This window comes from Gastrolobium bilobum, unplaced genomic scaffold (assembly GCF_033153095.1).
Source record: "Gastrolobium bilobum isolate Gb01-03AN ecotype WA unplaced genomic scaffold, APGP_CSIRO_Gbil_v1 utg2365, whole genome shotgun sequence".
NCBI classification, from domain to species: Eukaryota; Viridiplantae; Streptophyta; class Magnoliopsida; order Fabales; family Fabaceae; genus Gastrolobium; species Gastrolobium bilobum.
This window is the reverse complement of record NW_026899145.1, coordinates 377,732-449,820: the sequence shown is the minus strand read 5'-3', so window position 1 is coordinate 449,820 and position 72,089 is coordinate 377,732. Positions and strand designations below refer to the sequence as shown.

The window sequence follows — 72,089 nt, the reverse complement described above, 5'->3', positions numbered from 1 at the left end:
GTCAACCAGCTCCTTAAAAATGGTTGACCTTAATTTCGACGAACATTATTGTCGTCGACGAAAATTCGGTCGTGTTTCCGTCCCGTGAAATGTGGAACTTCGACTTCAACATATTGAAGGTGAATAAGGGAAATTTCGTCGAATATTACCTCATCAAAAAATATTATTTTTCTTATCTTATAGACGTCCTGAAAATGAGAATATTACATATTATCATTTATCAATATACACAACATGATAATAATGCTAACGGTTCCAAAACCTGATTAAGAGTTGTATTTACAATATTAAGTTATTTTAAATAAGTGGGTACAATTTTATGAAGCTAATAATTAATGTAACACAATTATAAATTGAATAACTGTTGAGAAGGAGTTAATAAAAAGTTAAAATCCGATACACATGTTGTAAATATAGAATTCCAACAAGTGCAATGTAACAAAATTATAATACTCCCAAATAGCTTGAAATGTAAGGTAATTAAGATTATCTGGAAAAAAAAAATAACAAAGTTCTAATTGTCTGGTTCAATAATCATGGATTGATATATTGTTTACTTTGATTATATTTTTTTATCACGTGCAGTACAGAAAATTGGTATTAATTTTGTATAGAGAAATTTAACAAAAAAATTCTAAAATTTTTCGAAAGAATTTGTTTTCTGTCGAAAATCTTTATATCAGTTTTCGACGGAAATTCATTGATTTTTTGTGAAAACTTTCGACGGAATCCATTTTTCGTTCAAAACCTATAACAATTTTTAACGAAATTTCATTGATTTTCCACTGAAAATTTTCGACATATTTTATTTTTTGTCAAAAATCTTTACATCTGTTTTCGATGGAATTTCATTGATTTTTCGTCGAAAACTATCAACATAATTTGTTTTCCGTCGAAAACCATCACAATAATTTTGTATGGAATTACATTGATTTTTTGTTTTCGATGGAATTTCATTTATTTTCTTTTTCAGAAACAGTGCCAGAGAATAGAATGGTTGTCATGCACACCCTAAGCCCTAAGTTCTTCGTGTGTTTGTCGGAGTTCAATTTTAGTCTCCCTAAATTATATTCAAATTTGCTCGTTTTTGGTGGATAGTGTGGTTACTAATTCCCTTATACGCTTCACATCCAAGGTGGATACTCCTTCAGATGATATGGCAAACAATAGTGATGCCTTATATGTACCTGTATCTGAACCTAATTTGCATATTCAATCTTTACATATAGTTGGCACCACTTTTAACTTGCATAAATAACTCATTGTCTGCTTATTGAGTGGATGGAGCCTCACCTATTATGCCCTCATTGTCTTTATATGCCCACAACGTTATGAACTTCTCCCTACAACAATGGAATGGACTGTATTAGGCAACTAAATGTTATATCAGAGTCAATCTTAACATAGTAGAAGCTGGTACAGTGGGGTCGTTTACTCATCTCATAGTTATGACCCTTGCTTTGTCATTGATCTATATAACATCCAAGGGCTGGCAAGAGCAGGAAGGTGATCGCCGGTGCGAAAGGGCACAGACAATGAGTGGCTCATGTCAAATCTTGCAGCTTAGAGGTACATGAATGAATCGAATCAATACCCGAAAAAAAATGATCCCAAAGATTGTGCTGTTATGGGACGGTACAGTTGGGGATAACTTATAAGAATTAATTGGTACTATATATACTAACAAGATGCATCTACTTTTCGGTAGCCTATAACGGAAGAACTCCATAGTTAAGCGTGCTTGACTTGGAGCCATTCTAGGATGGGTGACCTCATGAGAAATTTTTCCAGGAAGTGTGTGAGTGAGAATAAAGCACGATGAAAAGTCTCGTGATAGTGTGTGGAGATAGTAATTGATACTTAAAGTGGCTGGGCGTTACAAGTGGTATCAGAGCAATGCCTCTCTTCCAGTATGGTGTGGTTCGAGGACGAACCAGGTGGAAGCTGGTGGGCATGTAACATCCCAAGGGCGGGCAGAGGAATTCTAAAGGCTGTGCTGGTATGGAACGATACAATTGGGAATAACTTATAAAAATTAATTAGTACTATCTATAACAAGATGCATCTATAGTTCTGTGTTAGTGTGTGGGGATAGTAATTGATTTTTAAAGCGCTCGGGCGTTACAATTTAATTGTGCTCATCTCCTTTAAACGTGTCTCTCTCTTTGTAAACCTCTCAAGCCATTGAAATTGGGTCGTTGTCCCCTTCATCTCGCTGCATAAACAAATAAGACACATTAAGGCTATCATTATCTAAGCATAAAGAAAACACATAGATTGACATAATTAGCTACATCCGATATTTTCACTTACCAATCGCTTTTTATGCTCAATTACAGGAATTAAGTCCCCAATATCCAATGGTCCATCGTAAGTGAACTTTGTTCTTTTTGTTATATTTCACCGCCTTCTTTCGGTCGTCATTGTCCCTCCAAAACAGAAGGAAAAAACATGTGGATGACCAGCAAGTCAAACCCTAAATTGAAAATTCCAAACCTTATGTTCTAAATTTGAACCAAAACTAAAGCAATGGAGGTCCAAAATTAGGATGTAAATGTCCTCACGAAATCAAAGAACTCCAATGTCAATCCCAAACTTCACGAGATAAATTTTCTAAACCTCCACAAACTCCAGTGGCTTTAATATCCAACACCACAATGAATAAGAGACACGATGGAATCAATGTAGGGAATTAGGGTATGTTGGGTGAAACCAATCGAGGGTGTTATCGGTGTTGACCAGCATTATAGGATGACAGAAGTTAGTCGAAACTCACTTTATTAAAATTGTGTGTGTTGACTAAATGGTTTTCCCATTAACTTTATGGTATTAACAGGACGAGGCGGGACAGATTTTGATCTAGTTAAATATATCAGTCTGACCTAGATGTTATTGGCAAGTGGCTTAGCTTATTTATAAAAAAATAAAAGTTTAATTTAGTTTGTTAAAAAAATAAGAACAAAAATTTATCTAAACAAAATATACGATCAATAGCACTAATAATTCCATAAAGATTCATATATTCAATATATATCCAAACAACATAGTATAAAACAAAATCATTCAAAAAGTATATTTAACTAATAAAATGAAGTGAAATGGGTTGAGCAGAGAAAGAACTATTATGAACAATATAAAAAATATAAAATAAAAATAAAACTTATTATATTAGATCAGCTTTAAGGCCAAGTTTTTTTTTGAATTTGAGTCATTGGCCTTTTTATTAAACTAGCTTTTATACAAATTCAAATCTGATTCCAACAATCAATATTAGACATATAAACACATGTCTTCACGAGCCGGATTAAAGACTCCTGGTTCGTTTAGCACCCCTAATTAACTTACACACGCAAAATTATTTGATGGAATATTTCGTTAGTAAACCCATCCTTATTTCAATCTTGATAAATGCGTAGATATTTCTCACGGAATTATAGCAGTATAAAAGTTCATAACTGACAATGACTTTTCTTGTAGTGCTGCACGTGCTCACGTGGGTAATTAATATTTATGTGATCATTATTATGGGACTGTAAGCATATGGCTGGGTTCGGTTTTTCACACTATCATTTTTAATTCCCCTTTAAAAATGTTGAAAAACATCTTTTTTTTTAAAAGTTTTAAAAAAATCATTTGTTCATATAGATGTAAAATTTGAAAATCACTTTTTTGGTGTTCAAATTGCTTTTATGCATTGTAAACAAAAAAAAATTATTTTAGAAGTTAACTTAAAAAAAGCATCACACGTATTAAAATATAATAATCTTTATTTAAGAAAAACACATCCAAATGAACACTATATTGAAAACTTTGAAATGGGTTAATAATTTAACTTTTGGATAAAATATTTGTCATTTTAAAGGATACAATTTTATGTCATTTTAAATAAAACGACCGTATTTATATTTGTTTACCTTTTACTTTCTCTTTCCTTTGCTAAATTAGAAGGAGAGAGAAAAAAATACTATGGAAGAAAAAAAATAAAAAATCAATAAATATATATCAAAATATTGTCGTCTCACTTAAAATAATACAATATTATCTTCATATTTTTTTCTTTTAACTTTTAACCAACATTGATAAAAAAAAAAGTTATGAAATAAATAATAAAATACGTGTAAATTATTATGAATCAATATATCATAAAACAAATAGGCCGGGTAGGGATTCAAAACATATGATAACATCAATAATTATAGCATATTCACATAGAATCAAAACATGGGATCAACATTCTCTACAGTTTTTTAAAACTCTTCCACGAATCTTAACCATTAAAACTATTTTATTTTTTTAATAATTAGAAATGTGATAGGATATCATGCATATCTTTTTAATGTCTATTTTATATATTCATATCTAATACTGTTAGATTAGAATCCACCATTTCTCTCTCCTTTTAAATTTTGATCTAATAATATTATAAAGGAATAAGTAGAATAGGCATGAAAAATAAATAAATATAATGTCATATTCCATTATAAATTATAACATTATATTTATAAGAATTTGTTTTGATATTATAATAAGGTTCATTTTTTCTACAGTCTATGTAGATATTTATCTACATTGAGCCCAAAATAAGAGGCAGAAATCAAGATATTTTTATAATTATAATTTATTTCAGAGTTATAATAATTTTTTTTCATTATAGTTTTTTAATTTTTTTAATCCAAAATGATATCATTTTGGAGACGAATGTAAATAACTTATCTACATTCACTACTGTAAAAATATTAAAGCCGTTATAATAATACGATATTATCTTTATGAATTTATAACATTTAATCCAAATTCTGTTTTTTTCTTTCTATTCCAAAAACGATTTCGATCACGGGAGATGTCATGTATGTCACTTAACAAATGGCATCAATCCTATTGCTGTCATATCGTACAAGTAGTGCTACCTTCCCATTCCCACTAATTATTTTCGATATGGGTTCTCTCGCTTGTGGACTCACATGTTGCACTCCAATCGAAAGCTTCACAGCTGAAATCTTTTCGGCTATTATTTTGCGCAACTTGCATGCCATTATCTATTACAAACTTATTTTCTTCGCACGCAGCTTTCCGCAAACCGCGTTTTGGTTCCGCTTTTTTATAATTCGTAACCTTGTCATCCACGCATTAACTTATATTGGGTTATATTACTCTTATGTAATAGGAGATATATCATCTCATCTCATGTTATAAATACAATTATGTACTGAGTCTCGTTATTTATTAAAAAAAAAGCGCAGAAATTAATGAGTGTGTAGAAAATTATATTATCTCATTCAACATGAGAGTAATATAACTCATTTATATTTTGTATTCTTATTTTCTAATGCTAAACTGGTTTCGGCTAAGAACTAAAAAAAAAAGACAAAAGCCGTGGACTCAACTCAACAAAATTCCAACTAATTTCTCTGGCATCCATACAACTAGTACAGGAGGACTTCTGGACGATTAGATTTTAATTTTTTAGTTCTCATATTTTAAACTGGTTTAAAATGTGAAAAATAAATAAATGAATGATTTATTTCTCTTTTTTATTATTATTTTTTTCATTATTTGAATTCATCATCCTTTTGCATCAATTAATATGATATTAATGTTACGAGTTCGAGGAAACGACCCCCTTAAATTCATTAAACTTATATCTTAGATTACGTTCAGACTTATAAAAAAGTAGAGTAATATAAATTTGTCCCTTTTATAATTATTATTTCTCGTGTATAAAAAAAATTAAGAATTCCCTTAACTACATATTGACCCATTGTTGTGTTCTCTATGAATTTTGAATTTCCTGTTCCCTCTTATGAAATTTTCTCGCTCTGCCGTTGTCTAATCTCGGAAACAAATAAGGAAAATATTACAGTAATGTTAAGTTGATGTTACATTTTAGGGTTACATTTTAGGGTCCTATGTTACTGCAAAAAAAATTTCTTTTATGTCACCAATTACTGCAAAAAAGGGGGCGAACAATGGTAAAACTGTTCCTTCATGAATGAAAGTTAATCCACGAAACAGTCTCTAAGCAATTATGCAAGGGTAAGACTGCATACAAGGATTTCCTCCCCCACACTCGCTAGTCGGGTTTAACGGGAAGTGATTTTTTATGTCACCAATTACAACTATGTTTTACAGTAAAACATAGTTGTAATATTAAAGTTATTTTTTCTCTACCGTCTACGTGAGCGTTACGAGGAGAAAAAAAACAATTTTTAAAATTATAACTATGTCTTCTACATTTTTCATATTGCAATATGAGAAGTGATTTTGCCTGCATTGTAAATTGGTTTCTGCTAGGTACTTAAATGGAAAATGTAGTTTGAGTTTTTGTTTTTCAATTCTATGGATTAGCCATGTCTACCTAAAGCTTTTGCCTTTGTGGATACACCCATTTTTTGGCGTGTCTTAATATGTAAAGTCTCAATCAGTAGAAGATGCAACCCTTTTGATTAACCGAAGGATGACTTCGAATCAAATTTAAGATATTCAATCATTGTTCAAAGAATCACTGTTTTCGTCCTAAGTCACATGATTATTATCTGCTAAGGATTTGACTTTCCATCATGTCATGTGAACACACTCTGTCACAGACGGGGTTGTGCTTTTTGAGATTTCACCAATGAACGAATGAACATTATCTATAAAGGCTTCATTTACATCAGCTATTATATCACCAAACTGCAACTTAATATTCTACACTATATTCCACAATGATGTTATCTCCAAAGTTTAGTTTGACTATAGTCATAGTCCTTTCAGTTGTAGCCACAGTTTCAAACGCAGAAACAAGCTTTGAAGTTGAAATTGAAGCTTTGAAAGCTTTCAAGAACTCCATCACCCATGACCCAAATGGAACACTTGCAAATTGGGTTGACACCCACCATCACTGCAACTGGTCTGGCATTGCATGTGGCCCATCTTCAAATCATGTTATTTCAATTTCTCTTGTTGGTTTTCAGCTCCAAGGTGAGATTACACCATTCCTTGGAAACATTTCAGGCCTTCAGGTTCTTGATTTGACTTCAAACTCATTTTCTGGGTACATTCCTTCTCAGCTTGGTCTTTGCATTCAACTTTCTCAGCTAATTCTTGTTGAAAATTCTCTCTCAGGACCAATCCCTCCTGAATTAGGAAACCTCAAAAGCCTTCAGTATTTGGATTTAGGTAATAACTACTTGAATGGAAGCCTCCCTGATAGGATATTCAACTGCACTTCTTTGTTGGGTATTGCTTTCAATTCTAACAACCTCACTGGCACAATCCCATCAAACATAGGGAATCTAGTTAACCTTATACAGATTGTAGGGTTTGAGAATAACCTTGTTGGGTCTATACCTCTTTCCATAGGTCAGTTGGGAGCTTTGCAGTCTCTTGATTTTAGCCAAAACCAGTTATCAGGTGTAATACCTAGAGAGATTGGAAATCTGACCAATTTAGAATTACTATTGTTGTTCCAAAATTCCTTGACTGGGAAAATCCCTTCTGAGCTTGGCCAGTGTAAGAAACTTTTAAATCTAGAGTTATATGATAATCAGTTCAGTGGAAGTATTCCTCCTGAGCTAGGAAATTTAGTTCAATTGGAGACATTTAGGTTATATGGGAATAACTTAAATTCCACCATTCCATCTTCCATATTCAACTTGAAATCATTAACACATTTAGAACTCTCACAGAATTACTTAGAGGGAACAATATCTTCTGAGCTTGGATCTTTGAGGTCCTTACAAGTTGTAACTCTTCATTTAAATAAGTTTACTGGGAAGATCCCTTCATCAGTAACAAACTTGACAAACTTGACATATCTGTCAATGAGCCAGAATCTCCTTTCAGGTGAACTTCCTTCAAACTTGGGTGTGCTTCATAATTTGAAGTTTCTTGTATTGAACTCCAACCTCTTTCATGGACCAATTCCACCTAGTATTACAAATTGTACTAGTCTGGTAAATGTAAGTTTATCTTTTAATGCTTTAACTGGGAAAGTTCCTGAGGGTTTTTCAAGGTTGCCTAATCTTACTTTCCTGTCTCTTGCATCCAACAAAATGTCTGGGGAAATCCCTGATGACCTCTTCAACTGCTCAAATCTTAGTACTCTAAGTTTGGCAGAGAACAACTTTAGTGGATTGATAAAATCTGGTATCAAGAACCTGTTCAATCTCTTGCGTCTGCAGCTGAATGTTAATTCTTTCATAGGACCAATTCCACCAGAGATTGGAAACTTGGATCAACTCATCACTTTGTCCCTTTCTGATAATAGTTTTTCGGGTCAAATTCCGCCAGAACTGTCCAAACTTTCTCTCCTTCAGGGGCTATACCTTCATGATAATGTATTAGAAGGAACAATACCTGATAAACTCTCTGAATTAAAACGATTAACTACGCTTGCACTGCATCAAAACAAGTTAGTTGGTCAAATACCAGATTCTATCTCAAAGCTTGAGATGCTTTCGTACTTAGACCTCCATGGCAACATACTTAATGGGTCTATTCCAAGAAGCATGGGGCAGCTAAAGCAGCTTTTAGTTTTGGATCTCTCTTACAACCACCTCACTGGATCAATTCCAGGAGATGTCATTGCACACTTCAAAGACATGCAGTTGTATCTTAACCTTTCTTACAACCACTTGGTTGGAAGTGTTCCAACTGAGCTGGGCATGTTGGAAATGATACAAGCCATTGATATTTCAAACAATAATCTTTCAGGTTTCATTCCCAAGACACTTTCTGGGTGCAGAAACCTGCTCAGTATTGATTTCTCAGGAAACAATATTTCAGGTCCTATTCCTACAGAAGCTTTTAGTCACATGGACTTGCTTCAAAGCTTAAACCTTTCAAGAAATCATTTAGAAGGTGAAATCCCTGAAATCTTGGCAGAGCTTGAGCATCTTAGTTCTCTAGATCTTTCTCAGAATAACTTGAAGGGAACTATTCCTGAGAGCTTTGCCAATCTTTCAAGCCTAATGCATCTCAACCTTTCTTTCAATCAACTTGAAGGTCGTGTACCTTTGACTGGAATATTTGCACGCATCAATGCATCTAGCATGATGGGTAACCAGGCTCTTTGTGGAACAAAATTCCTACAACCATGTAGAGAGACTAATCATCATTCACTATCCAAGAAGAGTATATCTATCATTGCTGCGCTTGGATCTCTTGCTATAATTCTACTTCTGGTGCTTGTGATTTTAATTCTCAGTGGAGGTCGCAAACTCTGCAATTCTAAACAAAGTGATAATAGTGAGAATTATGAACCTGAGTACAGTTCAGCATTGGCTCTTAAAAGATTCAATCCAAAGGAGTTAGAAAATGCCACTGGATTTTTCAGTGCAGACAAGATCATTGGTGCAAGTAGTTTGAGCACAGTTTTCAAGGGTCAATTGGAAGATGGCAACATTGTAGCCATAAAAAGATTGAATTTACACCAATTGTCTGCAAATGTTGACAAGATCTTCAAGACAGAAGCCAGCACCTTGAGCCAGCTGAGACATAGGAATTTGGTTAAGGTACTTGGATATGCTTGGGAGACTGGGAAAATGAAGGCTTTGGTTCTAGAGTACATGGAGAATGGGAATTTGGATAGCATTATACATGACAAAGGGGGGGATCAATCAAGGTGGACATTATCTGAAAGACTCCGAGTTTTCATTTCTATTGCTAATGGATTGGATTACTTGCACTCTGGTTATGATTTTCCCATTGTACACTGTGATTTAAAGCCTTCCAACATCCTTTTAGATAGAGACTGGGAAGCTCATGTCAGTGATTTTGGGACAGCACGAATACTTGGTCTTCATCTGCAGGATGGTAGTACCCTTTCCTCAGCTTTGCAAGGAACAGTTGGCTATTTGGCGCCAGGTATTAGTCTTTTACTACATTACTACTCTCTTATATTTAATGGATAATATATTTTCATCAAAATTAGATTCATGGTGGAATTATAATCTAAATGAATAATTTAGTTCTCGGACTTGTATAGTGAGTGAGTCCTGCACATTATGTTCAAATCAGCGAAAGTAGCATAAGAGTTCAAGAACTGAATTACTGTGTTAGTTTTCTATTAGCTGGTTTTATACAATGCATGCGAGTCTCTATTCAGTGAAAATAGCATCACCACGTGTGCATAACTTTTTATTTGTTGATTGAATACGATGACAAGTTAAATAATCCACGCCACAGCTATTAGTGCTATATAAGTTGCAATTAGGGGTGTTAACAAGCCGAGCCGAGCCGAGTTTTGGTCTTAAAAGATTAAGCCTGTGTTTAAATGTGTCAGCCTGACCAAGCCTGTTATCTGTTATGAATATAATTTCAGCCTGTGACCTGTCTTATTTACAAAAAAATAAAAGTCTGGTTTAAGTTGTTAGCCTGTTTAAAACAAATTAAGGCAACAAAAATTTATCCAAACAAAATATATAGTTAACAACATTAGTAATTCCATAAATATTCATAAATTTAATGTATATCCAAACAGCATAATATAAAATAAAATCATTTAAAAAGTCTGTTTAATTAATAAAATAGGATGAAATGGATTGAGGAGAGAGAGAGGGCTATCACAAGTAGTATAAAAAATATAAAATAAAAATAAAAATTAATATATTAGGCCAGCTTGAGAGGTTCTAAGGCCGAACTTTTGAATTGGAGCCTAAGGCCTTTTTATTAAACGAGTTTTTATAGAAGTCCTAGCCTAATTCCAACAATCAATTTTAAACATAAAAGCCCAAACCTTCACGAGCCGAGCTAAAAACCCCGGCTCGTTTGGCACACACGTATCCCTTTCAAAGTATTAAGAGAAAAGAAGCAATGATCATGATTCGCACTGTATCAGTATAAATTGACTGTACCATACCACACATGGGGACCAGATTTGTTGTGACTGCATTAGCATATTCGGCATATCCTATGCATTGATTATCATTTCCTTTAGTTTCACCTAATGTGGGTTACTGTGCAGAGCTTGCATCAGGTTTTGCTACTGGTGACTTCAACTAATTGACATGTAATTAAGGAATAGGGTGAAACATTTGATAGTAGATTCACAGAAGCATGGAGAAGACCATCCCCTTAGATAGCAACAATATATATATAGGCAAAATAATTTCTGGAGCCGCTGCACCTATATCTAGTCAAGATCTGCGTGCGGATCCTAGGATATGGCACTGGATTCTTTTTTTTTTTTTTTTTTAAAATGCCGTGGGGCCCATTTTTTTGTGTCAGCTGTAGAAAGTGTTATCTATAGCGGCTGCAGAAATGATAAACCCTATCTATATATATATGGGTCAGGATCATTTTACACCAGTATAAGTTACACTCTCAATCTTGTCCGTTGATTCCACTTATATCTAAGGGCTCTAATTTTTTAGTAATGTGAGCCATTAGATATAAGTGGATCAATGATCAAGATTGAGTGTATATATATATAAATCATCCGGTATCCTACTGTCATCGAACAGTGACTAATTCGGATTCAAGTTGGATAGGGGCGACAAAGGATAGCAAATATATTTTTCATTCTCTAATATTGAACTGAGTTTAAGCCCAAAGAGATAGTCAACTGTTTTCCTATTATTACAAAGTTTTTACTAAAAAAACTCATATAATTTTGTTTCTTGTTTCCAATTATCTTAGCCTATTAACTTTGTATATCCACAGGTTTTTATAATTTCCACTCTCTAAACAATATTTTCCTGTGTAATTCTCAGAATTTGCCTACATGAGGAAAGTAACGACTAAAGCAGATGTATTCAGCTTTGGTATCATAGTAATGGAGTTTCTAACTAAAAGAAGACCAACAGGGCTCTCGGAAGAGGATGGCTTGCCAATCAGTTTGCATGAAGTAGTGGCAAAAGCCCTTGCAAATGGAATGGAACAGCTTGTTAATATAGTGGACCCTATGTTGACCTGGAATGTCAGAGAAAACTATGTGGAAGTATTGGCAGAGCTCTTTAAGCTATCCTTGGGCTGCACCCTTCCTGATCCTGAAGATCGACCTAATATGAATGTGGTGTTATCTGCTCTTATGAAGCTTGAAACAGCAACATAGCACTACTATCTTTTTTAAATGTTAAACACCATCAATCAATCTTTGGAGATGCTTTTGCAAAAGAAGAAAAAATAAATGCTTCTCAATTGCTTCATTACTAGTGTCTTTAACAAAGGCAAAGCCTTCTGATATCCATGTAATATAGCATTGGCTGTCTCTTGCTGCATTCTCCTCCTTTTTCACTCCCCCTCCCCATTCTTGGGTTGAATGCAAATATAATTATATATTCATTTACAAAATTGCATGGTGGAAACCAGGGAAATTACAACGTACAGTATATAATCATAATCTTATAAGAAATAAGGCAAACTAACAAAACTATGAGCTGAAAATTACACAATCCATTTAAAAACTAGCCCTCTTAGCATAAATTATGCATTTAATTGCATCCTACCCTTGCTCTATCCCCTACCCTTTTCTCATTTTCAGTATACAATCGAATTTGCTCTCTCATATAATTGAAGATTGATGTTAATATGGAATGATAAACAACAGGTTACTTCCAAGTTTAATTGCTCAATATTCCCAGGAGCATGAAAGAACCTCCAAGTTTTCTATTTTAGAGGTCATCTGTTATGTTCATACAGCCATCAATGTCATAAGTTTGCGAAATTTTAAGTTGTGAATAATAAAATGCATATCCCCCAATAGAAGGTATAACATACCCAAAACTTTTTTAATGTCCATAACTCCTAGGGACCAATTAAAAAAGTTAAAAAGATAACTGACAATGGATCAAAGTTATGGTGCTCTGAATTTTCTTTATCATTTTAGGATGAACAACTTGACTCAAAGATCATAGCAATAATAGTTCTAGCTCCAGATTTAAGATTGTTTTACTTAATAGAACTTGTCATTGTGCAGCTGTTCATATAAAAATGGACAACATAGAAAGACAACATGACGCAATTTCAACAAATTAACTGCATCTGCATATAACAGTTAAAAGAAGAATATCATAAAATAAAACAACAAAACTAAAGAGTAAAAAAAAAGCAACTAGGTTGCCTCAATTGCTGGGAGGATCAGTATGAAGAAATTCTTGAATGGTTGAAGGGAACTCTAAGCCTCCAAAGCCACTATCAGCACCCTCAGAAATAAAAGCAGCTTTTCCTAAAAGCAGGTGTGCCAATCTTAAGGGCTCTTGCTTCTCCTCCTTCCCACCACCATTTAGAAAGTGCTTGATCCACCCATCTAACCTCAGCACCTCCTTCTTACACTTTGGCCCCTCCACTCCAACAATTTTTGAATAAAACCCTCCTTCACAGTGACAAGAATTACCATCATCACCATCCTCAAAAGTACCATCATCCCTTTGTTCCACTTGTTCCTCTGATATGCCCAAGAGCTGCATTAACCGTTCAATGTCATCACCATCATCATCATCTTGAGCTTTATTTGCAGTTCTAAGATAATCTGAAGGACTAGTTTGAGAAGGGTCTTGATGGGTTGGTGAAAATTCTTGGGAAATGGATAGGAATGCTTGAGGAGCTTCACTGCTATCTTGGGTGTTAGAACTCTGAATGCCACTGGGTTGGTCCATGTTGAGGAACATGGGTGAGCCCAAAGTGGAAGAAGACCCTCTCCATAAAAAGTTGCTTTCTTTTGTTTGAGATTGAGATTCTGTTGGTGATGTATGATCTAACTTTAGCCTCTTTTCAACCTGGACATCAAAAATTCATATTTCAGACCCAATTAAAACAATGGCAAAGAACTATGAGGGAAATTGGAATTGTTATTACCTGTTTTAGTGAGGAGAAGAAATTGGAATGTGAGGACATTGACGATGGTAGCATTTTTTGGTTCATTCTTTTTCTTTCTTTTCAATGGATACAAATATGTGAAATCCCTATGCGCATTTTGGCGCATCGCTGCATAACTCGAGCATAGATGGGCAAGCACATTTCACTCCCGTTAAATTAGTAAATATTTTATATAAAAAAATAAGGAAAATTGTTTTCTTATGTTATATAAGATAAAAACACTTTCCTACATTCACATATAAAAAAATGAGACCGATAATGCATTCTTGGGGAGGAGGCTGAACCTTTAGCCTTCCCTCGCACCTCCGGATTAGTCCCATAGCCGGCTCAAAGAGTCGAAGCTCGTGGGGATACCGGAGGGAGTCAACTCGTCTCAAAGAGATAATTAGGGTAGGGTAACTCTAAAAAAAAAAATGAGACCGATTTATTTATTTTCTTTCTTATATTCTCTCTCATCTCTCCTCTAGATGTGTACATAGAAAACTTTTGTTATCTTATGTAAAAGAGAAAAATGTTTCTGAAGTTAATGCAGATAACTTATCTGCATTTATTCCCAAAGCGACGTCGTTTTAGTATAGAAATCTTAAAAAATTATAAATATAAAGACTATTATAACCCTGAAATAAATTAAAATTATAAAAATACCATGATTTCTGCCCCAAAACGACGTCGTATTGAGCTTATTGCAGATAACTTATCTGCAATAACCGCAGAAAAAACGAACCCTGTGTAAAATAAAAAAACAATTTCCCAAAAAATAAACGATGAAATGCCTGGAGAACAAAATGATTTCGCAAGAGGTGACAACATGGGTGAAATTTGACGGGTCACCCCGTTAAAATGAAGTGGATTTAGTTATACATTTCAACCCACTACAATACAACCCACCCTACTTTGTTATAAGTCAAAATGGATTGGCGGTGGATTGTGACGAGTTGGCCCGTGGATCAACTTTTTTTAATTTATTATTAAGTAGTATTTTATTTGTTATTAAACTTTTGTAATATAAGTTTTTTTTTATCTTAGTACTCAAAACAATAAAGATGAAAAATTTTATTTATGACAAAAATCATCCATATATAAAGACAAAAATAATTTTATTTAAGCTTGGAATTGAAAAAAACATGAAATAAAAATAAGTAATATTATAAGATTAATAAAATATATTTTATTTTTAATTATTTTTTAAACGGATTAACCCACCAAACCACCACAGATCGAGATAGATTTGAATTTTCAACCCATATCAAGATGTTGGGCAAGGCAGGGTGGGACGACCTATTTTGCCACCTTTTGACCCACCAAACCACCACAGATCGAGATATATTTGAATTTTCAACCCATATCAAGATATTGGGCAAGGCAGGGTGGGACGACCTATTTTGCCACATTTAGATTTCGCATTACCTAAAATTTAATTAGGAAATCTCAAAAAAAAAAAAAAATGTAAAGCAAAGTGGTAGAACAAAATGATTAATTGAGGTAAAGTAAGTAACATTCAGTTATGACCAAATGGATACATATAATAATTCACATTCTCTGAAGAAGTACATCGAAATAAAGTACACACTTCAACCAAACACAAATCTCAAACTCTCTCTAAGTCATTTCTCGTGTTTTTCTTTTTTTTCATGCTCACTTTCCGGGGACAAAGTTGGTGGCGAAGGCCCAGGCATTGTTGTTGACTGGGTCAGCGAGGTGGTCAGCAAGGTTCTCCAATGGGCCTTTTCCAGTAACAATGGCCTGAACGAAGAAACCAAACATAGAGAACATGGCCAACCTCCCATTCTTGATCTCCTTCACCTTCAACTCAGCAAAAGCCTCTGGGTCATCAGCAAGGCCCAATGGGTCAAAGCTGCCACCAGGGTAGATTGGGTCAGTGACCTCACCAAGGGGCCCACCAGCAATACGGTAACCCTCAACAGCACCCATCAAGATAACCTGTGTAGCCCATATGGCAAGGATGCTCTGAGCATGGATCAGGCTTGGGTTGCCCAAATAGTCAAGCCCACCCTCACTGAAGATCTGAGATCCAGCCTTGAACCAAACGGCCTCACCGAATTTAACACCGTTGCGGGCCAAGAGCTCTGGGAAGACGCAGCCCAGGGCTCCAAGCATGGCCCACCTGCAGTGGATGACCTCAAGCTCACGGTTCCTGGCGAAGGTTTCTGGGTCAGCAGAAAGCCCAGCAGTGTCCCAACCGTAGTCACCTGGGAACTCACCAGTTAAGTAGGATGGGGGCTCACCGGAGAAAGGGCCCAAGTACTTGACACGGTCTGGGCCGTACCATGGGCTTCCGGAGGAGACTTGCTTGGTCACGGCCTTCCTCATGGTGACCCTGCCACCACCCAATTCTGGGGCTGATGGGGAAAGCTTCACGGCCTTTCCGGCGAAGGATGGGGAGGAGAGAGCCATGGAAGAGGCAGCCATTGTTAGAATAAAGGTTGAAGCTTTGTGTGTTTTTTATGTTACTATGAGGAGTGAAGCTTAGAAGTTGGTGAAGGATATGGTGAACTTGGGTGGGTATTTATTTGGGTTTGAAGAGGTTGTGTTCTTATCTTATGTTATCTAATGCTAAAATCTCATTGGGGGTTCAAGATTTTGTTGTTGCCAAATGTCACCCCCTAATCCACTAATGGGTTAGATTCTTTATATTATTTGTAACCAATGTGGGTGTTACACGTATGACTACAGGATTCCAGTAGATATTTGAGTGAATTCAGCTATTTCTTATATTTTTTGTGGTTATCATTTCACTGTCAGATATATTTGGGTCCTCATGTCATGAATGTGATGTCTTGTTGTGCCCAGGTGTATGAGAACCACAAATTTAAAAGATAGTGACTGCAATGGACAGATGCTCAAATGTTAGCAAGAGAGATGATAAAGACTGACAAATTGTGAATATAGTCATGGATGATGGTTACGTGGGTCGATTTTAATGAGGGAGCAATTCCATGAATTGAAATATTGTTAGTTGTTACAATACTGGACTTGAAGGTTGTAGTCTTACACGTCGTAGCTTCCTTTCATGGTTTGTATTATTTAGTCTAGTATTTTCAAAAGGGAATATCATTTCTGCATGTTATAGAAAAAAAAAATTACCATATAGAGTAAATCAAAATGAGAAAAATTGATTAAATGATGAACCCGCTCCATTTTTACTTTATGTGATAGACTTTTTTTTTCACCACAGATGCAAAAATGATATTCCCTTTTCAAAATTCAAAAAACTTTATACCCTCAGATTATGCATGTTTACAAATTTTATTTTGTAGGTTATTTTCTCCTTATAAATAAATATTTAGACAAATATATTTCTACAAAAGCTCTTAGTATAAAAAGAATTTATTATAAGGTCGGTTATGATTAGCACCATTTTAAATTTATCATTTTTATTACCTATTCGGTTATTATTGGATTTCTTTTTCGACTGTTAATTTTAAATTGATTCAACAATAACTAACAAGTAGTAAGAGTGATAAGCCTATAATGGTAAGTATAATCTTATTATTTATTATAATGAATAAGAAAAGCAAAAGGCTAAATTACTAGGATTAATCTAGTGATGAGGGATTTGAGTAGTTTGTATCCAAATCATACTATGGTAAATCCAAATAAAGGAAGGTCCAATAAGCTAAAAGGTCATTACTTAGGAAATAAGAGAACACATTTATCACGTGTAACGTAAGCATCTCGCAACCTCCTAACACATACAACCAACAGCTCAAACAAGAGGTCCTAGCGAGATCAGCTGCTCAGGACAACTTGACCACCACAAGAGTCACTACCAAAGGGACAGCACTTGCATGTCGCGACATCTACAAGGGCTTAGTATGACAATAGACATCTCGCCCACAACGTTGTCCGAGAAGCCTGCCAATCTCCACCAATAAGAATGAACACCGACATACAAATGCGTCATAAGCAAAACACCCCTCCACTAGAGGCATTAAGCCCAGGTATGAGCATCTTTCCATCAATATTTGAATATTTTGAACTTGAATAGACTTTAGTATCGAAGTGTCTTGCAGGTACATCTCCATTCTTCTCAAACTGCCTGAACACCTTTGAACCAATCCAAAAAGTATCTCACCAACAACCTAAGCATCTCGCAAAATATTGCTCAACTAAGATCATCTCCAACAGTACTAGGTTCAACCATATATGATCCAGCCCAATTATTATTAGACTGATCGATCGGCATAAGATTATAGATTCGAACCTCAAAACAACCATTGTATATATTAACAAACAGAAAAAGCTAAAAACTCTCGAGAGAAATTTTTTTAAAGATATATACTAACTTTTTAAAGTTTGTATATTTATTTTTCACTTTTATCCTTATTCTAAATTTATATTTATTAATGTTACTCTTTATTCTAATAAATTATAGAATAATAAATTATTTCATTTTCCAAGTTCTCAAAACATGCTCTAAGATAGAAATCAAGAGGTTTTGAAGGATAATTGATTTGAAAAGCTGCAGAAGATATTTCATTTCGGGTGAGTAGCTAGGGAAAATAGAAAGCAAAAATAAAATATTAGGAGTTTTTAAAAAAAATAAAATTAAAAAACACCCTCTGGTTAATTGTTTATATATAAAGGTCAAATAATCATTTAAAGCAATTAATTAATCAAATTTATAAAATATGTATTTGTATAAACTTTTTAAATTAGTTGATACTCAAAGATCTCTCAATATTTTATATACATATAAATGAAGGTACACTTGTACCCAAAAAAAATGAAGGCATACACAAGCATTTTTTACAGTAAAAACTAGTAAGCAGAGCAACTTCAAAATTTTAACCTATCAATGCACACATAATGTTATGGGAGTTTCTACTTTACAGTTGCTTCAATTTAAGGATGAAAAAAACAAAAACCACAAAACAGAATGGCCACGTCACTTTGTGTGGTACAACTGCACAAGCATTCTCATCCATATGTACACTATAGTAGTGCATATTAGCAATGGGGCAAGTGCATTTCTGTCTCTACTTGCTGTACTTGATATTTTTACGGTTTTACCTGTGTCCCATTTTACAGTTCATTTAGCATATATAGCTTATCCAAAATCTAAAATGGCAATTTCTTATTGGATGGAAAAGTTACTTATGATTTTCTTTTTTTTCTTTTTTTTTTTATACATACTTACGATATTTCTTTAGATATGTAATCTGTTAGTGAGGGAAAACCGGAAAAGAATTCAAGAAGACATGTGGCATAAGGAGAAAAAATTAAATCAAGCTTTTCGAAAGTTTCAAACTAATATAAATTCAAATAAATATCTCAAAAGTTGCCCGTAGTCACACTTGGACAAATGGTATAGTTTTTCACTTTTCTTCCCTATTATTGGATTTATGTTTTATTACAGTGAATTTGTTACAAAATGGATGAAAAAATTGACGAGCATAGTTTGAATTTCGCGTACTCGTACCTCAATCTAATTTGACCTTTAAAGTTATTTTGTTGGTGGTCATAGCAAAAAAGGTTTAGGGTGTGTCATCCAACTTCCCTAAATTTTGAATTATTTTATTAATATATATTCGGTTTGTTTTTCCTGCAGTTACTGCGTATAAGTTATTTACGGTAAGCTCAATACAACGTCATTTTGGAACGAAAATCATGGTGATTTTGTAATTTTAATTTATTTTAAAGTTATTATAGTCTTTATAATTATAATTTTTTAATCTTTCAATCCCAAAACAATATCGTTTTGAAAGTAAATGCAACTTATCTGCATTAATTGCATAAATATTTTTCTGATATATATATATATAATAATATTTTGATAATATTAATAGGCTATTAGGATTAAAAGTTGGCTCCTCTTTCAAATTAAAGAAAAGTCTATCTTTCACCCAATTAGAGTCTCGCATATTTTAGGTCAGATTTGACCTATTAAGAATAGTCAAATAAAATAGGCTTGGACTTTTAAAAAACATATTTAAAAAGTAGGCCATAACCTTTTTTGTATATGTTGGGTCAATATTATATTATTTATTTCAAATAATAATAATAATATTATTATTTTAATAATTTTAAATAATAAAGTGATATTATTTTAGTTATTTTTAAATTATTGAATGTTTAATGAATTTGAACAGGCTAATACGCTTAGGTCAAGACTTTTATATTTTAAATATAAATTATGCCAAACTTGTAATTTGAACGTATACAAGATAACATGCCTAAAGTTTTTTTATACAGATCTAACCTATTTAAACCAAAGTCAAGCTTAACCTATTTACATCCCTACACCCAACTAGCCATTGTTTCTCTCATTTCATGGCTTCTGTTTCTCTTAATTTGTTTTTTTTTCTTTGAATAAAAGTGGGATAAAGTTATTGTTTCCTTTGCTTAAGAAACTGGCTCCGCACTGTTCCCCCGCACTCCGGATTAGTCTCATAGTCGGCTCAAAGAGTCGAAGCTCGTGGGGATACCGGAGGGAGCCAACTCGTCTCAAAGAGATAATAAGGGTTGGGTAACTCCAAAAAAAAAAAAAAAAAAAAAAAAAAAAAACTGGTTTCTCTTCGTGCTTGCATTTCAAATCAACAAACACTGATTTGTAATTTGTTTGCGGCAACAAGGTAGGAAATTTTGGTTGTGTTTATAATCTTAACTCTATTTTATTTTAAATTAAAGGAAAGCAACTTTTGTTTTGAAAAAAATAAAATAATACAAAAATATATATCTTGATATTTTTCAATCATTTGATATCGACTATTGACTAGATTCATAGCTTCTTGATGTAAAATAATAATACAGTAATCTCTTTCTTAATTTCGTATTTACTTTTTGGAAAGAATAGTGAAAAAAATTAATTGTTAGTTCATATAGAAAAAATTTCTTAACTCATTTGCTTACATTTATAATATTTTACAAAAAAGAAATTGCTTTGAATATTTAACACAAATTCAATTATAAAAAGTTTAACAATATAAAAAAGTGTAAAGCAAGAGTTAAGTGAATTGACCTTGATTTTTATATAAATTTTTTTAAACTTTTTATATTAGATTCATATTTTACTGTGAATGCTTTTATTTATAATATAAAAAATTCTATTTTTCCCCACCATGAAATATACTGGTCCGCTTCCGCTATGTTCTGTCTAGCTATCTTCCACATATAGTTCATGAAAAACACACACCTTTAGTTCCAAACTTTATTAACAAGTACATTCACACTATTAGAATTATATAGTAATTAGGATTTCCTTATTTCATTAGGCTTTTTGTATTAGGTCTAATTATATTAGGTTTGGGCTTAGCCCATTAGTTTGTCTATATATTGTACATCTCTCACCAGATTAATACACACAGATTATTTCAATGTTCCTCTCTTTTCTTGTTATTTAACATGGTATCAAGAGCCTAAGGAACTTTGAATTTTTTTTTTCCGGTGAACCTACTGTTCATCGTCTTTAAATTTTTTTTTTTCGGAATTGTCTCGCTGTCAGTTTCTGGTACGCTTTTTCTTCCGCTTTCATGTTCAGGCTGCTGTCTTCGTCAACCACCACCATCCGGTGGAGTTTTCCGGCAAACCACATACCGGTGTGCTCGTCTTGGAAGCGCGAGCCCTCACGCGCCCACACGCGCGCATGCAAGCTCCGGTCATCCTCTCCCCAAGGCGGCGCGTGGGACCTTCTCTCCGGCCGCGGCTGGTGGCGTTCTTCTCGTCTCCCTGTGACGGTTCTGGATCTGGTCCTGGTTCTGTGTTTGGACTTTGTTTTGTGTTGACGTCAGATCCCTCTTCTACCGGTTAGTTGTGTGATCTGTCCTTTTTTGATTATTTTTTTCTCTTAATTATGGACCCTCCTATCTCCAATGACTCTGGTACTCAGGCTGAGAAAAAGTCGGACTCTGCTATTTTTTCAAATTATATCCTTGCTCCGTTGAGTGTGGATAAATTGGATGGTTCCAACTATGATACTTGGTCTTCCGATCTGCGACTTTGGTTGGATGGGCAGAATTATACATCTCATCTCACCACTAAGGCTGAATCTGTGGCGGAAAAGGAGCGCACACGGTGGAAAATGATTGATGCTCAGCTGTGTAGCCTCATTAAAGCTACTCTTCATCTATCTATCAAGCAGATTTTTTGACCTGCTATTACTTGTGAAGCTATTTGGAGTCAGGCAAAAGCACTTTACACCAATGATACCCAGAGACTCTATGGTGTGTGTCAGAAATTGATGACTACATTTGCTCCTCGGGACTTCAATTGTCCTATGACTGAATATAACACCTCGTAAATCTAAATATGAAATTATATGCTATAATGTGGATTAAAAGGGAAGGATTAGTGAAAATTCGGGAATTAAGGCCAAACTGAGTGAAAAGGGCAAAATGGTAATTTACCAAACACGTATCCCTAGGCATGAAAAATGGAGTAGGAGATCTCAAATGATAAAAATAATGCCGAAAATGGATTCAGGACGAAAAATCGAGTGAATAGGAAAGTTTTGAAAATTTTGATGAATAGTGATTTCACCGGTGTAAAAATACTGCAGTATAATGGTACCGATAAGAGTGAAATTTTTGTGAATATTTTTAGGAAACAAAAATATGTCTAGAACCATAAAAATACGTAGATTGTGAAATTGTAGTTGAAATCGATGTTTGAATCAAAGTTAAATCGTGTGTGGGACCCGCCCCACCAAAAGTCACTTAAATCCCTTATTTTCCCTCTCTCCCTCACGTCTTTTCTTTCTCTCCCTCTCTCCTCTCTTTCCTTTCTTCTTCGACGGACAGCACCTCCATGGGAGGGAGGGGAGTTTTTTTTGGTTGTTGCCAACTTGAAACCTAGCCACCAAATCAATAGAGTTCCAACATCAAAGTTGTTTGCATTGAGGTTGTGAGTATGTGTCCCTTCTTGAGAGAGTCTTGAAAGTGAGTGTGTGATGATATCTCCCTTGGTGAAGGGGTGGCGATTTTGTGGATTTTGAGGGCCATTGATGGTGCTTTGGATTGAGTGGAGGCTTGATTATCAACCATTGGAGCTTTAGGAAGCTATTGACTGTTTCCTTTCTCGGAATCAATAGAGGAGAATTAAGCTTGGAGCTTACGTTGTGGAGCATTGGCTTCAGAGTTGAGGTCATGTTGAGCATGGTGGATCTCCGGGCAAGAGGCCCGCTTAGTGGAGGAGTAGAGCGTGAGGTGCATTTGGAGAGTATGACATATTGAAGGATTCCATTTGATGTACATAGCATAGTATTTAATATTTTGGACTTAGGTCATGAACTTGTTGCATGTGGATATTGCCATGCTCGTGTATAATTATGACTATATGTTAAGTCCTTTAAAATTGATGTATAGTTATGCCTCATGTTATTTTTGTATTTTGAGTGAGCATGAGACTTGTCCATGGCCACATGATTGTATTTTGAGGCATTGGAAGACTTGGGATGTGAATTGACCCTTTATTGTGTAAAATGCCTACGTTATTGAGATTGTTGTAATGGATGCATTCATAATAAATATGCATGATGGAAGGGCCTAGAGCCTACATTAGTACCTGTGTAAGGTGTATATCAAGTATCAAGGTGTTAGGAGTAAGTTACATCACTCATTTTGGGTCTTTAAAGCTGTCATCTGTCATTTTTACTGCAGAGTAATCGATTACCTTTCATTGGTAATCAATTACCTGAAACAGAGGACGAAAATTTGAGCCACTGTGATCAAAGTAATCGATTACCAGAGATTGGTAATCGATTACCTAGTTCAGTAATCGATTACCAATCCCTGGTAATCGATTACCTGAAAACAGGGGAGCCCAAATTGAGGTTCTGACTTCTACAGTAACCTTTGATAATCGATTACCTCAAGGATGGTAATCGATTACCACTGTGTTAAATTTTGTAAATGTGTTTTCTAAAATCTAAAATAAATGGTATTGCTTAGAGAGATTATATTTGGTATGTTATATGCTTCTGTGAGTTTTGCATTTACAATTATGGCGTTGTTTTAATTGATTACGGAAACGGTTATGTTTAAAGAAAGAATGTAATAAAAGAAAAAGTTTACCCGTAATTTAATTAACTCAATTACTGTGATTGTAACTGCGCTTAATACCATATGCAATGATAACATTATCGGTACGTAACGGGTTGTTACACTGAATATTTGGGGAAAGCTTAGAGTTTACTTCATGATCTTAATGAGCTTCTACCTCTCACTGGTGATGTTAATAAGGAACAGGAACGACATAATACACTGTTTATGCTGTTCATTTTATATGGTTTGCCTGACCATTTGTCTGCCAATCGAGATCAAATTTTGGGATCTGCTACAGTTCTTACACTGGATTCCGTGATGTCTACCTTGCTTCGAATTCCCTCTAAGCCCTCTCCGTCATCAGCACCTCCTATGATGCATATACCCCCAGCGGATTCTGTTGACTCTTCCGCTCTTGCTGCTCAAGGGTATGGTCATGGACGTAGAGCAGATTCTGTTGACTCTTCCGCTTTTGCTGATCAAGGATATGGTCGCGGACGTCGAGAAGATTCTGTTGACCCTTCAGCTTTTGCTGTTCAAGGGTATGGTCGTGGACGTCGATTCTCTAAAGGAAAGCTGTTATGCACTCATTGTCATCAGACCAATCATACTGTTGACCGTTGTTGGAAGCTTCATGGCAGGCCACCTCCACCTTCTCGGAATGCTCATGTTGCTCAGGCTTTCTCTAGTACCTCTGCTCCAGAGTTACCTTCCAGTGCACAAGCTCCAGCTGCTCTTCTGAATGAATTTGTGACTTGGTGGTCTGAAAAGCAAACATCAGGTCCTACTGCATCCATTGCTCCCTCTGGTAATTCTTTTGCTGGCATATCTCAGTTGCACTTTATAGGCCCTTGGACTCTTGATTCTGGGGCTTCTGATCACATTTCTGGTAATAAGTCCTTATTCACTTCCCTTTGTACTACTGGTTCTTTTCCCACTATTACTATGGTCAATGGGTCTCTTGTCCAATCAAAGGGAATTGGAACGGTTCTTCTTTTACCCAATTTATCTCTGGATCATGTTCTATATGTGCCCGATTCCCCTTTTAACTTACTTTCTGTTAGTCGTTTGACCAAATCCATTGACTGTGTTGTTTCTTTTACTAAAACCTCTGTCATCTTTCAGGATCGGAGTTCGGGGAAGGAGATTACCAAAGGATGTGAGTCTCAGGGCCTCTATCAACTAGTTCTCTCTTCTTCATCCTGCTCCACTGTGGATTCTCCTCTTACTATCCATGCTCGTCTGGGCCATCCTAGTCTTGCAAAGCTTCAGAAGATGGTTCCCCATTTGTCGTCTCTTTCTACTTTAAATTGTGAGTCTTGTCAGTTTGGGAAACATACTCGTAGTACGTTTCCGAGTCGTCTTAGTCGTCAAGTTGTTTCTCCTTTTTCTGTGGTCCACTATGATGTTTGGGGACCCAGTCGTCATTCTTCTACTTTGGGTTTTAAGTATTTTGTTACTTTTATTGATGATTATTCCAGATGTACTTGGTTATTTTTAATGAAAAAGTGATCTGAGTTGTTTTCTATTTTTCAGTTATTTTATAATGAAATAAAAACTCAATTTGGTATTCCTCTTCGTACTTTTCATAGTGATAATGCATGTGAATACTTATCTCATCAATTTCAACAATTCTTTTCATCTCATGGCATTCTTCATCAAACATCTTGCCCTCATACACCTCAACAAAATGGTGTAGCCGAGCGCAAGAATCGCCATCTGGTTGAAACCACTCGTGCCTTGTTAATTGATGGTAATGTTCCATACACATTATGGGGTGATTCTGTACTTACTGCATGCTATCTCATTAATCGCATGCCATCATATGTTCTCAATCTTAAGGTACGTCACTCTATTTTATTTTCCCATCAGGTTTTATATCCTTTAACTCCATATGTGTTTGGTTCTACGTGTTTTGTTCATCATCTTGGTTCAGGTTTGGATAAATTAGCTCTCAAGTCTCATAAATGTATTTTTCTGGGTTATCCTCGGTCTCAGAAGGGTTACCGTTGCTACTCTCCCACTTTACGTCGATACTTTATCTCGGCGGATGTCTCCTTTTTTGAATCAGTTCCCTTTTTCGGATCCTCTACTACCCCTGTGGATACTGATTCTGTATAGTCGTCCTTCCCAGGTGACCTTCTTTACCTTCCGTCTTTACCTGTCCATGTTTCTGACTCTCCTTCTATCACCTCTTCTGCTGATAAGATCGAGCATAGTTCGTCAGATGTCTCTGTGGACTCACATTTAACTGCATCTCCTACCACGGCTTCGGTCCCACCTTCGGATAGTGACCTTCTCATTGCTCTTCGTAAGGGTACTCGTGATACTCGCCCTCCGGCCAGGTATACAGTCAATATTAGTTATCATCGTCTTTCTCCATCATACTTTGCTTGTCTTTCCTCTTTGTCCTCTGTATCTGTTCCTAAGACTACAGGTGATGCACTTTCACATTCAGGATGGAGACAAGCTATGATTGATGAAATGAATGCTCTTCATCATAATGGCACATGGGATCTGGTGTCTCTTCCTTCTGGAAAATCTGTAGTTGGTTGCAGATGGATTTATGCTGTTAAGGTTGGATCTGATGGTCAAGTGGATCGTCTTAAAGCTCGCTTGGTGGCAAAGGGTTTCACTCAAGTCTTTGGCTTGGACTTTATTGATACTTTTTCTCCTGTGGCGAAAATGTCTACTGTTCGCGTTTTTATTGCCATGGCTGCTATTCGCCATTGGCATCTCTACCAACTGGATATCAAGAATGCTTTTCTTCATGGTGATCTTGAGGAAGAAATTTATATGGAGCAACCTCCTGGATTTGTTGCTCAAGGGGAGTCAGGTCTTGTTTGTCGTCTTCGTAAGTCTCTCTATGGCCTCAAACAATCTCCAAGAGCTTGGTTTGGTAAATTTAGCAGTGTTGTTCAACAATTTGGCATGATTCGGAGTGCAGCTGATCATTCTCTCTTTTATCGTCATTCTGCTTCTGGATCTATTTATCTGGTGGTATATGTGGATGATATTGTCATCACATGCAGTGATCGGCATGGGATCACTCGATTGAAACAACATTTATGTCATCATTTTCAGACTAAGGATCTTGGGAAACTTCGATACTTCTTGGGAATCGAGGTGGCCCAGTCTAAAGCTGGTGTTGTGATATCGAGGAAATATACTCTGGATATTCTTGAAGAAAATGCTCTGTTGAATTCAAAGTCTGTTGATACTCCTATGGATCCAAGTATCAAGCTTCTACCAAATCAGGGGGAGCCCTTTTTAGATCGTGAGCAGTATAGAAGATTGGTTGGAAAATTAAACTACCTCACAGTCACTCGGCCTGATATTTCCTTTGCAGTGAGTGTTGTCAGTCAATTTCTCAATTCTCCATGTCAAGAACATTGGAATAGAGTCATTCGTATTCTTAAGTATATCATGGCATCTCCAGGAAAAGGCCTTGAATATGAAGATAAAGGTCATGATAAAGTTGTTGGGTACTGTGATGCTGATTGGGCTGGTTGTCCAGCTGATAGGAGATCTACTTCTGGGTATTGTGTCTTTGTTGGAGGCAACTTGATTTCCTGGAAAAGTAAGAAACAAAGTGTGGTTGCCAGATCAAGTGCTGAAGCAGAATACCGATCCATGGCGACTACTACTTGCGAGCTCATCTGGCTTAAACAGCTTCTCAAAGAGCTTAAGTTTGGAGACACTGGACAGGCGACTCTCATTTGTGATAATCAAGCAGCTCTGCACATTTTATCAAATCCAGTGTTTCATGAAAGAACCAAGCATATAGAAATAGATTGTCACTTTGTTCGAGAAAAGGTTCTTGCTGGTGAAATTAAAACTAGTTTTGTACCCTCTAATGAGCAATTAGCAGATGTGTTTACAAAATCTTTGAGAGGGCCTCGAATAGAGTTTATATGTAACAAACTTGGTGCATATGACCTATACGCTCCTGCTTGAGGGGGAGTGTTAGAATTATATTGTAATTAAGGTTTCCTTATTTCATTAGGCTTTTTGTATTAGGTCTAATTATATTAGGTTTGGGCTTAGCCCATTAGTTTGTCTATATATTGTACATCTCTCACCAGATTAATACACACAGATTATTTCAATGTTCCTCTCTTTTCTTGTTATTTAACACACACCATGTTAAGCCTTCCTCAAAACTCAAGAAGAATTGCAAAAGAAAAATAAAGATTGCTCATATCAACATAAAATAACTTAATTCATTACAAAACAGAATAATAATAGAAGTGATGAGCTGAATTGATACCCGTATTCCACCATATTTTGGGTAGAATCCCACCTTTTTTCTGGTATAATTAATGGAGTTATCAAGCCTATTTGGGTTGTTTTATTCTCCTAATTAAGCTTCTCTTGGCTTTGGCAAGCAAATCTTTGGGTTTTGTTGTAAGCTTCTAACACTTCCAATAAACAAGCCGTAAAATGCTATTGACATATTATTAAAGTTTGTCTGAGCAAGAAGTGGGTGATTAGTCAGATACATACGGCAACGTCTTCCATGCTCCCTAATTTATGGAGCAAGGGTGCACCTTAAATTTGAGCCATTGAATTTGTTTCGATTATTATGTATGTTGATACGATCCTATATGACAAGAATAAGTAAGGTATAACATGATGATATCCCTGCCGGGTTCTATTTTCAGTCCGGACGAAAATATTAGATGTGTATTTATTTTTTTTAATTTTAGTTAGCTTATATCATAATATATTTAAATTATATTAAATATAGAGTATCTGAGTAGGTAGCACTAAAAGAGTTATAATTTTATTAAATATTTTTAATTTTACTAAAAATATTTTTTTTTATATAAGCAAAAATTAAGGGATAAGTTATTCTACCTACTATTTTTTCTGCTTACCTTTGTCTACCACTCTAAAATACCATTAGATAATTCTGATCTAACGGTGTTTCAGAGTGGTAGACAAAGGTAGGCAGAAAAATAGTAGGTAGAATAATCTATTCTCAAAAATTAAACACATAACTTAATACAACTTACCCAAATCTTTCACCAAAAATATTTTAAGTTTTAGATAGGGCCAAATTACAAATTGTAGCCCCGGTCAAATTACAATTTTAACCAAGCCAAATTATAATTAATTATATAATTATATATAATAAGTACAATTTGTTAAAATTTAGCCCGGGTCGAGGCCACATCCAGACTATATGTGGCTCCGCCACTGATATCACTAATATTGTGTTAACACAAAACAATCCAAATAATAGTATTCCGCTTATTATGCGAGTTGAAATGACATAACTCAATAACCCGTCATTCTCAAAATATCCCAATTATTATGTGGATTGACACAATATAACACGACATGAATAACATATCTACTAAATATTACTTTCACTAACATTGTGTTAACATAACACGAATAACCTTGAATAAAATTAACATCCAAAGGAAATATATCAATTTAAAAATGTGATTAGTGTTTTTCATGTTTTAAGAGATAATTTTATTTTTTACTTATACATAAAAGTGTATTCAACCCATATTTTTCTTTTCCCCCTCTTCTCTTCACATGGCCCCATAAGAGCCTCACACATTTTTATGTGTGTGCAAGAGATAAATTCCTACAAAATAAGAAACATTGGTCCCTTATTTATACAAATTAGAGTAAAGCAAATTTTGGGTCCTTAACAAAAAACACGGTCCCACTTTCGTCCCTTACAAAAAGAATAATACCCATATTAGTCTTTTTTTAGGGACTAAATTGGGTCTTCATTGAATCTTTGAAGTATCACATTTTCAAATAACTGAAATTGTAAAGGGACCAAAAATTGACTTTTTTTGTAAGGGACAAAAGTGAGGATCGTATTTTTTGTTAGAAACCCAAAATGAGCTTTACTTTATAAATTAAAACTACTTTAATTAGTTGTGAGGAGAGCCTTAACATCATAAGGAAATAAGAAAAATAAACATGGCAGAATAATGAGTAATATGACTTTTTAAGTGGTCGCTTAATATTTGAGTAATTTTATTATTGTTATTTTTTGGAGATATTTTAATCGGTTCATCGCTTCACGACTAGTCCGATTCGGGACGGGTACCGAGATTAAAACTTTAAATTTCTCTCAAAAATAATACTAGAATAATTAAATATATGCTTCCACCCCATCTGCTCAATCTTCTAGCTTTAAGTGAGCTATCATCAGTAATTTTATCTTCTTACATATTATAATAAGATAATGCTATCACTTAATATATATTCACGTTCATAAATTTTTTTCTATATCTTTTAGTAGCATTACTTTTTTATTTGTTTGGATTCATTATTTTAATTTCAAAATAGTTTATTAAGAACATCTCTTTTTAATTTCTATATCTTTTAGTAGCATTAATTTTTTCTATATCATAACAAGAGTGTTTTTTTTTTAAAAATAAAATAAAGAACAACTTTTCTCTAGATATTTAGCTATTGACTTATCTCAAAAATCTTATAAAGCAACGAAGATTTAAAGAAGATAATTCTGCCACTGATCAAAGGTTATCCGAGTGTTAGACAAAGTGAACCAACCATTGGAGAAAATATGTCAAACAGGGAAAAAAACACTCCAATGTTAACATCAGAAACAAATTTGGGCCTGTTTGATTGTGTTTTGGTTCTTTTGTTTTTAAAACTGTTTTGTAGAATAATTATGGAAATAGTTGTTTTCTATGTTTTTTTTATTTTGAAAGTTAAAAACAAAAACAGAAAACAAAAACAACTCATACATGTTCTTTAAATTTAATTCTAAAAACAAAACAAAAAATAGTTACAATTTTTAATTTTTTTTTTACAAAACAGGCCTTATCTAATGAGTTTTTTGTTTTTTTGTTCTAAAAAACTATTTTAAAAAACAGTAATCAAACAGTGCTTGTCAGTTTTTCGTACAAAGAATAAAACATTACTTATTAATGTGATGTCACAAAAAAGTATTTATAAACGAAGAAGATGATTTCTTTATTTAGTGTGTAGATGGTCTCTCTTTTTTTTTCTTTTTTTTTGTTATTGGTACAAGCCGTAGGCAAAAAAATTAAAATATTGCATTTAAATAAAATAATTACGCATTTAATGTTGTTTCGAAAAAAATTACACATCTACTGCACAATGTGACGCCCAGAACTTGCGTCACATGTGTGCTCTATATATTTCCTCACCCCCTCCATTCAATTCACACCTCTTCTCTCACTCTTTATATCTCTCTTCTCCACCAACATTCCTTTATCTTTAATTTAGTATTTGAATTTTAGTTGTAATTCTATTTAAAAATGAGCTCAAATCCTGATTATGTTCGTGTTGTGTTATATTACAATGGTAGGAAGGTAGAAGGTCGACGAGGTGTCATATTCGAAGGTGAAAAAAGGCCGACACGTATCCAACGCAACACAACCATTGGCGAATTGCATCAGAGAATTCGGCAGAAGTTAAGTCTTCAAGACAACCAATGTATCACTGAGATCAAGACAAGGGTGTGGCAAGGTGATAAATACATTAGTTTGAAAGTGCTTGACGATGAAGACTTGGAGATGACAATGGAAGAATTTTGCAACCAGTCAAGGACAGATTTTCTAGAGTTGTATGTCGACATCGTTGCAACGGAGAATGCTCCCATACCGGTGAGGTCAGTTTATTTAAATTCTCCCCGTCTTCCAGCTTCTCCTGCCGCTCATGCGTCTCCAGTTGGTATCTTTTCTGAGGGAGATGAAAATGATCCGACTTGGGAAATGCACGACGAAGACGACGATGATGACGATGAAAATATGGCAATGGAAGAACATCTTCTGGCGGAGGATGCTAGTGCTTCAGAAAGAGATGAATCTCGTGAGATGGGTGCGTCTGAAATTCCAATATTCCATCAACCAGTCGTCGCGCAAATGCCGCAGTTGAATGACGTTGCGTCTGCTCCGTTTGGTATTCCACAAGAAGGTAATTGTTCCCATTTGTATACTGCGTGAATAAATAACTGATTTAATGTTGCCTGAATTAGTAGTAAGTTCGTATTAAAAAATTATAATCCGCAATTGCAGGTGACACAGATGTTATTCCTTTTTGGGAAGGAATTCCGCATTATTCTTACATTGATTGGAGTTATCAGAGCGAACAAGAATCATGTACTGATGGTTCGGTGTCTGGATCGGCTTCAATACAAGGTCCGTGGCAACTGGGTGACATATTATTTGTCAATCAAGAATTTGCGACAAAAAGAGATGTCCAAATGGCACTTAAGCACAACCTTATTAGGGAGCATCAAGAAGCCATTGTAATTGAGAGCACGCCTGCAAAGTTGTCCATGAAATGTTGTGCGTACGATCAAGGTTGTCTGTGGCGCGTAAGGGCGATCAAACCGGTGTTTCGTGAAAATTGGAAAATAACGAGATGGGGTGGAAAACACGAATGTGTGAATGAGCACATTTCCCAGGGTCATAGACAGCTCGATGCAGACGTTATTGCAGATCTCGTGATAGGTACCTTTTTGTATTTTAAATGTGTGATTGACCACAAATGTGTAATTAAATTCGTTCGATGTTAGCGAGGCACTGATATCTTCTTCAATGCAGGGATGATAAAGTCTGAACCATCTGTGTCAATCTCTTTGGTGCAAGAAAGGATAACTGCTAAATATGGCTTTCAAGTTTCGTACAGAAAGGCGTGGTATGCGAAGCAGAAAGCGATGACAATTCTGTACGGTGATTGGGAGGAATCGTATGCTTTTTTACCAAGGTGGTGCGAATACATGCTTCGCTTTTCTCCAGGTTCATTTTATCATATACAAACTAATGAAAAAAATAAAGTGGGGTATATATAGGTTGCACATGAGACGCCCTCTTTGGGCGTCACATGTGACGCCCCACTGGGGCGTCTTCTCCAGGAGAGAGACGCCTCACTGGGGCGTCATATGTGACGCCCAAAGAGGGCGTCTCATTGTGCAACAGATGTGTAATTTTTAACAAAACAGCATTAAATGCGTAATTATATACGGTTGAGTCTGGTTTAATAGAAATCTGAATGAATATGCTTCGAGATGTATGTCGTCATAGGATATTCTTGTGAGATGGTTGAGTTGGTGTTGGATTGCTTTGCTTGGCTGGGGCAAATGGAGGAAATACTTACAAGACATTTCGACGCTCAAGTTAATATTTGATTGATTATCTTTAATAAAGATGGATAAGATAAGCATATCTGAGTTTCAAGTCTCTATTATATAGTGGTTAGATGTCATGTTTATGCCACCTTAGTATAGCGACGAGAAAGTTTTTGGTGGGGCAGGAGTATGGTGGTCCCCTCCCAAATAGAAAAAAAGTAGGGATTGAGAAGGAAAAAATCAAAAAGAGAGAGATAAAAATGGAAGAAAAATATCTATTTATGGAAAAGGACCACTGAATAAATGGTGAGGCAGGAACATAATAATTTTTTTTCGTATAATGACATTAGTCTCGTTGGTCAATTATGGTGGCTTTTGCAGGCTAGCTAGTGCGCAGGATGCCTATTTGTGGGCTAGACCTTTTAGATATAGTTGGAATCATGTACTTGTCCCCTTGCTATTGGTTGTTAGGGAGGATGTAGAGTTCTGAGTTGCTATTATCGTAGTTCTTAGCTATAAATATAGCTTTCTTGGCAAAAGAAGTAATTCTCCTTAGACTCAATAATAGAGGATAATCAAACCCCAAAAAACAAGTAAGTTCATAAAGTAAGTAAAAACTCAGGAACACGAAAAGAAGAAGAACAAAAGGGTAAAGTCAAATACCTAGAGTTTTAACTTGAAAAACCCTTTTATACTTCTCAAGTGACACACGATCACAACACATTAAAACAACATGGCCTTATATGGAAATATAAAGAACAATGGAAGAAATTTTTTTCGAAAGCATTGAAGCAAGGAGCAAGGGATGAGTATTTCTACGAGGACAAAGTTTCAGAAGGAAATGTTGAAATTTCGCTCCCTTCTTCAAAGTAAAAAGCATATAAAAAGTCACTAGAGGGGTAAAACTGTTAAAATGACAGTAGATGAAATGGTGAAAAAGTTAAACACTTTTCACATGTCAAAAGATGGAAAAATTGATTAAAGGAATTAAAGACATATATTATAATTGTTATGATTAAAACTAACAAAATTAAGTCTAATCAATTGCTCCTTAAGCAACAAAGTGGCGGTTACCAACCAAAAACAAGTGATAATCCACTAAAATCTCACAATATACACATTCATAGAATGATCCCGCAAAAGAGTGATTCGGCTTAATAATGCATTCCGCTCTTCATATTAATGACAAGAGCAACTGGTTGAGGGCAACTTTCTAAACCCATTCCATGCGGGATATTGGGTCCAACCCCTAAATGACCCAAGAGGCCTAATAACCATGACTTAAAAAGTAAGAAAACATGTCCATCTCGTGTTGATGTCATTTCACAGGCATACAACTATGGCGGTAGCAGCTCAGAACTCTACCGCCTCCCTAATAGCCAATAGCTAAGGGACAAACACATGATTCCAACTATGCCTAAAAGGCCCAATCCACAAATAGGCATTCTGCACACGGGATAGACTCCAGAAGCCACCACAATTAACCAATGAGATTAAATGCCGCCATACTAAAGCGACATAAGTGGGACGTCCAACCACTTTATAATAGAGGCTTGAAGCCCATATATAATCATCTTATCCATCTTTACTAAGGTTCATCAATCAAATACTGATTTTAGCGTCGTAGTGCCTTGCAGGTACCTCATCCATTTACCCTTGCCAAGCAAAGCAATCTAGTACCAACTCAACCATCCTATTGGAGTATCTCGCGATGACATACATCCTGAAGCATATTCACCCAGATTGTTATTGGGTCAAGTTCAACTAGGTGTGATCCAACCCAAGTGATATGTTTGACCGATCAAAATCTTACATATTTTAACAAATAACAACCTTCTATTTGATTGTTTTATTGCTCAGATAAAAGCTTTGGTCATCTGTGTTTGTAATCAATTGAAAATTAAGTTTTTATCAACAGCAAATTTACACTTTTTGTTTCATTGTTAATTATAATATAAATATATACATATATAAATACAACAACAACTTTTAAAAAATCCTTAAATCAACTAAAAAAATTACATTTACATTAAATTATTAATAAAGGTCGTCAAAAAGTATTTAAATGTTAATCTACTTAAAAAAATTATATTAATTTTTTTCAGTTATATCAAATTTTAGTTTTTAGTGTCTAAATTATGTTAATGAATTTTAATTCTACATTACAAAAATTAAATTAGCAAAAACAAAATATTAGTGTTGAAAATAAATTTGATAATTAAAAAAAGAAATATTAAACCTATTTTTTTCTTTTAGTTCAATGCTAGGAAAGTTAAATTTCAATTTTTTAAAGTGTTTCACTTAAAACTATTTAAATGATTATTTTTTGTAAACATTTTAGAATTTTCACCCATTTTTTAATAAATTAGAAATACAAAATAATAAACAAAAAATAAAGTGAAGTGAAAATAAAAAATAATTCAGTTTAATTTTTAGATTTTTATTATTAATAATATTTTGACAATATTATGCATCGATATGATATAAATTAAATATTTAAATATATATAGGTTGAAAAAAAGTTTACTATTAAAGAGACGAGCTGTATTACCAAAAAAAAAAAGAAAGAGAGAGAGACGAGCTGATGAATGAAAATTTAAGAACCAAAATTATAAATAATTGCAAAATATATTATATAAAAATAAATAAAATCATTATTAATATCATGCTTAAATTAGTATATAAAAGATGTTCTTACTATAATTAAGAGATCAACTTAAAGATTTATTCATACAAATAAATATTGACAAAAGAAATTGTTTTTAAAACGATACGTGTAATGTGAAATTGATCCCGCTACTACTAGGGCACGCTTCTCTCTCTGGTGTTTGTTTTCAAACATTGCATCTGTTTCTGTCACTGCTCACTGTAAGTCTTTAACAACCTTCATTATCACTGATTCAAGCTCAGGTTCTAACTTTGCCTCTCTCTGATTCTCATATCAATTGAATTTCATCGATTTCTTGTGAAAATTTCGATATGGGTGCTTTACTCTCTTGTTTTCATTAGCATTGGGAACTTGGGCAAATTCTCATATTTAATCTTGCATTATTTTTTATACTGACGTTAATTGAATTTTTTTAAAGCGAATCACCAACTCTCTTTTTTATAACATTTATTTGGGATTAAAAAAAATTCAAACTTTTCATTATTTTATTTTTTCTGTACCCTCCACAGGTTTTGGGAAAATTTATAGTTGATTATCCATGGCTAATAATCCATCACAGCTTCTGCCATCAGGTTTTTGATTTCATTATCTCTCTCTAACTCTTTTTTTTTTTAAATTTAAATTTTGGTAATTCAATATAGCATTGAACTCTATTTAAGAGAATCTTTCATTTGTGTTGGAAATATGCAGAGTTGATTGACCGATGTATAGGTTCGAAAATATGGGTGATAATGAAAGGGGACAAGGAGCTTGTTGGTACTCTTAGAGGCTTTGATGTCTATGTTAACATGGTCCTTGAAGATGTTACTGAATAGTAAGACCTACATTGCCACATATTAAGTTTTGATCCACTCTTTATTCCTGATGTTCTATTATTGGGTCTTGTGTATATATGCTTGTTTCTCTGCAAAACGTGTTGTTGGGTAGGAAGTAGGAAATGCAATTGTAAAATGGAACAGAATAGGACCATTCAGTTTCAGGCTTTTACAGTGATGCATTAGGTTTTACTCAACAGGAAACTCCTTTAGAGTGCTGGATGGTTTTGTTGTTAAACTTTCGGGGATGGAATTGTTTTATGCATGAATTCGATGCCCCCCTACTTTTTAGAACATCCTTTGAACTGGAGTTGTTATATTACCTTGTTTTGATCATTTGCTGTTTTTTTTTTTTTCCTACCAACTTTTTTGAGTGTTATCCCTACTTTGAATTGGTGTGACTTTGGAGTAGTAATGTTACTGATCTAAAAATTTTTGTATCTTACATTTTTCATTTGTCCATGCTGATGGCTATTTACATAATAGTTTTGGCATTTTTATCATTACGAAGTTAATGGAAATATAAAGGCTTCTATTTTAATGATTTACCTGCTGTTTATTGTTACTGGTTGAGTGATAGTGACACACTTTGTTATTTTCATTTTCCTTGTTTTTCTTCAATCTCTTAATTTGTTCTCTCTTTTCCCTTTCTTAGTATTTTTTTGAGGATTAGGGTTGTGACTGGAAGTTGTGCCTGAATTTTTAGATTCTTCATTCAAAGTTTTTCAGTTTAAAAATATAATGTCCTTGTACCTTTGTTCAAGAGAAAAGGGTTAAACAACTTTGGTTTTATTTATTTTTTTTGTTAAAAAAAAAACTTCCCCTCCCTTTTATCACATTGCTCAGTGGCAATAATCCATCCAGAGTAGATTATTTAGACATTTTGGTAACCCCTAGCTGTGTTCTATCAGTTTGGACTGAATTGTTTTACTGGTTAGTTTTAGGGTGCTTCAGCCGAATTATGAATGTAAAGCTCTGTGGTAGTGTGCTACTATATGTGATTCTGTGCTTTGATTTATGTATTTGGATTGAATGAAATGGTTGATTTTTCAACGAGAAGTCCTTATCTATATACCTGTAATATGGTAGGATAATATTTTTTGTGGTAGGATAATTTCAATGGCTGCTTCTTTGTGTTTGCCTCCTGAGTTTTTTTGAGTTTTCTATAGATATGTAGAGCGATTGCACTGTATTCTTGTCAGCTTATCCTTTGAAGTTTTGGTGAATTGTGTTTTTGTTGCTTTACTGTGGAGGAAATCTTATCCTCCTTTGTAAAATTCTCTTCAATTTGAAATATTGTATCTTCCTATTACAATAAGAAATTAAAGCAAGGTTTTGTTTCATGTCATTGCGTGAATTTGAGCACTGTAGTGCTCAACTATAAATGGAGGAGGAGAGCTATTGTCGCTCTAGTATTTCACGTGTCATATTGTTTGTTCTTTCTTGGATGGACATGTTTTGGCTCTGCAATGGATGGCATTTTGCAAGAACATTTAGTGGATTAATGATGATGTTCCTGTGTATTATATTTTTAGTCTCATGCAAACCTATTGGCACCGTTGAACCAAATGTTTGGTTGATTTTAAAATTGGTTGAATTAATGTCTCTGGATTGAAGTACTCTTCGTGTTATGCTCTTCATGTTACTTTATCATTATTATTGGTTAATCTTCTACAAATTTGAGAATTTTACTTTTTATTGTTTTGAGAGAATTTTTTAAAAAAAAAGAGTTAAATTGCTAATAGTGGATGGATTACTAAGAATGGAAAGAAATTCAACATTTCTGGCCGTTTGTTTCAGGGTATAGAGAATTTCTAATAAACTGGGGAAGGTACATATGGACAACAGAGTATAATATGTATGTCAGGATGGAAGGCACGCTTAAAAACTTTGCAAAGTAGGTTTCCTTGGGGAAGAAAAGATGAGAAAAACAGAAGTCATATTTGATTTGTTCTGGGGCTTTATAATAACAGTGGATTTTTGAACTTTAGTAGCTCATTGGTGAATTAATGATCTTGGATTTAAAGGCACAGGAAATACTAATTTGAAATTTAAGTTTTAGGAGGTTTACTAAAGAAAGTAAACAGCTCCTGGACTACTGATTTTGTCTGAATTCCTATTTTAATTTGAATGTCTGTGTACTAGGAATAACCATGGACCCCCAAAAAGTAAAACGTTATGGTCAATACAGTAGAATAGTTGCTAAGAGCCATGATCCTTCACTTCACTTGATTGTTATTAGGCATGATTAATCTAGAATTGGTAATATGTCATGAAAATTGAAGAGATTATAATTAGACTCGACGAGTCACATCCAATGCTAATCTCTGAGAACTTGTGCAACACATACTTTTGTCTATTTGTTGAGGGGTATTTGCCACAATTCTAGCTGAACCAATAGGAGTCTTCCACATGTTTGGGATGCTTTTCCCAAGGCCCAAATGAGAAAGCCTCTCATTTGGCCCAACTCTCCTACTGCTATCCTCCACAAGTATGAAAGTGCCTCTCTTGGATAACACTACCTTACCTAAATGATTTGTCCTCAGTGCATGCGTGAAAGATTATCTTCACCAGGAAGACTCACACATATCCTGTAACTTATACTTAGCTCCCTAGTACACCTGCTAGCTAGTCAAAAGGACATGCCCTAAAGTAACTGCATGCAGGTCTTAGATAATGTAACCACTGTTACCCCTCAATGTCTATAGGAACTCCCTATGCATGCTCAAGGAGTCCCCAGTCTCTACCTTTCTTGAAGCTATTTAACCAAGAGGCATGTGATGTGATCCCCCTGTAAAGTCTTTTGAGCTCTACCATTATCATCTTTTAAACTTGTTTAAATAGTGTGGTACTATTATGTCTAGGTTCGGTGGATCATGTAAATATAGTAAAAAGGGCAACCTGGTGCTATAACGCTCTTGCTCTGTGCAGTGTCCAAGGAAGGATCATACCCATTTATGTGAAGCTATAGTAGGCCGCCTTATCTTGCTTTTCTTAGAGGCTGATTACATGAATCAAACTTGTGAATCTGTTGTGCCAAGGTTCCCCTTCATCATTTAAATATAGTAATCAAGAAAACTATATCTTTGTGTTATATAAATATTGATTCTGTGGTGGAGTTGAGACACATGGTTTTCCACACATGCTTATCTTTTCTCTTTCTCTCAACATATCAAGAACCTTAAAAGAGTGGCAACCCAAAAACTGAGGATACTTGGTGCACCTACTGTCCTCTAGTGAAATATTAGTCAGTCTCAACTCTGGTCTGTACCATAATCTGCCAGCCTATTCTCTCTCATCCATGCCGCTGTTGGTATTGTGGCCAAGCACCAACTCTACCGGCCAACTCCGCCATTGTTCTTAGCTGGTCCACTCCTCTCCATCTGAAGAATAATTTTTTAGATCTTGTTTGCTGGAGTTACCTAGTGATTGAGCTATTTTTCTTTCATTGTTTCTTATATTCTTGCATTTCTGTTCTTCTGGAGCATACATAACCTTATTTAGCCTTCCTAGTGGGCTCTCTTTTTTTGGGTAAAATAAGTCTGAAATATCAAGTGTAAATTTGTATGAATGAAACTTTGTGGCATTTCTCATTATCAACTTAATTATTTGAAACTGTACTTACAGGGGAACTTTCTTATCATTGCTTTGTGTCTTGCATGATTTATGTTAGTTATCCATTCTCCCTGAATCCTGATTCATATGTTCGTGTGTGGATGCACATTGGGAAGCTTTTGGGCACATAATAAGTTGATTTGTTTTATTGCTTTTATATTTCATAAACAGTGAGATCACTGCTGAAGGGAGACGGATAACAAAGCTTGATCAGATTTTACTCAATGGAAACAACATTGCCATTGTAAGTCTCAAATACTCAATTCTTTTTCATGTACCTAAAATCAATGCAATATTAATAAACCATTTGATTTGGCAACTTTAGAAAACGTTGACAATAATCTCACATGATTTTTAGTTGTTCATCTGCATCATACACGTGTTGTCCTGATACTAACAATTATCTGGCATAATGCAGTTGGTCCCTGGTGGTTCACCTGATCCAGAATGACTAGTTCTACTCGGTTACATTTATTTTTAACTCTCAAGATGTTGCTCTAGGCACGTAATTCCTATATTTTAACGAGGATTCTGAGGCCAGCTAGGTTTTTTCTTCAGTGAGCTTGTTTTTAGGATATGTGGTTCTAGTGTAATGCATATTCAACTTTTATCATGAATTGTGGATTGTCCGGTGTAACAAGTAATGCTACTGATTATAACAATTGATTATGCGCCTTTATATTCCATTCAATGTTTCTACCTCAATTACTATCAACTTTCACTTTGTACGCTATGAACTGATTGTGAGCTAATTGGACTCTATTTTCGCATTTTCATGTGGTACGTTTTTTAGTAATATGTAATTAAAGATTTATTAACATATGATAAAATGAGATAAATTCTTTAATGTGTGAACCTAAATAATAATTAATATAAATTAATTAGAGATTAGCTAATTTAATATATTATTTACACAATTAATTATTAAACTTTATCTAGTATGTCATTATTAATTCAATGCATTTTTTTTCTCTCCTGTAGTATACCCATGATCCTGCAAGTTAAGTTCAAGAACAAATAAATCTACATGTAATTTGTATAAACCAATAAACAAATGGTAGTAATTTTTAGGGGAATTTTTTTGTCTTTTTAAAGGATATATAATTATGTCATTTTAATTAAAATTACTATATTTTATAGTGAAAGAAACAGTTACACAATAGAAATCATGGTGGGAGAAAGTGAGAGGTAAATTTTTTTTAAATTTAAATAGTAAATAAAACACTAGTTTTTACTAAAATAAAATAATTTTATATCTTTTAAAAGGACATATTTTTTATTAATTTTTATTGAGATTTTAAAATGTAAAAAAAAATAAAAATTCTTTCGACTTGATTTTAATTAGGAATATGAATAATTTAACATGATATTTAGCCGACTGCCCACTGTCCTTTTTATAACATGTTCTAATATATAAAATAAAATAAGTAAGTAATCAATATGTTTGTGAATAGGCATAAATAATGATGAGTTTTATAAGAGTTATGTTGTAGGAAAAATGATTGTGTTATGTTATAGAGATTCGTTTCGCGTGCCGTAATTTTTTTTTTTTCTTCAAAACATGCGGGTCTCACAAAATATTGTGTGTGTAGGAAAGTTGCTGTGATCATGTTAAATGATAGATATAAATCCCAATAATGATAGGTAATTTTCTCATCAAAGCAAAATAAAAGTAACATTAATAATAAAAGATATTCATGAATGATGGGATGTCCTCACGTTGAATAATTTGATGTGCGGAAGTGTTCCAATGTTAATTTGGAAGAATGATTGCGGAGAAAGATGTAATGATGATATCAAAAGTTTTTTTTTGGCTTCCAAATGATTTCACTGATCACTACCAATTGCAAGCTAAAATTGATTATAGTTGCCAGTATTTATTCAGAGATGAATTTGAATGTCATGAATGTGATAATTATGGACATTCAGACAAACATGAAGTTCATAATTATGATTACATGAATTCTTGATTGACAAATGACAGTGAATCACTGTCTGATACTTTTGTTGGAGTTTGAGATGAATAACGCAGGTGCTGTGAATATTTCTGTTGTCTTATAACCGTTAGTAACGAATGTCTAAAAAGGTGGCTTAAATGCATCCATAGGTACAGGAAGAGATACAATAATATACTACTGGAAAGAAAATGCTACAAGCAACATTTTTTTTTTTTTTGTTCAATATTTTATTGTATTATACATTCTTTTTAGTAGAGAACCAAAGTTGTAATGCTTTACATGTATGACCTTTATAATATACACTGAAATATTATAAAATAAGAAAAACGAAAAAACAAGAGAGGAAATAATAGGAAAAAAATCACCCAATCTTGTGAGGCATAATAAAGTTAAAATGTCACCTAGAATTCATCGAAGTATGAGAAAGGTTGCTTCTATGATCAAACTGAAGCCTCTCGTCAAATGAAGAAATAAGAGAGTAACCAGTGATGACGACGACGACGATGCACGTAACTTAATCCAGTTCAGCAGCCATGTCACATTCATAAATATGAATCTGAGATGTTCTTGGATGACAGATATGCCCAATTAGTTAAATCCAGCTGATTGAGCATTAAATCTGAGCTCTCTCTCTGTGTAGAAAACTGACAAATTGAACTGATAGCAGAAGAAAGCCACCTTTTTGCTTCATTTAAGCACGTTTTGTTGCCCTTGCTCTAGCCACAGACCTTAAGTAGAGATCCTCATATTGTGCTGCTGAAGAATCCCAGCTGAAATCTATGTTCATGTCCTTCTGAACAAGTTGCTTCCAACTCTCAGGATTGTTCATGAAAAGATTAAATGCACGTACCAAAGCACCGTTTATTCCCTGTCAAAATTGTGGGATTAGAATTGACCAGAACAATGGACAGCATCGAATAATGCTTCCCTAGTACATGAGAATGTTGAAAGGTGAGGGAGGTAAGAGTTAGATATAGAACAGGTGAAGTAAAATCAATTGTGGCATGGCTTTGTATGACTGACTCTATCCTAAAAAAAAAGACAGAAATCTGTGACTTAGGACTGTAATAACATAATGTGCTATTTTGCTTGTTTACCTGCTCATCGGCATTCAAAAATGTAAATCCATTTCGAAACTGTGAAGGTATTGTATCATCATCAACATCAAAAACACTACAAAATGAGACAGAATTTACTTATTCTTCGGAAAACAAGTATTATGTTTTTCGTGTCACATCATGCATGCTATGCTAACCTGTCGTTCAGGCCACCAGTTTTTCTGGCAATAGGAATGGCACCATATCTCATTGCTATCATCTGCAAGAAAGACATTAGGAAACTGCATAAAGCAAAAAACAAGTGGGAAGAGAGAGTAGTAGCAGTAGTAATAGTAATACACTATAAGGTCTATACATAGATAAGTTAATAACTTACATTCAGCAAAAAAGAACTTGGTCATTCATGAGGTCACTAGAGTTTGTTAAATATCAGGTTTTTTTATTGACAGCAGTGATTGATGCTGAAAACAAAAACTTTTAATCCACCTTTTGGTGTTCTACTAACTTGCAATGATTGATGTTTTACGCCGTAACCATATCCTAATTCTTTTACGAAATACCATGTCCCCATATTGTACCGCGTTCGTATCCGATACCTGTATTCGTTTACATTCCTAAGGAACGCAATGTCCTCCCTTTTTTTATGTATGGAACCAACATAATTTTACTAAAAAAGATAAGAAAAGGTTTAAATAAGATTTTGGCATAGTTATCAAATGCGGATTGCAGCATGTCGCGGCCAACCCTGAAAAACGCTATAGCGTTATAGCGGGTTGCGGTTGCGAAAATAGCGGAATAGATATGACAGAAATAATGACAAAAAGAAACATTTTTTAAAAACAGAGACAGCAGAAGTGATAGAGACGCGGATAGGCTAAAAAACCCTTAAATTTTTTGTTACACATTTAAATTTAGGACAAAATTGACATTTTGCCTTATAACAGCAATATGGCCGAAAATGCGATCGCAGTGGCCACTATTGTGTTCCGATACGACGCGGCGCGGTTTCTTGCGGCGAGGCACCGCAACGCCCATACGGCGCGGCTCGCGGCGCTATTGCGGCGCAATTAACTACTATGGATTTTGGTCCCACATCTTGGTTTTGGTTCCTATTTTTCATGAAGAATTAGTCTTCAAAGTTTACATATACGAAGGTATTGGTTCTTGAGGGACCAATATCTAAACGAGTAAAATATGTAGACTAACGTTCAAAACAAATAATTTTAAAGACTAACACCCAAATGGGTAGAAGGTAGCTGGACCAAAATCTTATTTAAAACCTAAAAGAAAAATTCCAATTTTGCAAAGACCAATTCCAACCACCTTAGCTATCATTATCCTTATCTCAAAACCTCACTGTGATCATCTCAACATTAATCCCTAAGTAAAATAATCTTTAATAAACTCAGGGACAATTATTTATTTAGGCTGCATCCTTATTATGACCATAATGGATCTTAGATTTGAGGATCCAAATTAATCTCTCACTTTTGCCAATTCATAACCCAAAACCTTTGTATCTCCATATTTATCTTACTCTCTGATCACAGATACCCCAGATCTTGTTTACCAAATCTGAATCTGTCTCTTCCTTTGTGTCTGCTTTTAACTCAGCTACTATGACCATCTTATTCCAGTTGGATTCTTTCTCACCACCCTTTATTTCATTTAAGTGCAAAAAATGGACTTTGGCACTAAATTATGGATTGAGTTTGACTAAAAGAATATCAGTTATTAGTTGAGTAATAAACATATAAGCCTCTCTAGTCATGATACAGTTTTCTATAAAATGACAACAATTTTTTACCATGAAGATACATGTATCATGAGAAGAATGGAGCATAGGTTTGCTTTAATCATAGTATTCTACAATAAGTAATTTTGCAGAGTTTTTTTTAAAAAAAAAAAATCTTTGAAATTCATGAACAGCCTTGACTTTACCTGTGTTAGGCCACAAGGTTCAAAGATCGATGGAATGATGAACATGTCAGATGCAGCATAAATGGTATGGGAGAGAGATTCATCATACTTCAATATCAACCTTATGTGATCATGATTCTGAAAGTGGTTGGCAATGCCCTCAAATTCTCTCTAAAGAAGACAAAAATGTTGATCAGTTGAAGGAAAATAGGAGAATGAATTGGCATTAAAAAAAAACAAATTTCAGCCTTAACAGCCTACTTTCAACAGTTTAAAAAGAGAGAGAGAGAGAGAAATAAGGTCTCATGAATCTTAGATTTCACATATTCTCTCACACCCGCATAATTTAAAATAGTGGTTAAGAGTGTTTCGCACGTACATATACAAATAATTGAACATATATGTTTATGATCCTCTAAGTACATTTTCTCTAAAATCATTGAGGCCTAACTTATTGCTACATCTTAGATTACAGTACAGGTCAGTGTATGCCAAATTTGAAACTGTAAGAATAGAATGCAACATTATTATTTCCAACTTCACATAAAGTTATATTTTAACATATCTAAATTCCAGAATCTTATCCCTTGATTTAAAATTAGATACATTTACTGAATTATTGCAGAACATATACAAATCCTAAAGACATCCAGTTACCAAAAATTCATATAAAACAATATGTGACATCAGCTCCACATGACGTGATCAATTTAATCAAACATTCATCTCATTGAATCAATATTATAAACATTAGAGGATGAAAAGCATAAACATAATTTATCTCCTATATGTAAGAATAAGAAAAATACATTAGAAGCTACTACAGTGGGATTATATATGTACGGATATGGAAGCTATAATCCAGTTCAGGTATTATGCTTCCATAATTTCCCAGATCCATGTATTATTTCTTGGTTACAATGACAATCCAAAGGTTTGAAGCTATATGAAGATGCATACAACCCAAATCCCACACCGCTAGTTCAATTCTAGTGGCTTGATTAAGTATAACTTGATTTGCACGTGTAAATCAGCTTTTAGGTACGTGCCACCAGAATAGTAAATACTAAATAGTAATACATTTGTAAGCCAGAGCAATTATAAAGATACATAAAATGTCTTGCTATCTTTTCTTTTCTATTTCTTTTTCTTCCTTTTTTTTTTTTGGTTTGTCTTTGCAACAAGGTGTGCGGTTTTTTTATTTCACTGAAACATATGCCTATGTAAAATAATCTTTTTTTTTTGTTGAGAATGAATCCCATCTATACGGTATGGTGACGTGACATTTTATTGACTTTCTTATTCTATACTGTTTGAGTTGTCTCCTTTCTAAAATGAAATAGAACCAAGTGAATTTCAGCTAGGAGAGAATATATGACCTGAATATGTGGCACTGGACTTGAACCAAGTAGAACAAATTGTCCTCCCAGCTCCAGTGTTAGATATATTGCATGTCTGATAAGATGAACACCTTTTTGTGGAACCAATCTTGTTATGCAGCCAACCTATCCAAGAAGAGAATATGAAGATCCAATTATTAAAGCATGTTCATTTCTAAGAGTAAGACAATGAATGATTAATTATTAGATGAGTAACAGATAATTTAAGATTTCAAGATAAAGAATATCATTTCCCCATATGTATGAAAGAAACCTATCAAACAAGCAGCAAATGGCACCATAAAGCAACACAAGTCAGCTACTGCCAATAATTAATTGAATAGAATACAGGAATTATAGTTTATGGTGAATAAAACTGCAGGTGATTGTTTATAACAAACCAAGAACAAAGACACCAGTTAGAATAGCAAGTAGATTCAATGCAATTATAGTTACAATTTCTTGTAATGTCCTAGCAGTAATCACATTCTATAACTTTTTAGATGGAAGTTATGTGCACATTTGGTATGGAACTAAATACCCACTTCCCTTTGATTTTATAGCAGCATGAATGATTTTGTCACCTACCACTTGGAAACTGATGAGACATTGGGATGCACCACCCCAAAAGCTAGCTTAAAGGGTGGGAGTGTCCAAGGCCTTATAAACCCCACAATAGTTGCCCATACAACCAATGTGGGACTTCGGGTCCCATACCTTGCAAATGGAATCCAACATTCCACCACGCTTCCCTAGTCCGTGCCCCCCCGCACACTACACGTGATGGACGCTCTGATACCATTTGATGAGATATTGGGATGCACCATCGCAAAAACTAGCTTAAAAGGTGGGAGTGTCCAAGGTTTTATAAACCTCACATTAGTTGCTCATACAATCAATGTGGGACTCCAAGTCCCATACCTTGCAAATGGAACCCAACAGAAACTTTTTCATTTGTCATGAAATAATGCAATTGTACCAAAGCAGGTAATAGGTTAGAATGAAAACTGGGATGGTTTTTAGCTTTGTAAAAAAATCATGTATTGAATATTGACACCAAATTTCTGTGGGTCAAGTTATTCTTATCCAGAACGTATCCAATTCTGGTATCAACACTCTACAGAATAAAGAGTAAAGACAGATGCAGAAACCACAATTCTACTGAAGATAAATTAACCATTCCCCTCATCAGCACATCAATATACATTTTTAATTGATAGATTCCACAAGATAGATCCATTTGAAAGTCTTGGTACATCCGTTTGTAATGTTTCATAAGGCACATAAGTCCAGTTAGCTCTAGAGTTATTGTCCCAAAAAAACGGAAAAATTAAAAGCAACCATAATATAATTGATGAAGTTGGAATCTTTAAAACTAATGACAGATAGAAAATAATGTCAATTTCAAGAAATGAGAGAAGAGCAAACTATGATTTATTGTATCAAATAAATTCTCATTTGAAATTAGGACATATATTTACCAATGGCCTCCTAACATCTGCAGATGAAAGACATAGGTTCCTTCTCAATGCTTGCTTATTCTCTGCTTTCCCTTGAAGATCATTTGCATTGTACTGAACATCAAGAAATGTGTCGGTGGCAGGATTCCATGAATCAGTGTCAATGCCATTAAGAATACCAATGAACTTTTTGGAGTGAGCCGAGAGAGTTGAATGGAGGCCTTGTCCTCCCTGCATTTTGTACAATAATATCATTCATGGAAACAACTTTAAGATTGAAAAGTTGCGAGGAGTTCTTATGCACTAGTTTAAACTAAAAAAAAAACATTGAGGATGAGTTATGCGTGATTCTCCATACTTGATTCCTAATTTAAGAACCTGCTGACAGCTTAATCCACTATAACAAATAAAAACTGTGACGTCTATAATCTAAAATTATTTAGTACATAGAAAGATATGCAGTAAAATTGAAAGGTCAACTGTAGATCCTTCCCAGGTTATGTCAATATGCAAATCAAATCAGATATCCTCCTATTCAACAAGTAACAATATCAAATGCCAAATAGCTGGTATAAAGACATAAGCATCTCCTTCATTTATTATAAGAAGAAAAGCCGTTAAGAATCAAATCTCTGAAAAGTTTAATCTGTTAGGCGGAGCACATGAGTGATTTCATATCTATAATACATCTCGTCATCCGAAGGTCTTTTAGGTTTGAAGCATGGAAAAAAAAAAGCTTACTCGAGCCTGTATTTATTTATGTCAAGAACCAAATCTCCAAAAAAACTAAAGCTGCTAAGTAGAGCTTGTGGATGGATTTTATATTTTTAACACATACCCACATGCCAAAGCCATATGGTTTAAAGCACGGAAAAGCACAAGCTCACTCAAACCTTGTGCATACTTTTTTTTTAATTAAAAAAAAACCCTGTGCAGGAATTTTACTTTAACTAGAAGCATAGAGGTGGCATGGATTGAACTCTTATTGATCATAGAAACTCAAATACCATGTCAAGGACCAACTCTCATGAAAATTTTCAGGTGGAGGCATCTGAATCGTTTTATCTCTCTAACAATCCTTTTTTCGGAACAGTCTGCTCACCATAGAAAGGAGTGTGAAATAGAAGAAGCAATTATAGAACATGTTATTCACAGTTGTTCTTATGCTTGTGCCAACATGTGTGCTAGCCTTATTATTCTATTAATTAAAAAAAAAAAAAAAGATATTTTGATAAAACAGAAAAAGCCTAATATGCACAAGAACAAGAAATAAACCATACCTCTGCAGTTCTCACTTCTTGGGCATAAGTAGGTGACACTGTTGTCACAATGTTTGAGAAAACAACTCCACCCTGACCATTGGCAGGTAAAACTCTTACTTATATTTGATGATATATAGTATTATAGATAATATTTTAATTATTATACCTTGACAGAATTGACTCTATCATGTGCTGAGTTGTCCTGCATTCTATCTGGTCTGTTTAGATGGTGGGCATCAAGACCACATGATTCCAACTCTGAAGCTGCTGCAGTCCCTTGATACTCAAAGTTGTGGCATGTAAAACATATCCTAGCTGAATTTAAACCTTTCGGGGCATATATATCCCAATATAGAGGAGCCTAGCAAAGGACCAACAAAATGTTATTCTGTTTCTCAAATAGAAAAAAATTGCTAGAAAGAATTTGTTAGCTCATACAATGAATGCTGTCTGCCAATCATGGCAATGAATGATATCTGGCTTCTTGCCAGCTTGAAGAAGAAACTCAAGAGCTGCACGGCTAAAAAATGAAAAGCGTCTGAAATCATCATGCTCGCCATAAAATTGTCCTCTCCAAAATAACTTATCAGGATGATGGGGTTCAATGAAATAAACAGGAAGGCCTGCACAGTTAAAACCAAGTTAATTAAACTGTTGAAGACATTCAATTAAAAGGGAAAAATTTAATTGTTGACCTTCAACAGTGCCAGCCCAGATTTTATTTTTGAATAATTGTCCATCAAAGTATGACGGTATCACCACATCCAGAGCCTGTAAGAATAATCAAATTATCACGAGTAGTTCAAGATACCAACTACCTAGACACTGTCAACATGTTTGATTCTTTTCTCAGTAGAATAACATACCCTCAAGTCACGGACGCGGTCATGTTGCATACAATCATATTTGGGGACTACAATTTCAACAAGGTGTCCTTTCTTTTGCAATGCTTTCCCAAGACCACTGACAACATCCCCCAAACCACCAACCTGTTACAGAAATGACTTAATCTAAATATTAGCATGTAATGCGAAAAAAGATAGCTTAAAGCTAAGGACCCGGCATCATCCTAGGAGAAACAAAATGGAAAGGTATAATGAAATAATCAAACAACAGAGAGCTTCTTGATCATGTTAAATTTAAGTTGAAGGGATACTCCTAGTGATTCCATTGGGAAGAAAACTCTACTGACAAAACTACCCCATCTTGACAGTAAATGCGGTAACAGAATCTGTTAGTTTCTTCAAGGGAATCATCCAAGAGATCAACCTTCCTTCGGGGATAGCATTTAGTGGTTGACACCCTTAAGGATTGCTGCAGTTCACTCTGACCAAATCCTCCATGATACAAACTTCATACACATCCAACGACCTGGACCTTCTCATTTTAAATCAAAACCCCAAAAATGGATAAACAAACACTCTCCCAAGGTCTGTTGACAAATCCACTGAGGTTCAAAGATACAATACGACCTATCCCACACGCACCATGCACTAAAACAATGTAAAACTGAATGAAACTGTTATACTATTAGGTAATTCATAATTCAGGAACTAATATATTAGGCTCACAGCATAAAAAAATAGCACCACTTCCACAGATACAAAGCAAGTATCTACAAGAAAAACTGTCCCCATGCTCACAAGGATATGCAGATATGAGATAATCACATGCAACTACCTATGCACCAAATGAGACCAAAATAATTAAATCTTAAGAACAGAAAGTGTAAAGAACCATTTTAACCCAAAAACTTAAGCTGTTAGGTGAAGGTCATATTAATGGTTTTATATTGCACTCAACATGCCCCCTCACACAAGAACTCATTGGGCTTGTAAAATGGACAATGCATAGGTCCACCTACCTATGCTAAGAAACTCTACTGCAATATTTAATTATTTATTAATAGAATGGAGGCGGTGAGGATCGAATTTGTGACTACTTAGTCACGGAGGCTCTAATACCATGTAAAGAACCATTTCAACCCAAAAGCTTAACTATTAGGGGAAGGCCATATTAATGGTTTTATATTTCTCTTAACAGAAAGATCAAACTCCAATGTCTGCACCCTCCAAGATAGATGACTTCTTACTCAATTAGATGGTCAAGCATTTCAAAAGCTTAAGCAAATAGGCTAAACTGACTTCTGAAGAATACACCTGCTCATATGCACTAGGATGTGGACCATGGAACAAAGTGAAACAGGAAATAAATGACAACATAAAACTAATGGTGAAATCTTTTTCGCACTTAAAGTCTTGAGCCTCTAATATTTTATAGACATTTTTTCTACCATTTGTTCGATGACTAGTTAAGCTTAATTCACCTAGACTTCCACACAGACAACTGCATAATATTTAGTATTGCCAACCTAAATTCATGTAATTACAGTGACTAGTAGATTTCATATTACAGAATCTATAGAAGTATGAACCAAATACAGTTCCATCTAAATAGGATATGAACTCAATAAGTTCAGAAACCATGGTAAGAACATGGAAAACACTGTCAAAGAACTAGGATCTTGCACTTAGAACAACTCCCACTCTAAATGGCTATGACAAAATATAAGCTTTCAGCAAATTCTTATTCCCAAGTGACTTATTTTCCAAAACTGATTTCAAAACTTCCTAGAAGAGAAGGGGGACAAAAAAGAGATGAGACTGTGTTTTAAGCAATGTTTTGAAAACCGAACCAGTCGTTAAACTGGTGAAAAAACAAGTTCACAGTTTCATGGTTCAACCACGGTTGAACCAGAATATATATCTAAATATTAAATGTATCATAAGAATGTATTAAATATAATAATATAAGCACCATAACCAAGGAATAGATGTAGCCTAGTGGTTGGCATTGCATATTTCCCTCATGATGTAGGTTCAAATCTCATGTGCTGCACAACTTCAAATATTTTGCAATAATAACTGTACACTATTGTAAAGAACCAATTCAACCCAAAAGCTTAAGTTGTTGGGTGAGGCTACATTAATGATTTTATATATCTCAACACGCCCCCTCACACGAGAGCCCACTGGGCTTGAAGGGTGGACAATGCACAGGCCCACCTACCTATGCGAAGAAAGAAATTCCACTAGAAAGAAAGTGGGGGGCGGTGAGGATCGAACCCGGGACACGAGGCTCTGATACCATGTAATGTGGCCTTTATAAGGCCTTGGGCTCTCATGTGAGGAGGCGTGTTGAGATATATAGTCCCACATTGGTTGTATGTGCAACTAATGTGGAGTTTATAAGGTCTTGGGCACTCCCACTCTTTGAGCTAGTTTTTGGGGTGGTGACCTCAAGGTTCTTAACATGGTATCAGAGTCTCGCCGCCCCCCACTTTCTCTTGTGGCGTTTCTTAGCACGGGTAGGCTGGGCCTGTTGCATTGTCCACTCTTCAAGCCCAATGGGCTCTTGTGTGAGGGGGCATGTTGAGATATATAGTCCCACATTGGTTGTATGTGCAACTAATGTGGAGTTTATAAGACCTTGGGCACTCCCACCCTTTGAGCTAGCTTTTGGGGTGGTATATCCCAAGGTTCTTTACAACTATAACCGGTTTAGATAAAGAAACCGGCAGCAGTTTAGCATGGTCCCACTTAGAATGAGTTCAACGATTCTTTGGTCAGTTCATAATTTGGCAGTTCAATTGACCAGTTGATGATCCAGTCCAGATTTCTCGACAATGGTTTAACTTTAAAGGATGTCTGAGAATATGTTTCATTACAGAAATCACTCCCAGTACTCCCCCTCTTTTCATAGATTTCTCAACAATTGATGCTCCTGCCATGCTTCTTCAGGATTCCAGTTTGTGTAATGACAGTTGAAGACCACATTGTGGAGAAGGGGATAAGATCATATTGAAAGAATTAAAACATTTAAGACAAGATAAAATGACTTCTGAAGAAGAAAACATAGGGATAAGGGTACAATGAGTGCACCTTAGCTACTGGTGCTATCTCTGCTGCAATATGAATCACATATAATCCTGGACTAAAGATAAAAAATAAGGGATACATAAGACAATGGAAGATATATAAATGGAAATTAAACATTAAAATTTAATACCTTGTTGCAGATGATGGAAGCTCAAGAAATGCAGAAATAGCCTCGTCTTCACTCTGTTCTTTGCAAGACAAATATATATCACGAATACGCCTATCTCTCTTCCACACCTTTTCTCTTAAAAGCTTTGCTTCATCTACCGATATTTTCTTTTCAAGTGACCAACCGTCAATTAGAAGTAACAATCGACTCCAAAATTCCCATGGCATATCTTCCACTGGTGCATCTAGTGCCCTTCTCTTGCTTTCTTCCTTCAGTGTATCAAGTGTATCTTGAAATTCCTTCACTGACTCTTGATACAGCTGAACATAAGAGCTTATCTCTTCATCTGATTTTTGAAGACGGTCCTCCAATAGTTTTATCTTTTGTTGCATTAGTTCATTATATTTTTGCAATTTATCTGATGATAGCTTATAGATATTAGCTTCTTCAAGAGTTGCTTCCAAATTATCAACCTTCCTTCGAAGATCCTGGTTTTGTTGCAGCACTATAATAGCTTGATCAGCTTGTTTGGTTGCTTTATCCAGCAACAATTGCAAATTTTCAACCTTATCCCATAAATCCTTGCATTCAACTCTAAGCGTAGACAGTTTTGACACATCTTCCTGAGATATTGACAGTTTTGATTCCAAGTCTTTTAGGGCAGATTCTAAAGATGATCGTTCCTTTTCCAATACAACTAAACGTTCATCATTATTCTTGACATCACTAAGCTGTGTTTTAAATGATTCTATGGCATTCTTCAAAGAGGCATTTTCTGCCCTCAATGAATTAAGCTCCTCTGTAAGAGAATGGATGCTTTCATTATGACTCAGGAGGCATTCATCACTCAAAATTTCTTTTTGAAGGTCATGCAATTCAACATCTCTTCCTTCAGTACTTCCCTTTTGAGCCAACTCATTACGCAATTTCTCTAACTGGCCCTCCAAGAGTTCCACATCTATCTTTTCCTGGGTGGCAACTTTAATCCGTGCATCAGTCTCAGCCAACCTCATTTCTAAGACATTAATTTCTCCTTGTAATGCTTCCTTTTCAGCAAGAATCTTTTCAAGATCTTCAAGTGCACGAACTCTGGCCTGATTTAAAAGAAGGATGTCTGCAAGAAGAATATATAATTCTTAATAATGTGATAAGACATTGAACACAGATTATGGGTATGAGAAAGAGAAATGCATAAGTGTTCCAGAAAGATATTTACTTTTCTCTGCATTTCTTATCAGGCCTAGCAAATCCTCAAGTTGGCCACCAGACAACCGTTGGGCCTGCTCTGCTCCATTTATGTTTGTGGCCTATTTCGTAATTAAACAATTAGTTGTAATAAAAGCTAACACTCTAACCTCTTCAATTTTCTTTGCCAAGTAAGTTTATCCATGTAACAGAATGTCTCTATCCGGACTTTTGTACTGAACAGACCGTGCAAAAAAAGTTCCACCCACTAATGTAGGTTGGTAAAAGGATTCGTGTTTAAAATTGTGTGCTTCATATTGTAATATTTATACTACAGTCGAGATTCATAGGATCACATTTTACTAGGAAAAAATGGTTGAAATTCATGATATGGACACCATATTATAATGATTATGAGCAAGAAAACATTTATATCTCCTATTAATATAGTATAGTGCGAGCGTGAAACATTATGAACGCAGTGAGAAACAAAAATGTCAGAACATGAAGTATATTGCAAAGTAAATTATGAATTTATCATCAAATATCAACACAAAGAAACCAAACAAGTAGGAAAATACTTCAGCAACAGAAATTAAACTATATCTCTACAGATAAGACAAGAAATTATTGATGTTATCTTTCAGATTACTTTTTCTTTAGACATTTTAAATAGAGAAGAACAGATTTAGGACAAACTGTAGAATCAGCTACATTAAAAACTAAAGTATGTTGATTTATCTCTTGATTGAAATCCAAACACATGATTTTTTTCTTTGGTCATTCTCTCTATAGGAAATCCTCACAAGAGTTATAATGAGAAAATTAAATAAATGAATAGAAATTAATGACTAAAAATCAAAGAGAAGCTAGTGAACTACCACCACAATTGTTTTTGCTTGATTCAATTTTTTTCTAGTAATTTAGATAGTGGAGTTTGGACTCTGGATTCTTCTGGCTAGCATTCTTGTAAATCCTTTTTCCAGTTTCAAACATCCACACCCAACCATCAAAGTTCCCTTCTTGACAAACCTATTTGGACTAAAGCCTCTTCCAAAGTCAAGTCTTTTGTTTGGATAGTGGTGCTTAACAGGATTAATACTAATGACTTGTAAGTTACAGGTTCATAGGTATCACACTGCTCTTCCCTATTGTAAAGCGGCTACTATCCTTTCCTCTGGAAATGAGAATAACCTTTTTGTAGTTCCTGGTGAGCATTGGGTGTGTCCTACTTTTGGAGCAGCTTTTGATAGTATTTAGTCAAAAACAAGGTGGCAAAATTTTTGTCATAGTATGCTGTTCATAACTTTATGCAATCCTTTGGTGCATTTGAGTGGAGAGGAGTTCTCTCATCATAGATAAGGGTTTCAAACTTATTATGAGAGATAATATTAATAGCATCTCTGATTCTCTTCACTTCCTCTTTGCTCTCTAATAAGATTTTTTTCTCTCTCTGTGATAAAAATAAAATGTTACAAGTACCTATAAACATGCCAATGCCACAATTCATAAAAAGAAAAGAGAACCCATTTTTAGTTAGTTGAAGGAGATACCAAAGGGGTGGTGGTATTATCAGGTAGTACAATTGGACGATTCAAATTCTCCACAGAATCATTGTCCAAGTTTGGGACACTATCCAATGAAACCTTGGTATGCTCCAAGTCCTCATCTTGATTTGGAAGGGGACCTCCAGGCTGTGATTTCTTGATCTGTTGTTGTCTTTTATGCTGTGAACTGCAAACAGTAGGAAGAAAAAAAAAAAATCAACTCCAATCACAATAGGGCATAACATAACATGACGAAGTGAATTGAAACACTAATAATACCTGAGAGTTCGGTGTCGCATTTTGCAAGAAGCAGGAAAGGGAAATCGCACCACCCTATTGTGTTGGTTACAGTTGAAGCCACTTAGATTCCAGCACACAAAACACGTTGTTAACTTGGAAGCCATGTTTTCAATCTCTGTATCAGTAATATACTATGCTACAACTCTATACAGAAAATCTCAGAAGTAGAAGAAGAAGAAAGAGGAGCAAAGAAGTAGTAATAAAATACAGGGAAGGAAATGGTTCGTTCCTTGTTCCACATCGGATTTTTATGAGTTTCTTTAGTTTCAGGTGAGGAATCTAATTTATCTAGAGGGAAAGATACTGAGAGGTAGTGGTGTGTAGAGCCTGCTAGTGTCGCACTTTGCCACGTCAACTAAGTCAACCCATGTTACCTTATCTACGGAGACAAGGACCCTGGGTCCCACAACGTAAGTCACTTTTTCATCTGACTGACCAGATTAACCGTGATTTACTGATTTTGTATGTGTGTGTGTGCTGGAGTTACGAGGTTTACTTGAGTTGCAATGCAGCTTCATGTTTCTCGTGTTGGTTGTCGCAGGGGAATTTTTTTTTTTATTTAATCTAATTCGATATTGGACGGTGGAAGCAATTTTCATATAAAATTCAAATTATATTTAATTTATCTTATTTTAATTAGTTTAGTTTAGTTTATCTTCATAAGTATAAGGAAAAACATTATCTACTTTTGCAGGAAAGTATATTTCCATTTCTACTGATGGATCGAAATTTGTGCCATATTTTTTTTTTTGAAAAAAATGGTAGGACCCACGTGCATGTAACATCCCAAGAGCTTGGCAAAGGCAGGGAGTAATCGCCGGTGCGAAAGGGCACGGATAATGAGCGGCTCATACCAAATCTTGCAGCTTAGGGGTTCATGAATGAATCGAATCAACACCCGAAAGAGAGGTATTCCAGAGACTGTGCTGGTATGAGACGGTACAGTTAGGAATGTCTTATAAGAATTAATTGGTACTACCTATACTAACAAGATGCATCTACTTTTCGGTAGCCCGGATCGGAAGAACTCCACATTTAAGCGTGTTTGACTTGGAGCAATTCTGGGATGGGTGACCTCCTGGAAAGTTTTCCCGTAAGTGTGCGAGTGAGGACAAAGCACACTCAAAAGTCTCGTGTTAGTGTGTGGGGACAGTCATTGATTCTTGCAAGTGGCCGGGCGTTACAAAGTGGTATCAGAGCAGGGCCTCTCTTCCAGTACGGTGTGGTTCGAGGACGAACCAGGCAAAAGCTGGTGGGCATGTAACATCCCAAGAGCTGGCAAGGGCAGGGAGTGATCGCCGGTGCGAAAGGGCACGGACAATGAGCGGCTCATGTCAAATCTTGCAGCTTAGGGGTTCATGAATGAATCGAATCAACACCCGAAAGAGAGGTATTCCAGAGACTGTGCTGGTATGAGACGGTACAGTTAGGAATGGCTTATAAGAATTAATGGTACTACCTATACTAACAAGATGCATCTACTTTTGGGTAGCCCGGATCGGAAGAACTCCACATTTAAGCGTGCTTGACTTGGAGCAATTCTGGGATGGGTGACTTCCTGGAAAGTTTTCCCGGTAAGTGTGCGAGTGAGGACAAAGCACACTGAAAAGTCTCGTGTTAGTGTGTGGGGACAGTCATTGATTCTTGCAAGTGGCCGGGCGTTACAAAGTGGTATCAGAGCAGGGCCTCTCTTCCAGTACGGTGTGGTTCGAGGACGAACCAGGCGGAAGCTGGTGGGCATGTAACATCCCAAGAGCTGGCAAAGGCAGGGAGTGATCGCCGGTGCGAAAGGGCACGGACAATGAGCGGCTCATGCCAAATCTTGCAGCTTGGGGGTTTATGAATGAATCGAATTAACACCCGAAAGAGAGGTATTCCAGAGACTGTGCTGGTATGAGACGATACAGTTAGGAATGGCTTATAAGAATTAATTGGTACTACCTATACTAACAAGATGCATCTACTTTTCGGTAGCCCGGATCGGAAGAACTCCACATTTAAGCGTGCTTGACTAGCAATTCTGGGATGGGTGACCTCCTGGGAAGTTTTTCCGGGAAGTGTGCGAGTGAGGACAAAGCACACTGAAAAGTCTCGTGTTCGGTCCTGCTCATTAATTAGGTGCCACTCATTTATCATCTATGACTTGAGAAAACTAACGCCCGTATTAATTATTTTATTTCAAATTATGTTATTAGATAGTTTATCTTATCTATTACAGTATATAAATAAAGAGAAAAACTATTCTCATGTCACATGAGGTAAGTTTTATTCAGTGTTATAAAACCCGGACCTGCCCGGCCGGTTGGCCCGGAAACCGGCTCATCAACCAGTCCGGTTACATCATTAAATATTTTTTTGCAACAGGTGGGATTCGAACCCTGCTCATTGGTGTGAGGAGCACCTTTTCATACCACTGAGCCACCATTACTAGTTGAGTAGTATACACCATTTAATATATTTATTATATAACTATTAAGTTAAGAAAATTATTTCAAAAATCACATCTAATGGGGTTTGAACCCCTTCCATTGAAGTTGTGCAACATAACAAATACCACTAAACTACACCAGGTTATTATTCAGATAGCACAATTTAAAATATTTATTATATAATTAAGTATAAAATATAAATTTATATATATATATATATCCGGTTGATGCGGTTCAACCTGTGACCCACCGGTTGAACCATTGACCCAGTGACCCGGTACCTCGACCGGGTCAATGACCGGTCCGGTTCTAATAACATTGGTTTTATTCCTACACACCCTTCAATAACCGTGCAACATTTTACTTTTTTTACTTTTTTATTTTTTAGGTAGTGGGTTCCACCACTATGTGTCTATAACATAAGATTTCTTCTCTCATGCAACATGAGACTAGATAAACCCATAAATAAATATAGATAAATAGAAGAGAGTTGAACTTAAGGATTAAGCAATTATAATTATTCATAATTTAAATTGTCACTCCCTCTCTTCAAACATTCTTCTCCATTAATTTTTCCTTCCTTTTAATTTCTATCACTACAACAACTATGTAAATATAAGGATTTAAATATAAATGTTCTGATTAACAGAAACAAGCTCTTTGAAATTTAAAACAATGATATTGATAAAGATTATATTATTTGCATTAAATAAGTTCAAAATCTTTTGTTGTTGGCTTGTTGGCATATACTTAGGAAGTTTGTAGACTTTGGGCCTAGCCTATTCCTTTTACTACAAAAAAATGAATTTAATATATATTTATTTAATATAAACATTTTTTAAGATTTAATTTAAACTTTTTAAGAGTTTAACTCATCTTGAAAACTATTTAAATATTTATTTTGTAGTAATAAATTTAAAAAAGAAAACATAACTATCCCTAAATATGTCAATAGGTTTAAACTTTGGATTTTATGAATACAATGTTGCATGACATTTCTTGTATCATGTTATAGACACATAAGCATTGTGGGTCCCACTGCATAGAAAAAAAATTGGAGTGGATCTCACCCCCTTTTTAGTGTATAAAAAAAAGAAGTTGTGTCATGTAATACAACATTTTTATTTCCCTTAAATTTTTTTTGTAAATTAACGAGTCTACATAAAAGTCAATAAATATATGTTTTTAAGATTATATAAGAAATAACATTTTGTAATTATTCATGAAAGTATAACAACACAACATTTTATTTCTTCTTCCTTTAAGTTAAACAAAGCATATTTTATATATTTACTGGGGAAAAAAAAGTTTGTGTTTTTAAAGGACATAAGTTATGTCCTTTTAATTTTTAATACTATGTACTACGAGAAGTACATAGTTATAATATGAAAAGTTATTTTTTCTCTTTTTTTCTCAGTCATTTTAGTTGATGTGGAGAGACAAAAAAATAAATTTCCATATTATAATTATATACTACTGTTATGATGTAAAAAAATTAAAATGATATAACGTGTATTCTTTAAAATGACAGATATCTCTGTTTAAGCAATTTCAAAAACGCATCATGTGCTTTCGCAATATCCTAATAACAATTTGCTTAGATTATATATAGATGTAGAGATAATGTTCACTTTTGAAGAAACTGGCAGTTGACGTTAACGGAGAGTAGGACATTAACTTGTAAGAGAAACACTCAATTATGATCTAGGAATATCTATGGTGGAGCCTTCTCTCTCTTGTTCCTTCCCTACTCGTTGCAGGAACAGTGACCAAAATGTCAATGTTCATCAACTTTTTTACCAAATGTCACGCGAAAAATCTTATTTCCCAATCTGCTACGGGGCTAGTTCGCTACCCGGTATAGCGAACTCGATTTGCTGACGTGTCACGTTTCTAGTGGACACTAAGTTCGTTACACGGGGGTAGTGAACTTGATTTTAACCAAGTTCGCTACCATATGTAGCGACTTTTTTTTCTTTTTCTTTTTTAATTTGGTACTTGTTATCCACTAAAAATGTGACACGTCAGCAAACCGAGTTCGCTACACCGGGTAGCGAACTTGCCCCGTGGCAGATTGAGAAATAAGACTGTTCGCGTGGCATTTAGGTAAAAAAGTTGGTGAAGAGTGACACTTTGGTCATTGTTCCCTCGTTGTAAGCTAAAGATATGTTTTTTTAGAGGAATTGTCGCACGTGTAATTTTACATGATGAATTTATGTGAAAAATACTTAATTATTGATAGATAAATCAATAATGATAAAAAGTAAAAGAGAAAATTTTTTAGAATATGGGATAAAAAAATAAATGTTAATTTATTTTAAAAAATATCATTTTCACCTATTGTTATTTCATAATATATCGTTTAATTCTTTATGGTTTGAAATTTTCACTTATACTCATTGTGTTTGTAAAAATAAAAATAAATAAAAATGTTTCTAGCTTTCAGTTTTTGCTACGGAAATTTTTTTTGCGATACTCACATAAAATTGAGTGGATTCCTAAGAAAAAGAAAAAAAGTTGTGAGACCCACTCACTTTTATGTAAGTGTGACAGCAAAGCAAAAAAATTAAACCCTATAAAAATATATTAATTTATTTTGAAATTATTTTAAAAGTATCTTAATTTTTTATTTATGTAAAGATTTTTTTTTGGTAAACATGTAAAGATATATTTAAAATAAAGTAAAGACATATTATCGTTTACCGAAAAAAAAAGTAAAGACATATTATCTAAATGAATTATTTATGTTAACATTTTTTTATAATATTATAACACTATTAAATAAAAATTACATAAAATTGTTTTCATGATAAAAAATAAATGTATTTGTGAAAATTTTATTTTAATTTTTTTTTGGTATGCTTTATTTTAATTTATTTAAATTGAATGCATTAGATGATGGACATTTAATTCTCTTAAATAATATTTTTATTTTAAAGATAATTTGTAAATAAATTATTAAATTTACCATAATTTTCAAATGAATAATTTATTATTTTTTATAATTAATTCTTATTATCATTTAAATTGATACTACTATATACAGAATAAAAAAGAAGAAAAATGTCTACCAATGTTTAATAAAATTTAAGATAAAACTCTTTTTATATCTTAAATAATATTTTTGATTTTTAATATAATGTGAAATAAATAATATATATTTCTGGATACATAATTTATTTTTTCAGATAATGTTTAAAATAATTTATAAACATATAGTTTTTCTTTTAATCTTTAATACTTAATCTTATTATGATTTTAATTTATAATATCATAATATTATAAGATAAAAATTAAGAAAAATAATGATTTCATATATATAACACCACGAGAGATTTAATTGAAACATTTTTATAATCACAAAGAGTATATGTGATGTTTTGAAATAATAGAAAGTTAAATGATGCAATTTAGTAATCACAATGGGTCTATGTAACAAAGTTGAAAACACATTGGGGGGAGATGATAAATCTTGACCTTGTAACCACAATGAATGAAAATAAAGTTATTTCATTTATTTATCAATGATTAAGAAACTTTTACATTACCTAAAATCTTATCTATCTACAATTAAGAATATTTTACATGACTTGATAGCGTGAAGTCACACTATTCAATTTTCATTTTTTTTTAAGAGATAATAAGGTTGATGAAATTTTTAATTCATTAGGACATTTTTGTGGTCCCTCAGATTTGGAGATTTTTTTATTATTTTTTTTTGCAATCTTCAAATCAATAAGCATTTAATCACCCTTGCATTAAAAATTTTTCCCATCTTTACAAAGAGGAAGGATATTGTGACAATCAAGTTGTGTTACTACCAAGTGACTACCAATCAATCTCACCGTTAGATCGATTATGTTGATCCAACGGTTATATTTATTTCCATCTTTGTATGATTATGATTCCCCAAATTTAATACTTTATATTTATTTTCACCTTTGTATGGTTATGATTTCCCATATTTAATGTTTTTACTTTAAATATGGGGAATCATGACCATACAAAGATGGAAATAAATATAACCGTTGGATCAACATAATCGACCTAACAGTGAAATTGATTGGTAGTCACTTGGTAGTAACACAACTTGATTGTCACAATATCCTTCCTCTCTTACAAATAATTTAATCACTTTTAGATTATAATTAAATTCAATGACACACAGTCAATCTTTAGGTCTACGAATTTCTCCGTCTCTATCATTTTTAACCATTCTCTTTGTTACAAAAAAAAAAATAACTGCAAAAGATACTAGTATTCATAAGATATAGTTAGGGGGGACTTGAAAACATGTGTGTATATAGCCAGTAATTCAATAAGAGGGAAGGAGCTACAAGTTGAACTCTTCAAAATCGAAAGCGAGCATCTTCAGAGAGAAGCACGACACAATCCATTTTCTGAAAGATTAGGGTTCTAGAATGTTCTGTTTTTACGAGAAGACTCTATTAGCTAATTTATATATGGGTAAAATGATTCTACTTTTAAAGGATATAACTATGTGTCATTTTAGATCTTAATCATTGATTTTCGTCAATCAATGGTTATAATTTATTGTGAATTATTAATTAATTAATAAGTTTGACGTAATAAATTATAACTATTGATTGACGAAAACGGTTAAAATCTAAAATGACCATGAAACTATATTATTTAAAAGGACAAATGTTTTCCCCTTTACGAGGAGGGAAATGCATTTCTCTTTTCGTGGGAGGAGAGATTATTTGCAACAACCAATTATGTCTTGTCAGTAAGATATAATTATAATTTTAAAAGTTTTTTTCCCTCTCCTCATAAGGTTGTCGACTGATGTGGCAGAAAGAAAAAATAACTTTAATATTACAATTATATTTTATCGATAAAACATAGTTATAATTGATTGTTACACAAAATTTCTTCAGCGTGAAAGGAGAAGATGGGGACCCTTATTAATATTAGGTTTCAGTCATAACTTCATATAATTGGTTTTGCTTTTACGATAGAGAAGACTCTATTAGCTAATTTATTTTTGGTGAGATTCGCAATGTCGAAAAAGAAAGGGAGGAGTGGGAATTGTCAGACCTTGACAAAAGGTGAAAGAGAATGAAAGGGTAAAAAATTATGATTATAAGAATTGAGTGATTGGATTTAATTATAATCCAACAGTGATTAAGTTGGTGATAAGAATAATAATGTTTTTTAGTGATAAGTATAATCACCAGGAAATTGATTCTGTAATATGAAAAAAAAAATAGTCATGTGAGAAGATCAGAATTATATAAAATGATTTTGTAATTATCTATTTCAATATTTTCTCTCTCTTCTTTTATTATTATTAATCCACCTTTGTATGGTTATTATTGTCATTTGAACATATCATTTTTTTTTTCACATCATAAGATCATATCTATAACCACCCCTTTCAAAATAAGCTAAACATAGAAATCAACGAGAATGAATCCTCTAATGTTTAAAAGATATGATATAGTCATGTGGGCAATCATAATCATATAAAGATAAATTAATGGTGATAAAAGAGGAGAAAAAAAATTAAAATAGATAGCTTCTAAATCTATTTTACCCTTTCTCTAGAAAAAACTCGAAGAGTTTCCTTTAAGCTGCCACTATCGGGCAGGGAGCCTGTCATCGGGGATGACACAGCAGTAGGCTCTGATACCAAGTGGTCGGGAGCCTCACAATCCTTAAGGAACCAAGAATTAGTCATCCATCTATCTGAGCATTTCACGGCACCCCTTAGCCTCTTAGCTCTTTCATTGGAGACTATCATCCATGAATCCTTAAAGATGAGAGGACCGTAAGACTAGATCATTACAGAGTCAGTTTTCTCATACACAGGATCCCTTTGTAGGGCAAGTGTAGAGCATACTAACTTCCTCATCCAGAGATTAGTAACTATAGTAAGAACATTATACTAAGTTTTCGGAGAGAAGAGAAAACTCTTTAGAAACTCATAGGGAAAACACACAAGCTTTTATTTCCTTCAAACTCATTCTGATCCTACAAGCACACAAATGGTTTCCTTTTATAGGCAAGGAACCATAATAACAACAAGCATAGTAAAGCACACCTAACCAGACATAATTATACAATAAGACAAACAACTTTTCTAAAAGTTGTTTTCTTGTTACACTTTAATTATTCAACTTTTCTAAAAGTTGAATTATTGCACACTCCTTAAATCACAACCACACACTTGTTTTTTAACTTTAGACATCATCATTAGTATCAGTACTAATGGACAGATTCAAAGCTCTCCTTTCTTCTGAGCGGACATCACCATACATCTCTTTCCACCAAGGTTTGTCTGTTTTGGCTTTCTCTTCAATCATCTCCATCATGACATCAGCATTTGGTTCCATGAGATCATCTTCTATTGGATCAATAATCAGATCAACTTGCATTAGATCTAGGCCTTGTGAAGAACTTGGGCCTGGGTCATGCGAAGAGTTTGGCTGATCTTCTGGTTCTTCATACCCATTGAGCTCTTGGACATGATTTAACAGGGCTGTTTTGGCACAGGGATCTAATGGATAATCATTAAAATATCCCCATAAGTAAGCAATATTCTGGGACCAAATAATTCCATCGGGCCTTTGCCAGTAAGGTCTGTGAATGATGAAGATGACAGTTATTCTTGAATTTTCTTCTTGTGTTTTTCCTTCTTGTTCTTTGGATAGAATGAACTTGTGCAGTTCCTTTCTCCACATGGTAATGGAGCATACCATTCCAACAAGGTCCATAAAAAGTAATCTGTAGCTTGAGGAGTCATGAGAATCTCATAGGTTCTCTGAATCTTGAGAGCAAGAGGAACTGAATGGTTGACTGTGAGACACCATATACTCCAGAGTGTTTTTTACGTAATGTCATAACCTACATCACAAAAAACTTGTAAAATATGCAAGAAAGGAATTTCTGGGTTAAAGACTGAAGGGATAACATCTTTTGTTTTCATGGTTTCATGGGTGTAATGAAAGTAAAAGTCTTCAGTAAACTTTTGAATTTGATAGACTGAGGTAGGTTGACCTAATTCTGGAGGATAGACTCTTTTATGCATGGCTGCTATGGGTAATGGTTCATGCATGAATATCAGAGGAAAAAGGACAGTGGCTATGCTGGAAATGACTTGAACAGGTGCTTTAGGTTTGGAAGGTCTGGATAGGAGGTCAGTGATGATATTGTGGCTTCCTTTGATATGTTTGACAGTGAAATTATATCTAGAAAACCAATCTTTTAGTCTGAGGATCTGAAGGTCTGGTTGCATTTTGTTTTTGAACTCTAGGATTTTTGGAAAAGAGGAATTATTCATCTAGACTTCAAAATTATGACCACGAAGATGGAAATCAAATTTTTTGATTCCATTTTTGACTGCTAGGGCTTCTTTATAAGTGGTATGATAATGTAGCTCTGCATCTGTGAATTGACCACTTGCATGTCCACAATAATATTTTTTGTTGTCAGCCTCTTCTATCAGGACGGCTCCCCAGAAATGATCACTGGCGTCTGTTTGAAGAATTCTTTTACCAGTACTGGGAATTTTCAAGGATGGTGGATTCTGAGCAATCTTTTTCAGTTCTTTGACTGCTTGGGTTTGTTCTGAACTCCAAGGAGGAGGATTTTTCTTTAGAAGCTTTGACAATACACTAGTGTATTTCGCTGCATGAGGAATGAAATCTCTAACATAATTAACTATTCCTAAGAACTGTTGAATTTGTTTCACAGTGAGATTTTCATCAGGATAATCTGCAAGTCCTTTTGCAATGTGTGGCTGTGGTTGATACATTCCTTTGGAGAAATGCATTCCCAGAAAATCAACTTCAGTCTGGGCAATATAGATTTTTTTCTCAAAAAGCATGATCCCATGTTTGTCAGCTAATTCTGCAAACTGGTTGAGCAATTTCCTATGTTCTTCCATATTTTTGGAAAAAAGAAGAACATCATCAATATAGATAAGAATTGTATCCAGGAGTGGAGCAAAGATTCTGGTCATTGCTTTCTGAAAGAGGGAATGAGCCACTTTAAGACCAAATGGAAGCACTTTCCATTGGTACTGCGCATTTGGAATGCAAAAAGCAGTCTTGTATCTGTCTGCAGGGTCTAATCCAAGTTGCCAGAAACCTGATTTCATATCAAACTTGGAAAATATATGAGCATCCTTAAAAAGAACAAGAAGAGTCTCAACCTTTGGAATCAGAAACTTATCATCCTGCAAGAAATGATTCAAGGGCTTATAATCAATCACCAATCTTTTCTTGCGTCTGATCTCTGATCTTTTTTCCACATAAAAGGCTTGGCATGCCCATGGAGATTTAGTAGGTTCTATCAAACCTTGCTTCATCCTGTCTCGCCAATTGAAGATCTAAAGGAGACATTCCTGGGTGAGTTGCTTTGGTTGGATTGACATCTTCATTGAGCTTGAATGGAAGCTGTACAAAAAATTCTTCAAACTTCCACACTGGGCTTTGGTATTTCTGGACTTAAATAGAACACTTCATTTATGGCAAAGACTGGGACATCACTATCAAAAGTTTCTGAATCAGAGGAGGAATCTTGTAGAGCAAAGACAGTCTCTTCATCTCCAGTACTTTGTTCAGAATACAAGGATTCTACATCTCTTTCGTCAAGATTTAAAGCAGTTATCATCTTTACTGCTTTATCTGACTTGTTAGGGCAGTTCTTTGCAAAATGACCCTTCTTCTTGCAAATAAAACATTTCTGACCTTTATTCTTCCCACGAAACTTCTTCTTCTTGAAGAACCTATATTGTCTCTGGGACCTTTTGCCTTTCTGCTTCTTGTTGTATTTCTTGAAATGATTCTTTTTCTTGGTCTTGCAATCACAGTTGTTATCTTTGCATTTTATCTCCAGATAAGACTTCTTACAGGCTTGAGTATATTTTGATCTTTGGTTCATCAGATCAGTCATATACTTATGCTGCTTGCAGAGTTTGTCAACCGCTTCAAGAGTCAGTTGGTGGATCTGTCCCATAGTAAGGGCTTTGAAATCTTTGCCTTGAGCAATTGTCATCCTGTTTAATTCTGGTTGAATCTCTTTAGGAAGAGAAGCCACATAAGTGTTTTTGAGGCTTGGATCATTGTATCCATTCAACAAATAGAATCTCTGCATCATCCTTTTGAAATGCTTTTCTAGATCTTTTATGTTCAAAGAGCAGCACTTCATCTCAAAAAATTCCTGCCTGTTTTTCTTGTCAATAATGTCTCCATCTCCAATGAATTCCTGGTGGAGGACTCCGAGCATACCAGAGGAAGTACCTACTTGGTGAAGTTGATCTTGTGTGACACTTCCCAAGTTATGATACCATTCCTTGAGAGAACCAACCATTCTGGAACAAAATTCTTCCATGACTTTGTAAGGGTCAGCATTAGCAACTAAGAGCTTAGTATCAATCCATGCTCCAAATTCCAAGAGTCTTTTTCTCCAAAGGTTTGGAGAAATATCATCAAGCGTAAACCATGGTCCTGCTGCAGTTGGTTTCTTAGTTTGATTTCTGCTGATAGCATCACCTGTTTCAGACTCAGGAGAATCATAGTAAGATTCAACTCTGAATTCTGCAGTTCTGGCCATCAGTATGCTAGTAATGTCAGCATAATTTGCTTCTGAAAGATAAGAAGAATCTAACTCATCAGATTGTTCTTCTTCAGAAGTTTCAGGTGTGGTTTCAGGAGTAGGTGTGGTTTCAGGAGTTTTATGATCTGGTTTTGGTTCAAGAACAATCTCAGATGAATCAGAACTCTGAGAGGTTGAGGAAGACTCTGTTGTTTCAGAGGTTTGGGATTCATCTGTGTCTTGGGGTTTTGCTTGGATTATGGGAAATTGGTCTTTAAGATCTACAGTTTCAAAGGTTCTTTTTGAAGAGCTGGGATTATTCATACGATCTGTAGAGTCTGAGGATAAAGAAGGAGTCGTGTCCATTCTAGTTCTAGATGAATGTTTTCTAGAAGTAGAAGGTTGTTTTCCTCTTTCTCTTCTGGGCTTTCGGTCATAAGGCTGGCTGGTTGGAAAAGTTCAAGGTTTTGGAGGACGAGGGTTGGTCCAGAATTCTGATGGTTTTTGAAAAAGAGAATAATAATTTGGCATAGGAGGTGGTAGAAAGGGATTGTAGCTTTCTGTTGGTTCTGGCTTTTGTTGGGATCTGATGTTTTGTTCAATGATTCTCTCCAGATCTTGAATTTCTGCTTTCAACCTCCTGATCTCTCCATCTCTCATATTGGCTTATGGAGTAAAGCCTAGCTTTTTTATCTCTTCTTCAAGCTAGGCTATCTGCTGCATGCTCTTCTCATAATGCTTTCTCATCCTCTTTGAAAGATGTTGTAGACGATTGTCAACTGTATCCATCTGATTGCAAATCTTTTCAACCTTATTGTCAAGTCTTTTCAGAATAGAATTCTGGGCTTGAGCATTTGCAGTCTGTCAATTGAGAACTTCTTCAGCTTGGCTTAATGGCTTCAGCTTTCCATCTGGCTGGACTTCTCCTCGATTAATCATAGGCTTGGTGGTGATTTTTGTGGTTGGGTCAATATGTCTTTCTAAAGGAGGAAAATCGTGTTGTGAAAACATTATACAAGGTATGGGTTCAGGATGGTGTTTTGGAGACTAGGTTATAAGGTTAGAGTCATTTGGTGGTTCAGGTGGAAGTAGTCATATAAAGATAATTCTGAAAAGTTTTTTTTTTTCACTTTACACGTTAACGATGTGATTGAGGAGAGAGAAGAAAAGCAACTTTTCAGTTTTACACAAAGTACGACCGGTCGTACTTTGTGTAAAACACCTAAAATGACACAAGCTTGTGTCAGTCAAAAGTATATTTCTTTTTCCCTATATATATAAATAAAATCATTTCTACAGCCGTTTTATGTACAACAACGACATATGTATTGTTATGATTTGCACATTTAATATATTTTAACAAGAGAGAAATTCCGAAATCAATAGTTCTCATTTTCTCTTCGTGCAATCATTAAGTAATTAATTAAAATCTTTTTCTTTAAGTTGACTCAATTTTACAATGTTGTTTTTCCAAAATCATGTAAGATTCATTTTGCACAGGGGAAGAACTAAGCTAACACTTAGATGATTGGAAGAACAATCTTAAGAGTTGTGTTCCCCAAACAACATAGTCGCTGGTTCCTCTTTTTCTCAACCTCTCACTCCTCGGACGACATAGGAACCTGCATTGTCTCCCTTCAATCTTGTGCCCACAACACAAACCTCTCCAAAGGAAAGGAACTTCATTCCCACTTGCTCAAAAATGGTTTCTTTGCATCCCCATTTGCCATCACCAGCCTTATCAACATGTATTCCAAGTGCACCCTTATGGACTATGCCTTCAAAGTCTTCAACTACCCCACTTTTCATGATAAAAATGTCTTTGCCTTCAATGCAATCATTGCTGGGTTCGTTGCAAATGGGCTTTCCCAAGATGGGTTTGGTCTTTATAGGCAAATGCGGCATATGGGTATTGTTCCTGATAAGTTCACGTTCCCATGTGTGATTAGAGCGTGTGGTGATGCTGTGGAGGATTTGGAGGTTAAGAAGATTCATGGGTTGTTGTTTAAACTTGGGTTGGAATTGGATGTGTTTGTTGGCAGTGCTCTGGTTAATACTTACTTGAAATTTGGATTGGTGGTGGAGGCACATAAGGTGTTTGAGGAATTGCCTGTTAGAGATGTTGTGCTCTGGAACTCCATGGTCAATGGGTATGCGCAGATTGGGCGGTTTGAGGAGGCTCTGGGTGTGTTTAGGAGGATGGGGGAAAATGGGGTAGTTCCTTGTAGATATACAGTTACTGGTGTTTTGTCTATATTTTCTGTGATAGGTGACTTTGCCAATGGACGAACTGTTCATGGGTTTGTGACAAAAATGGGTTATGACTCCAGTGTTGTTGTTTCAAATGCATTGATTGATATGTATGGGAAATGCAAATGTATTAGTGATGCCTTGAATGTATTTGAGGTGATGGATGAGAAGGATCTCTTTTCATGGAACTCAATCATATCGGTTCATGAACGATGTTGTGATCATTATGGAACTCTGACGTTTTTTGATAGGATGCTACGAAACAGGGTTCAGCCTGATTTGGTTACGGTTACTACAATACTACCAGCTTGTACACATCTAGCGGCCTTGATGCATGGTAGAGAGATACATGGGTATATGATTGTAAATGGGTTGGGGAAGGAAGGAAGTAACAATGATTTTGATGATGTTGTGTTGAACAATGCTTTGATGGACATGTATGCAAAATGCGGAAATATGAGAGATGCTCGCATGGTTTTTGATAGTATGAGAGAGAAAGATGTTGCCTCATGGAACATCATGATCACGGGTTATGGAATGCATGGTTATGGAGATCATGCACTGGATGTGTTTTCTCGTATGTGTCAAGCTCAAATGGTACCTAATGAAATCAGTTTTGTTGGATTGTTATCTGCATGCAGCCATGCTGGCATGGTGAAGGAGGGGCTTGAGTTTCTGGTAGAAATGGAGTCAAAATATGGTGTTTTTCCATCCATTGAACACTATACATGTGTGATTGATATGCTTTGTAGAGCAGGGCAGCTTATGGAAGCTTATGATTTAGTGCAAACGATGCCCTTTAAGGCCGATCCTGTAGGATGGAGATCTTTGTTAGCGGCGTGCCGGCTCCACAAGGATATGTATTTGGCTGGGATTGCTGCAAGTAAGGTGATTGAACTTGAGCCAGGCCATTGTGGAAATTATGTATTAATGTCAAATGTTTATGGAGTTCTTGGTCGATATGAAGAAGTATCTGAGGTGAGACATACAATGAAGCAACAAAATGTAAAAAAGAGACCAGGTTGTAGCTGGATTGAGCTTATGAATGGTGTGCATGTTTTTATAACGGGTGATAGGACTCATCCCCAAACTAACTTTATTTATGCTGGTTTAAATTCATTGACAGCAGTTCTGCAACAGCATGGGTATGTCCCTTATATGTAGCAGTTGGTATGCAAAAAAAGTTAGGCATGCATGACGACATTATTATTGGAATGGATACTAATATGTTGAAGGGTAGACCAATAATGTTTTGGCCCTTCCATCTTGCATTACAGATAAAGCAACCTTGGCGTACCATCCTATAGATGGCAAAAATCTAGGAAATATTATTTGCAGATGTTCAGATTGTAAAAAAGGTTCTGTCTATTGAATTGATTTCAACAATGATAGGCTACAACATATATACATACTGCTAAATTCCTAATTAACAAGAAAAGAAAGTGATCATAATTGATTGTGATTGATTCCCATAAATCAATAGCTCTAAAGAGCAAACTCCTGTGTACAAGGCTCCCCGACTTGTGAGGGTAGGGACTGTTTCCTAGACTTGTAACCGTGATTTTTCAGTCACAAGAAACAACCTTACTGTTGCTTTAAGGCTTGCCGAGATTAATATCTCTAATATACAGAAATAATTATTATTCTATTCTGATTTTCCACTGCAAAGAAATAATTTTAACAAAAATCTACGAGTAATCCAGTGACATTTAGGAGCTCCTATCTCTAAAGAATGAT

The 72,089-nt window shown here is 34.8% G+C and overlaps 5 protein-coding genes across 7 annotated transcripts; 3 read left to right on the top strand and 2 right to left on the bottom strand.

Annotated features, from left to right (window-relative positions):
• The first annotated feature begins 6,707 nt into the window (after positions 1–6,707).
• LOC133287597 (LRR receptor-like serine/threonine-protein kinase FLS2) lies at positions 6,708–12,034 on the top strand. Its single transcript, XM_061485235.1, has 2 exons — positions 6,708–9,846; positions 11,694–12,034. The coding sequence occupies exons 1-2, from the start codon at positions 6,708–6,710 to the stop codon at positions 12,032–12,034; spliced, it is 3,480 nt and encodes a 1,159-aa protein (XP_061341219.1).
• A 3,265-nt stretch (positions 12,035–15,299) lies between these two features.
• LOC133287618 (chlorophyll a-b binding protein of LHCII type 1-like) lies at positions 15,300–16,305 on the bottom strand. The gene has a single exon (XM_061485260.1). The coding sequence runs from the start codon at positions 16,225–16,227 to the stop codon at positions 15,433–15,435; it is 795 nt and encodes a 264-aa protein (XP_061341244.1). The 5' UTR covers positions 16,228–16,305; the 3' UTR covers positions 15,300–15,432.
• Positions 16,306–35,645: 19,340 nt separating this feature from the next.
• On the top strand, positions 35,646–40,703 carry LOC133287617 (sm-like protein LSM5). Of its 2 annotated transcripts, none has more exons than XM_061485258.1 (5): positions 35,646–35,763; positions 36,073–36,135; positions 36,254–36,377; positions 40,165–40,237; positions 40,412–40,703. In XM_061485258.1, exons 2-5 carry the CDS (start codon positions 36,102–36,104, stop codon positions 40,442–40,444), a joined length of 264 nt encoding a protein of 87 aa, XP_061341242.1. In that variant the 5' UTR covers positions 35,646–35,763; positions 36,073–36,101; the 3' UTR covers positions 40,445–40,703. The 2 variants fall into 2 exon arrangements, with proteins under 2 accessions (XP_061341242.1, XP_061341243.1); XM_061485259.1 differs by having other exon boundaries at positions 35,732–35,805.
• A 1,505-nt stretch (positions 40,704–42,208) lies between these two features.
• Positions 42,209–56,347, bottom strand: LOC133287583 (probable starch synthase 4, chloroplastic/amyloplastic). Of its 2 annotated transcripts, XM_061485219.1 has the most exons (16): positions 56,089–56,347; positions 55,816–55,996; positions 54,294–54,384; positions 53,099–54,191; positions 52,972–53,023; positions 49,897–50,019; positions 49,726–49,801; positions 49,469–49,653; positions 49,197–49,391; positions 49,049–49,120; positions 47,790–47,999; positions 46,309–46,434; positions 44,951–45,100; positions 43,207–43,268; positions 43,049–43,124; positions 42,209–42,819 (listed from the first exon to the last, which is right to left on the bottom strand). In XM_061485219.1, the coding sequence occupies exons 1-16, from the start codon at positions 56,211–56,213 to the stop codon at positions 42,643–42,645; spliced, it is 2,994 nt and encodes a 997-aa protein (XP_061341203.1). In that variant the 5' UTR covers positions 56,214–56,347; the 3' UTR covers positions 42,209–42,642. The 2 variants fall into 2 exon arrangements, with proteins under 2 accessions (XP_061341203.1, XP_061341204.1); XM_061485220.1 differs by lacking the exons at positions 54,294–54,384; positions 56,089–56,347 and having other exon boundaries at positions 55,816–55,925.
• Positions 56,348–69,626: 13,279 nt separating this feature from the next.
• LOC133287595 (pentatricopeptide repeat-containing protein At3g14730) lies at positions 69,627–71,516 on the top strand. Its single transcript, XM_061485234.1, has one exon. It carries the CDS (start codon positions 69,627–69,629, stop codon positions 71,514–71,516), a length of 1,890 nt encoding a protein of 629 aa, XP_061341218.1.
• The last annotated feature ends 573 nt before the right edge of the window (positions 71,517–72,089 follow it).

Coding starts and splice junctions, on each gene's coding strand:
- LOC133287595 (XM_061485234.1), top strand. CDS start 69,627: ATGATTGGAAGAACAATCTTAAGAGTTGTGTTCCCCAAACAACATAGT.
- LOC133287617 (XM_061485258.1), top strand. CDS start 36,102: ATGGCTAATAATCCATCACAGCTTCTGCCATCAG. Junction 36,136..36,253: donor ATCACAGCTTCTGCCATCAG/GTTTTTGATTTC, acceptor GGAAATATGCAG/AGTTGATTGACCGATGTATA. Junction 40,238..40,411: donor ATGGAAACAACATTGCCATT/GTAAGTCTCAAA, acceptor GGCATAATGCAG/TTGGTCCCTGGTGGTTCACC.
- LOC133287583 (XM_061485219.1), bottom strand. CDS start 56,213: ATGGCTTCCAAGTTAACAACGTGTTTTGTGTGCTGGAATCTAAGTGGC. Junction 49,802..49,896: donor ACCGCGTCCGTGACTTGAGG/GTATGTTATTCT, acceptor TTATTCTTACAG/GCTCTGGATGTGGTGATACC. Junction 42,820..43,048: donor TTTTGAATGCCGATGAGCAG/GTAAACAAGCAA, acceptor CAATTTTGACAG/GGAATAAACGGTGCTTTGGT.
- LOC133287597 (XM_061485235.1), top strand. CDS start 6,708: ATGTTATCTCCAAAGTTTAGTTTGACTATAGTCATAGTCCTTTCAGTT. Junction 9,847..11,693: donor AGTTGGCTATTTGGCGCCAG/GTATTAGTCTTT, acceptor TGTAATTCTCAG/AATTTGCCTACATGAGGAAA.
- LOC133287618 (XM_061485260.1), bottom strand. CDS start 16,227: ATGGCTGCCTCTTCCATGGCTCTCTCCTCCCCATCCTTCGCCGGAAAG.